Raw genomic sequence first — 72,089 nt, 5'->3', positions numbered from 1 at the left:
CCTCCAGTCTGCTGATTTTCTCTCTCGTCTATATGTATACTGCACATCTGACCAAAGACCCCTCTATATTTTTTCTTCTCATTCTAGCAATTTTTTTTTTGTCCTCATATAAGTCGCACCGATATATCAGCAACACATCTAACCCATAAGAAAAATGTTGTTGCTGATAATCCATAATTTTGGCATTTCTTATCGCACAATGTGTCAATATCGGGGCAATCTTTTTAAAGAATATATCTAAAAACCTGTAACGTTACACAAAATTACTGTCAACTCCGAGTTGTTTCCCCATGATTCACAGACAATAAATAAAAAGTTTACTTACATACCTGGAAACTAAAAGAGATCTTACTAGTGTGTTGAAAGAAATCTTCATTGAATTTTCTGCAGAGAATATGCCTCAAAAAAACATACTTCCCATGTCGCAAGTGCTTAATATGATACATTAAAATTTTTTTTTTGGCAAAATTACCTGCAGGTTGCGCAATAGCTGTTTGCTGAGGTGTAAACTGGGCATACTGGATGGTGGCTGGTAAGGAGACTGGCTCCTGAGGTTCTGGTGCTGCATCCAGAGCCCGGGTCTGTGTAAGCTTGTTCTCCCATAGCTGCAAAAATTAGAATTGCATAAAACTGTTTATATAATTCAAAATTTAATCTTTGATCAACAGATTATACAGTTTGCATATTCAAATTCTAAATCAACGACGAGCAAAATACAGACAAATAAAAATAATTCTACTCATATAATCTTTTCTTTCTTTGTTATATTTAACAAAAAAAAGAGCAAAATTAGTTGTTTGTAAAACATGTTCCAAGAAGCAAAATATTTCAAGATTCAAATTTTCATCCTTTAAAGTTAAACTTAGAATTGGCGGTGTCTTCCCTTACCTGTTTTAGCTCTTGGAGAACTTGTTCATCCACTCCCTCATCAAGGAATGCCTCACGAACATTGGATATCACATCATCTACTACAGATCTGTAAACACTTCCCTGAAAAAAATATCAATTACAAACTGATTAGTTCTGTGATACTGATAAATTTACTTTAAATGATGTAATAAAGAAACTCATATATGTGTATCAGTTTTGACATCTACAATGGGCAGCTCTTAGGACACACAAAAAAATTCATCATGCGATCAAAAACTTTCAACATCAAACCATACATGCACATAATTCCAATATATTTTGAACTTTTCAGTGCCATACAGGGTTTTTCTTAAGAGCCGGGAGCCGGCCAATTTGACCGGCTACTTCGATCATTTGGCTGCCTACACCAATCCAGTTCCGTAATAATGTTCCGTACACGACTACACGTTAACAGCAGGCCAGCCTCCTACTTTCACTACACAACCTACTACTAACAAAATTATGGAAAACCCTGCCATAAAAGTTCAATTCCTTTCAGATATAAGACTAAACTATCAACAATAAACATCCAATATATAAACCGTTTTCTATACACGTTTCTTGTTATCACAAGTGTCTGTAAATTGTTCTAAATTTGGTGTTGTAAGTTAACTCTTGGGCAAAACACAGTAAGCAGAATAATATGACAATTACTCAAACACAAGAAAAACACAGGAAAGATCAATCCCCATCTAACATCAATTTGTTGAGTAATGCTGGTGACGTGTAATTATGTCAGATCAATGACGCAGATCAACCATTATTTCATCTCTTGCTTTGTCATTTTCTATGTGAACATCCAAACCCATAAAATTTGAAGGGAAGAGAGAGGAGAGGGGAAGATGTGTAATGAAAGTATAATTATTATTTCTTAATCTCAATGTGGATCATAGACTGCAGGGGGGGGCTAAGTTCCTGCTTCAAACTTCTGATTGGACACTTTCTCCTGAAACTTTCTTCAGTTCACTTAGATGTGTATGTGTCTGTTACCCCTCTATGTTGTACTATCCTTATGTCATACAAAAGACCAGCAACAACCGTTCTCAAGTACAAATGTTGAGTATTAACACAAGTTAACATGTATGGCAAACACCAGGACTTCTAAAGTAATTATAATCTAATTCTGGTGAACAGTTAATGTTTCACTTTCTGTTTCATGGCATGAAACTTTCTTCAGTCCACTTAGATGCGTATGTGTCTATGAAAAAATGTCGAATTTATGAAATTAAAGGATCAATTTTATTGGACAATGAAAAAATATTTGCTGCTGGTGGTTCTCAAAGTGAAACCACACGTGAAGTTGGTGACTGCAGCCAGTTACATGAATAAAAATCATGTTGGTCTTTCATTCGAGAAAATGGTCACAAGTTGATCATTCTAAAAATACACATTCAATGGAAAGCATACTTGACACTTGTTTTTTAAGTTCAAATATTAGGGACTGCATTTAGGTTGTGGATGTTGTTTATTTTTCCTAATGAAGTCCCCAAATCTCTAAAAGCAGGATTTTTTCACATGAGAACTTAACATCCAGTAACTGACATCCCTTATCTTGCCATCAATTTTCAAATCATTACGGCACAGAAAATTCCCTAAGTCCACCAGGTGACATTTTTCCCTCTAAGAGACAGAACTGGTTTATATTACTGGTACATATTATGGCACTGGTCTATGCAATCTATCTGTGCTTTGGTCATCAATATTTTTCATACTTTTGATGTGGAGTTAGGTCTCCAACTAAACGCATCATATTGATAATGTTTTCTTTCAAACTTGTTTTTTTACGCCAACTGCGTGGCAGCTGCAGTATTGGGCAAGGCAGTAGCTACCAAATATATTAATACATAACCTGATATCAGTGAATGGGATGGGAGATACTGAACAGAATAGATAGGGATGTATTTATTTCTCGATAAATATAGTATTGTTGATTTTTAAAATGTCATGTACCCAAACTTAAATAGTGCCCGGTATGACATCCCGGATATCAAATTAAAAAACCAAACTGAAAAAAAAAATTATTTTAACATGACACTAAGTCAGCCTTCACATCATCTTGAAATATTTGAGGATTAAATCTGTATTTCTACATTACAGAATTAAACAGTGATAAATCTAGATGCGAGTTTGGAGTCCATAGAATTTTGTCGGGACTCCTAATTTCTGAAAAGACTTAAATTTTACTTTGAGGTACTCATTGATTTAAGCAATAAAATTGGAAAATTCAGTAGACTCGTGAAAGTAAATTGTGGATTGATTTCATCTGTGTATTTGTATTAAGCTGAACTGACTAATATTGCTTTCTTCAGACTGTAGAAATTGGCCAATCCCCATGCTACAACCAGGTGGCCATTACAAAAGTGATTACTACAAGGTATTTTCGATACTACAGTGCTGTACAGTTAGTGTTATTGTTACACAGACATGTTGACACAATAAGTGATGGACGTTTTAAGATTAGCTCAGATAACACAGATGCGAAAACACACAAAAGGATATTTCTAAACAAGGTCAGAAAGCGGTGTGAGGTATAATATACGTCGCGACAGTACCAGGCTTACTATTGTACGTAGAAATGCCTAGACTGCATATACCACACAGATCAGTCTTCTCACCATCACTCGCAGTAGCCGGGAGAAAATTAAAATCGTCTGATTTTGATTCATTACAGACTTGTGTGAAATATTACTAGTACAGCTGTTTTATAAACTCACCACTGGGTTAGGAGTCGCCATCTAAACAAAAGAGTGATGGCAGAATTTCCAAATAACGATATTCTCTTCTACCGTCGGGGGCCGAGAAAGCCACACTTCGCCGCCACTGCCGAGCTTTTATACGTTTCGGCGAAAGGAGCTGCCCTAGAGGGGGTGTCGAGCATTGACGTCACACACAAGGCAATGCGGATCTGCTATGTTAATAAGTAGGTCAGCAGATAGCGTTAAAAAGGAGGGAATTTTTAAAATTGATTGATTTACGCTAAAAACTAAGGACTCGTGTTAGGAAAAACTACGAGACTACTTAACTGTTACACCAGAACCCGACCAACAGGTAACGTATACAGTAGGCCGTTGTCTTGACAGGCGAAAGCACGCAGACATCCTAGGTGTAGACTTGTCGAGTCCTTAATGAACAGAGGGATGCGGAACAATATATAGGAGAGTGGTGTTACACTGTTTACGAACTGACAATGTAGATGAGGACTAACAATCACGTAAAACAAGTTAAAAACACGAATCTCCTACAGACCAAAAAGATAGGCCTAACATAGATTTAGGCTATTTAATTAGATCACAATTACCTACCGATAATTGATCGTACTTACTAATTGTGATGTTTACAAAATTTTTCATAGACATCATAGATGTTTGCCATCTCAGATTTTCAAACCAAACAACAGAAACAAAATACATAGGTAATAGATTACGGCGACGGATCTTCGTCAATTATACGTTTGATTTAAACAGAATTGTTTTTATCGCACAAAGTAAATAGATTGGAAATGATCTAAAGCCCTCACCCGTCACACAATGAGTTAGTCAATCGAAGGAATTGGAAACTGATCTAAAGCCCTCACCCGTCACACAATGAGTTAGTCAATCGAAGGAATTGGAAACTGATCTAAAGCCCTCACCCGTCACACAATGAGTAAGTCAATCGAAAGAATTGGATATTGTGAGAAGATTGAAGACTGGGCAAAACAGTGAAAGTTTGAAGAAGTCCAAACAGCAACCATTTTACATTCTCAATCCCTCACACGTGATATGCGACATTAAATTAATAAAACGCATAACAAAGACTCCGAACTTTTTAAATTCTCACATATTTAAGCGTCCATCTTTAATTGAGTTCCACAGTACACCATACAAAATATACGAAAAATCATTTCTATAAGACCTGTTTCAAATATAACAAATACATGACCACGGCTAATGATGGATAAATAACCCCAATTAAAATAATTCATTTGACAGATAGAAATAAAATTCCCTTTAAAAAGAATTCAATATGTTTAAGATTTCATGTTTCACCACTCCAAATACTATTCGGCATTCTATTCCGGATAAAAAGTTGACGTGTTGACAATAAAGTAGATGATATAGAATTTAAATAGAATGTCATTCACGAAGATTATGGGGTAATTATTGACTTCATCCTCGATACTCTAGGGATGACGATAATTGTAACGCCTGGAGTATCGAGGATGTCCTGACTACGACAGTGGGTAGGATATATTCATATGGCATCCATTTACAGATTTCTCTAAATATAAGGACGTAGATCTATGCCTAAATACTTATATGGAACAATTACATACGGTTCACTTTTAATATTGCACAAAATTATTAAATGATTATTACCACCTTCATCACTTTTAAGTTGGCTAGATATAAATTAAAATTAATTGGTCAGTGTGTTGCAAACTGCCGCTTCTCAAATTAGTCATTTCTTTCTTCAAAACATGGTGTTCTTTTTATTTTTTTACTTTTTGTTTTTTTATTGGTAGGTACTAACTGGGCGGGAGTACCTACCTTTCAAATTATCTTCTACCGTTAGTTAGGATCAATAATTTTATATACATAACTATCAGTATTACATCCTGCTACTTAAATATTTTAACAAAATTGACAAACCGTCTTTTCCTATAATTCACACTCTAAAAGACTATTTTGAAAATTAATTAACTTCTTATAAACGTAAATAGAAATTTTAACAATATATTGAAGTTTGATCGTAGCTCGACGAGTCACTTTTTATGCATTCGGAACGTAAGGGAAATAACTCCTGATGTCCGCCTTGGGACAAATTAAAATATCTGATTACAGTAACGACCCAATATAGTACTGGCATTCGATTTATTTTGATGAGATGGGAATTTTTCAAACGTTCCAAAAAGAAAATCTCAACAAGCTGAATACATATAGGCGGACCCAGAGGTGCGCGCGCCCCCTCTAAAACTGACCATAATTTGCAAGTGTGAAAGTGGTTTCCCAGCTATAAAACCTGACTCAGGTTTGCTGATCCTTTTTGTGCACAAGGCCCTTACAATTTCGTAGTAAATGAAGCATGACAATCGAAGACAAACTGGGTTATATAAATTCAATATATTTCAATAAACCAGAACAACTCTCACACCCCAAATGATTACTTTACGTGGTAAATTAATACTTCATTAATCTACACTCCGAACGAAGTACAAAATATCTACTCAACTGGTAAAGACGGACGGACAGGCACATTTGATGTTTAGCACTGTCTTATATATCGACAGAAGAACATACCGCGGAATAGAGATTTAATATATGTATCGTCCGTCTCACATACAACTCATCAAAAGTACCATGTAACGAAATCGATAGACACAAACATTGCCCACTTGACTAAGTAACAAACAGAAAGAGATTTAGTCAAATGGCAAATGTTCTGACAAAATAGTTAACATATACTATACGGAGTGTCAGTGATCACGAAGTTTCTACAGAAAGCTTTTTTCTTTGACATATTGATACAGTAGCAGACAAAACACAGACCATACATACAGGCATACATATATACAGACAGACAGACAGTCTTGTAAGAGCAGACAGACAGACAGTCTTGTAAGAACAGACAGACAGACAGACAGGCCATTAACTGCCATTATTAAAATATTAGGAAGAGGCTTTCGCTAATTGGAAATGTATTGACCATCAAAATTGCTGATTGGCCCACTCTGAGTGTCAACAACCACTAACTTATCGTAGCAAGCGTCTTCCTTTAATATTTAGAGACAGAAAAGCGATTTACAAACACTGTCATGGAAGAAAGCTATAATACACATACATACGTGCATCTTTTAGTCTGACCACTATGCCTTCGTTATGATTGCGACACCCACAACCCGGTAATGACACCTACATAGATATTTACCACGCCCAAGTTTTATCTGAAACATTTACGTTCTACGGTGATGATGATGATGATGGTGATGGGTTTTCGTCTCCTTGACTCCAATCGACGTGTGTCGATTGTCTGGCGACGTGAAGGGGGTGCTCCCCTCATGGGTTGGAGATGACTCCCTGGTCTGAAATTGATCTTGTGTTGAGGTGTCTGGACTTCCGGCGGTGGGGTTTGGGTTTGTCTTCTGTCATTTACGTTCTGCTTCAGTTAATATATGTATAACATTCAGTTCATAATGAGGTTATGGGTACAACTTCTCCAACGTCAGATGTCGTATCTATGACAACACCAAGGTCAATCACGTGAGGAACCGTTGGACATGTTGAAAGTCCATTGCTTAGTGTTGCTCACTTTTTTAAATGATGTTGTTTAACTGGTTCAACATTTCTGCTCGAAGAATGACCAGCTTGTTGAAATAAATTGATGTTGATGTCCACTATTACGGTCTTTCGGCCTTTCAGCGGACGAGTTGTGAGAAAGACTGGCTCGCAATACTTGAATTCTCTAACGTAACGTCAGATTGAGATTGTATAACGGAAGTCGTCTGCAAATGGACCAAGGTCAGTTCTGTGCTTAATATATTACAATGGACTGGGCCTTGGACTCTACAAACCAACGTTTGAGGGTGGGGGATATCGATAAAAAAGAGAGAAAGAAAAAAGATGAATAAACAAAAAAAAAAGAAAATGAGGAGAAGGGAAAACATGAAATAAATTTCTAAAAAAATTGAGACGCCTGCAGACTTTCCAGTGAGCAAAAGAACTTAAGTATTCCGATATCAAAGTATTAATGATTGCATTAAGGAAATTAACTATTTCATTGTGTTTACCGTTTTCTAAAAAATGAAGAGAACGTAATTCCTGTGTTGGCACTTAGAGGTGTGAAACACAAGAGCTAACAACAGTCATTCGGGAATTCATATTATTGGAAGAGGAGCGTTTCTGTAGATGAAAAAACAAAAGAACATATTACTACAATAATATTAAGGTGTAGACTTGACTTTAAAGCTTTGTCATTCATAACGACAATCAATGCCATAACATGACAATTCTTTGATTGAGTTAATTAGATTTGAAGTAAGTGCCTGCGTACATATACAACTTTTATACCACCGATAATGGGACCATGGATGAAACAGAGTCGAGGAAAACTATTTTGGACCAACGGAAAGTCTTGTATACATGCCTAAATTACGGGCCTTGTTTCTGATCAACGTCACTGAATTCTTGTTTCGGAACAGCGTTTTGGTGAAACAGATGTATGAGTCTTTTAAAGTGACTTTTATTTATCAACTTCATAGGTTTGTGTGGTTTGTTATACATTTGATTTGTATATGTTTGAAAGTTTTCCGCTCTATTACACGTAAATCCGTGTTATTAACCGTATGTGCAGCATAAAGGGAGATAACTTTATAAAAAAAATGACCATTTCTCCCTGTCCAATGACTCAATTATTTCGTTCATTCACAATTCAAATCGGTGTTGTTACGCTTGTCAGTTTATTTGTATTGCTGCCTGTAAAAAAATGAACTTGGCGTTATGCATTACTAGTTAAGGTTTATTTAGGACCATTCACCAAAGTATCGACCGTAATGGTCATTGGTCAAGCGAGGTTTTATTTTTTTAAAAATGACAATGATTTCTAACACTGATTAACGCAGTAGACAAGGAGTTAATGAACGTTTGTGGTGACTATACGAAGGACACTGAAATTAATATAAAGATACTCTGTAGAATCTAATGTAAATGAAATGTGTTTTCTTGAAATTAGACGTGGAAAAAACTTCAAGAAAGTGATAAAAAGTCTTGACATTTCATCACTTACTTAGGGTCTAGTTTATACGTTATACCGGGTTCGGTAGACGACTAGACCACAGGTACTAACCGTGTCTGCCAATATACTCGTAAGTTACTCTATTGGCCTAAGAAAACGGCAAAATTTCGGGAAACTTGTGTTGGTCAATAACCCGTCAAAGATATCTCGCTAAGAATAGTTTGAATGCACAGATAAATATATGTATTTTTCTTTAATTTGGTACATGTATATTCACTATATTGTTATATACAAACTATATTAGATGGTTAATTTGCTAAACATATATTAGAATACTTTAATTGTTATATTGTACCTTAAGAGCTATTTCCCTTATTATGTTAATTCCGGATATTTCATTCCGTATTCTTTTTAATTTAACTATCATTTACTTTTTCCGGATATTTGTTTTTTTTTATATTATGTAATCTTTGTCATAAAAAAGTTTGAAAATACAGAAGTTTGAGAGCCAAAATTGAGATGAGTCCTGTCTTGAATGTTTTCCTGAAAAGCACAATATATAATACCCTAAAACTATCGTCTCATTTCATCAACCATCGTTAAATTATTAAATTCCACTTTGTCAGACGCTCACTAGGCAGCAAAATCAGCCGATGAACCCTTACCTTAATAAACACCATTACATGACATGTACGCAATTTAACTCACAGTAAATGAGTTACTGATAAAGAGTGTTCATTTACTTGATGTTTATCTTTATTTCTTACGTTATCCTGTCAAACACCCAAGCTTAAATCTAAAACTTCCGGTACACAATCTTCATGAAACCGACATTTTGACTCAGAGAAACAGGAAAAGTCTTTTGTAAGCATGACACTGAGTGCGCTAAATTTTGAAAACTCGGCTTTGATTGGTCTGTTAAATTAACAACACCAATTTGCATTTTCTCAGGCAAGACGGTGTACCGTGAGTTTTAAATTTGGTCTGTGATGTGATCATTTGTGAGCGTTAAATAGTAAGAATATGAAAGCTACATGGAAATCGTATGACATAAATAAGATTTTGAGGCCTATCCAGAAATGATTGATGTGCTGCCTTTCACATATATATACATGTCCAGATACTGTGGATGTGTGTTTTGTATTCTTTTGAAATTTCTTATTTTATTTATTTGTAATTCTCATATCTTAATAATTTGAAGGTTATGAGTGGGGGAGAGTATCGGTTTAATATTTGTTACGGAACTATACAAACGAGTAATTAGTAACATACAAATCATTAAAAATAGTCAGATAGGAGATAAGAGAGCCTCGAATATCCCGACCAGAGGTTATGATATAATTTACTGAGGCGTTGCGTGATGATATTTCCTGACTAAATACACATAAACAAGTGATTTGTAGGGGGATTGCATGTGAAATATATTGTGTGACCTACTTGTCCATGGCGGTTGTCGTGAAGAAGAAGAAGACGCTCAGCATTCCGGAACATTTGATCGTATCAAAAATGTTGTAAGCAGGGTGTGGAGTGATGTGATATACTGGGATCAGCAGGTTATCTGTTTCTGTATATGATTAGTCAGTCGGTCAAAGCCGTCTACAGTTTTCTGTCGATTTTAATGAAAATCCATTCATGCTGATGCACCTAAGTTATGCATATTTTAATTTTTTTTTATTCTGACCCTTTCGTATAGACATGTACATTATGTCAATTGGTAGTAATGATATGTGTGAAGTGTTACACTAAATATCTTTATTTTAGCGAAAGGTAAGTAATTGTCTTATTCGCGAATATATACATAATTTCGCAAATATCACGCTACAAAAGTAATTTATTTCAGGACATTAGCAAAAGTATATTTGCGAGGGTTTTTAATTCGCGAATGATGCAGTTCGCGAATAAACGCGAGATATAATCCTCCACGAAAAATAAGTGATTTACAGTATCGAAATCCGCCTTTACATATCTGGAATCTTCAAACTCGTTTTCAAGGACCTGAAATAGCCTAGTCGCTATTATGATTCAGCTATCTCATAGTTATAACATTGGTATCTCTTAAATGACATTTGTGTCTCGTAAATACGAGAGGGCTAAGTCGTTATTACGACTTCTTGCGTCATAAGTCGTAATTAGTATTTGTCAGGTACCTATTTCGTAATTACGGAACAATTAATTCGTTATTACGAGATAACCAAGTCATAATTACAGTGAACGACATTAGATTTATCACTTTATGTGACACTTATCATCTTTCATATTTCGAAGCATTTTTACAAATATTTTGACATAATCCAGATCAAGCTGAATTTTTCGTTTAGAAAATATCTTCACTTTTAAATCGGTCCAGACACGAGCTCATTAATGAATTCATAACATATAATGAAATATGAAAAAAATCTGCATCAAAAGATGAAATCGTTCACATTTCCGCAAACATTTCTGATAATGTTTTGAACGTCTCATCTTTTTCTATAGAAAATGAAAACAAACACCTCTTTGCAATGAAGATGATTTATTGGAAAAACTGATAAAGAACTGAAAAAAGGCGAAAACTTTGCAATGGGACTGAGAATACTTAAAGCTATGGAAACATTATTTATATTCGGAAAAAATTGTTTGATAAAAAAAAGAAGTTTCTTTGTAGTAACTGAAAAATGATTGAATAATCAAACAATAATGAATATTTGAAATAGCTTGGATTAATTGATAAACAAATATAACGAAAATGGTAACTACAGAGATATCAACAGTTATAATGCGTGTACGTAAAATTTTGAAAATGTAAAATATGGTACTTCAAATGGGTTGGTGAAAAGAAAACTAACTACAGAAAGTGTTTCATTGTGAAGCATATGAAGAGAAAAATGCATACATTTGTTATGTGACAAATATGGACATTTTGTGACATACTAAAATTGGTGTCGTTAGTTTAGTATATGGGCTGTAATAGCTAATGAATAACTCATTGAACAACATACGGGAGGCCCGTTGCTTGCCATCGAGAGTAATCAGTGTCAAACGTCTTACCCAAAGACACAACCACGTCAGCACAGATCGGTCTGTTTCTCAGTTTCCCGAGAAACACAACCACGAATTGGGAATGTCGAACCTTAGGTCTCACAGGCCAACACCTTAGGTATCACAGGCCAACACATTAGGTCTCACACGCCAACACATTAGGTCTCACACGCCAACACCTTAGGTCTCACAGGCAAACACCTTAGGTCTCACAGGCCAACACATTAGGTCTCACAGGCCAACACCTTAGGTCTCACAGGCCAACACCTTAGGTCTCACAGGCCAACACCGTAGGTCTCACAGGCCAACACGTTAGGTCTCACAGGCCGACACCTTAGGTATTACAGGCAAACACCTTAGGTCTCACAGGCCAACACCTTAGGTTTCACACGCCAACACCTTAGATCTCACACGCCAACACCTTAGGTATCACAGGCCAACACCGTAGGTCTCACAGGCAAACACATTAGGTATCACAGACATACACCTTAGTGTACTTTGTGTTTCATGGATTAAAATTCGTCAGTGTATGTCGCCTATATTTATCATCATGGTACACATCTATGCGTTTGAATATGGAATATTCCTGGACATGAAGATGTATTAGAGAACGAAGATAAACGGGAACACCAACCAGGCATTGTACAGACTACACATAATATGAAATATTATAATATGAAATATGAAATATGAAATTGTAACGATATGTATGTTGATGTAATTTGAGAAAGCACTATTGATATTTTATGGCAAGCATACAAAGGGGAAAAAGAAGTACGGATTACGATTGACCAATGGTGAAGCTGAATTTGATTTTTCAAAGTTTTAAAGTTATTACTTAAAGCAAAAACTAGTTCGTGAAATCATAGAATCACTCAAAATTGAAAAAAAAGAAATCGAAAATATTGCCAAAATATCGACTTTATATAGACTTATTCTTTAAGTGTGAAAACAATTAATCTAATAGGGTGCTCTCCCCGGAAGAATATGATTAATAAGATACTGTATTTCTATATTGCACATTAATTGTAAACTGATGTTGAATAGAGTCGACAAACTCAAGATAAAGGAAGAATAGACCATCGAATTCAGCTGTTTGATTTCCGAATTTAAGATCGCAAAGCGGATGACCTGGAATTACACGACTCTTGAATGAGTGTAGTGTATCACTTAGATTATGTAAAAAGAAACTAGCTTTGAGCGGATATATTTCATTATATGCCCCGTAGATGATATCATACCTTATACCACCCTTCACACCTATATGTTTAAAAGACACCATAAAAAATGAAGGGAAAACGAAAGTAAGAAAATAAAAAGAAATTTTAACTCAACAATATTAGTAGAAAATACACAGTAATTTTGATGGAACAAGGTACAGACATTTGTCAGGAAGAATTTTATAGTTTCTTTGCATTACTACTAGTTCCTTTAAACTGTAATCTTAAACCATTCATTACTTTTTTTATTTTAAATCACTATTGCTTGGGTATATTTTTTAAAAAAATGATTCCGGTAGTAAAAGAGTGAATTAAAAAAAATGAATGATTTCTCATTGCAAACTACAGACTTGATCTATATGCATCTTAACTCAAGTATTACCAATTTCTTTGAATTTTCGGATATGCTGATGAATATTTCAGTTTGTTTCCTTGTCAAAGACGGATTTTGAGCGAAAATTGACCTTCAATAAAAATAGCATTTTTCATCGGCTGACCGTTGTGTAAAAACCTACAGGTACTTTTCTTCTATCAGAAATTATCAATGTCTAGAACTACTTTCTGTCTCTTTGATTGATAATTGGGATGCTACATAGCATATATGGAAAACACGTCCGGGTTGGTTACAGATTACAGTAGAGAAAAAACCACGAGAAAGGTCGTTGCGACCATAGGTGTGAACAGTTGATAAGTCGATGCGGTGTTTTTGGCGGTCATGATCTTCTGATAATCTACATCCCATCTGTCCTTATTGACGGGTCTGTAAACATCCTCTTCATCTTGATCTTGACCTTGAAATTCTTGATCATGATCAGAAACGCCATCTTTAATTACATCGTATGCACCTTTGATTACACCGCCAAATGGCAAGACAGATGACGCGATCCCGATACCAGCGTCCAACAAGGACCGTTTGCTTAAAGAAGACAGTTCTCTCTCAACACTTCGCAAGGTACCATTCGGAACACTATTAGAGTCTGCCCTCATGAATGCCAAGAAGAGATTCCGAAATGCGGCCGCAACTGAAGCGTCGCAGGTGGCAATCACGTTGTCAATAACACAAAGGGTTTTGCTCTCGACAAATCTGCATATAAAATTGAAAACAAAATTACAATACAGACTGTTGTTATGCATTGTAACTATCGGTCAATTGTTTATTTCGTAATAAATAAGCAGCAATAAACGGGACATTCGGAATCTGTTTGAAAAAAAAAGACAAAGTAATGAAATTTGTAATATTTAAAAAAATTCACGGCTTTATACATGTAATAATTGTGTTCGGCTAAATTTTCCTATAGGCGAAAACCTTGAATTTACAAAATAATAATAAAAAATAACTGAATTGGGGAAAAACAACAAAAACAACAACAAAAAAAAAAAAACAAATAAATAAATAAAAAAAACTTTTGTTCATGCAAGTTGTATCATTCTGCTTCAGTCTGTAATTTTTGGCTTCTGTCAACAACCTATCGTTAATCTATTTTTCTTTACTACATTTTCTTTTCATATACAGAGACAAACCAGAGAGAAACAAAATGCGTATACAATATACTTTCTTATCGAAATAATCACAAGACCGTGTCACATTTCTCATTTCCCTTAATCACTCGACTGTGACGTATTTCTCATTTCCCTTAATCACTCGACTGTGACGCATTTCTCCTTTCCCTTAATCACTCGATTGTGATACATTTGTCATTTCCCTTAATCACTCGACTGTGACACATTTCTCATTTCCCTTAATCATTCGACTGCAACACATTTGTCATTTCCTTTAACAATTCGACTATAACACATTTGTCATTTCCCTTAATCACAAGACCGTGTCACATTTCACATTTCCCTTAATCATTCGACTGTGTCACATTTCTCATTTCCTTTAACAATTCGACTGTAACACATTTCACATTTCCCTTAATCAGTCGACTGTGACACATTTCTCATTTCCCTTAATCACTCGACTGTGACACATTTCTCATTTCCTTTAACAATTCGACTGTAACACATTTCACATTTCCCTTAATCAGTCGACTGTGACACATTTCTCATTTCTCTTAATCACTCGACTGTAACACATTTGTTATTTCCCTTAATCACAAGACCGTGTCACATTTCACATTTCCCTTAATCACTCGTCTGTGTCACATTTCTCATTTCCTTTAACAATTCGACTGTAACACATTTCACATTTCCCTTAATCAGTCGACTGTGACACATTTCTCATTTTCCTTAATCACTCGACTGTAACACATTTGTCATTTTCTTTCACAATTCGACTATAACACATTTGTCATTTCCCTTAATCACTCGACTGTGACACATGTGTAATTTCCCTTGATTACTCGACCGTGACACATTTGTCATTTCCCTTAATCACTCGACTATGACACATTTTAGGTGTTCGGATTTCTTAACTACGCTAATCTGACTGCATTTTATTTTAGTAATGTTTTTTAATAATAAGTATGATAAATCCTTGCATTCTGGGGAAGGTGTACAAGTAACATAAATGTATTTTGCTGACGTCATCATCGTTTTCACTCACCCAAGTGTGCCCAGACTTAAATTCCATTTCTGCGGTGATCCGAAGCAGTGACCAATTTCCTTACGTTTGGTCATCATACAAGGAAACATGTCTTTGACGTCTGAAAGATATGAGACTTTTGTGTTATCTCCGGTTCTATCATCACAGAGCTGGGTATATATAGTTACACTGCCTGAACATTGATATTCGTTAAGATACTCACAATGCACATTCATTTTAAAGAAAAGCAAATAAGTTGGGTTTTTTTTAAAGAAATTCTCGTACAAACTCATTAGTGATCTCGTTAAAACTGGAAAGTAACCTTGCATTCCCTTTTAACGCGGTAATTGCCTCGTTGAAATGCATCAGTTATCATGTTAAAACGAGAAGGTAGCCTGGTATGTCGTTTTAACGAGGAAATTGCCTTGTTAAAACTTGTTAGTAATCAATTGAGCATTGAATAAAGAGCATCTTATTTCGGATCAGTATTTCTGAAAAATAACCAACAAAAATCAAATCTACAAATGTATTCATCTAAGTCTGTTATCACACTGACTTCCTTGAGTGGCATGATATCATTCACACAAACGAGGAGAGTCAGCTAGTTTAAAGTGATAAAAAATGGATGTCCTTTGGTCCTACACCCTCTGTCCTATATACACCAGTAGAAATCGCCTGAAAATAAATCGATGAATTAAGCTGTTTTTATATGACTTTCAATATATTTAGCATCTCTCAGATCTAACTAACGACTTGTTGACTGAATTGACCAATCAAGGGCTGTACTTATCAAATGTTTCAACCAAGATGGCGGCTCTAGCCCGTCTTACTTTCAACGCGACTAGCGGAGAAAATTTGTAACTATGTCTGTTAACGCAGTATACAGGTAAATCCCGCACAAGAAAAATATTTGTATAAAATTAGGTATTAAGGCAAAATACTTCAGTATAACATATTGATAAACGCGGACGTTTGAAAGTGGTTCGCCAAAAGGCGGTAAATAGACAGCTGTATGTATTCATACACGGTGGACTAAGTCACGTTCTACTTTTAAAGGGTGTGCAATTTAAGCTTGACCGGAAGTAGATAATATAAGATAAATTTCAAAGTAATTTTTGGATGTAATATTCTTTGTTACCAATAGTTTTACTTTTCCCCCAAAAAGAGAGCGTTTTCTGTAGATAAAAAAAAATCGGCAGATATTTTCAACGTTTTCAGTAACAAGGGAATTTCTCTTGATATAACTCTGGAAGTTCAGGGTAAAATTCTACTAGCATGAATTTTCACTTTTTCTGAATTTTAGGACCCAGAAATAAATATTTCGACATGTGTTTTGGGTTAAAAAAAGCACAGCGACCCCTTCTCTTTGGTAAATGAAAACAATTTTAGACATTTTTCGATCAAACAATGAAGTCTTGAAAAAAGTAAAACTTTAAAACATTGTCAAATATAGGATTTAAACAATTTTTTGTTTTTGTATTTTAGTTGCTTTTAAATATTACTTTCGTTCATCTAACCTGTCACAAAATCATCACAAGTTCAAAAGTTAAATTTTTAAAATGTTGAAAATGCAACTCTGTATATTGTCAACACATTTTTACGAAAGAAAACTCGCGTTAAAACTAGGTAACTCACGCGTTTTAACGACAAACATAGATATATTTTTATCTTTTTTTTTTTTTCTTCAAAATGACCTTCGTAGGGTTTCGCTGATAGATAGCAAAAAGTACCGCGGTATGTGTTGAGAGTTGATTTTGACCAGGGTTTTTTTATGTTATATTCAAAATGAAATCTACACACAAAAATCTGATTTAAAGTATTGTCTAAATTGTGTCCTACCTGATATCTTATTGCAGACAGGTGTCAAGGCTGTTTCCAGATGGCCCAAATCAAACATTTGCCTAATGAAGACATCCAAGGGATTCATGGAACTCATTAAGCCGGAATCAACACATTTCTGCAACGCTGGCTGACTTCTTTAAAAGAAAATTATCAAGATGTTGTTTATTACATAAAGATGTCCCAAAATTTTTGAAAGAAGGTAATTAAAATTTTCTGCAAAACATTAAAAACTCCTCCTCACTGAAGTACACCCTCAACACATAAACGTAGACATGTTTCACCCATAACATCTTCATTCACTCCTAACATAATATTCTCCCCCAAACAATACAAATTATTAACTTTCATAAAATGTATCAAACATATTGAAAATTATTGTATTTATAATATGACCCTAAAAAAGTATTTGCTTTAACTTAAAAAATGTATCCCCCAATACATTGAAAATCATTTCCTGAAACTTGACCCATGTTTACCCCAATACATTGAAAACTATTTACTCTAACTTAAAATATGTATTCCCCAATACATTGAAAATTATTTACTTTAACTAAAAACATCTATCCGCTAATACATTGAAAACTATTTACTTTAACTTAAAATATGTATTCCCCAATATATTGAAAACTATTTACTTTAACTTAAAATATGTGTTCCCCAATACTATTAACTTTAAATACTCTTTCCTAAAACAATGGAAAAGATCGATTTGAGATAACGTAAACCTGAATATTGAAAACCATAAACTATTGATACTATTTTTTCAAAATATGTGAAAATATTGACTTTATAAAGTACAGAGTAACCCCGAAAATAATGATTTAAAAAAATCAGATTTTGACGACTTCCGATTTAGCATACAGCTTATGGTATAACTAAGTATTGAAAACTACGTATACATGAAACACACAACTAAGAGCTAAAAAGATTGAAAACTATTCACTTTAGATACAATTTAAAATCACAAAAGTATTCACTGTAACATACAAAGCATGAAAACCTTTTCACATTAGCGTATCATAAAAGACTCTCATAGGGTCGTCTTATGGTAATATAATGATATTAAGATGTGTTTATAAAACACTATGCCCTCGGTTGGAAATAAATTAGAACCATACGGTCAAAAATATTGGTACCACTGAAAAGGTCTTGTCACAAGGAATAAACAGGTCAATTATGAACGCTCTACCTCTTACGGTACAATAGTAGTGGGAAAGGTTGAAATTGACAACAGATAAACACAATATGTCCCCGATCTTTCGATCCGGAGGCATCAAAAACATACAAAAGTGGTTACTAAAATCCTCGTCTTATACATTAACAACAATAACTTAATAATTAATAATTACATATCATCAGTTGGTGATTTGAATTTTAGTTCAAAGAAACTAGCCGCGACGAAGAAAGTTAGAGATGCATAACCCGTCGTTTTAGGTCAAATAAAATTATTTAGATTTATCAAATCAAACATATGTGATTTATTCCGTCTACACATGTCTATATGTTTACAGGTTTACACTACATACTCGCAAATCGTGTCAATGACGTCATCAAACCGATTCTGATCTTTGGTCCGGGGAGTAGGACGTTTGGCTGCTGAAACATTCTACAAATAAAATGGCACAATATTCACAATATGAATAACAGAACGTTACACAAATACAGATATTATCAGAGTATCTATGGTATCAGTAATAGAACGTTACACAAATACAGATATTATCGGAGTATCTATGGTATCAGTAATAGAACGTTACACAAATACAGATATTATCAGAGTATCTATGGTATCAGTAATAGAACATTACACATATATACATTTAATAATACTATCAATTATAGAACAATATATAAAACCCAACACAAACAGATCACTTAAGATCTTTAATTACTACTTTCATCCTTGTCTACTAACCTTGTTGGCAGACTTGAGGGCATTGCATGCACAATTCAGAAAGGCGGAGTCAAATTGTCCACTGAAACAAGAAAATGTCGTATTGTTAATATCAAAACAGCTGATGTATTATGTAGAGTGATGGAGATAGGACAGAGTTAAACAGGGAAGTGATATAGTGTAACAGAGAAGTGATATAGTGTTACAGAGAAGTGAGATAGCGTAACATAGAAGTGATACAGTGTAACAGAGGAGAAGTGATACAGTGTAACAGAGAAGTGATACAGTGTAACAGAGAAGTGATATAGTGTAACAGAGAAGTAAAACAGTGTAACAGAGAAGTGATATAGTGTAACAGAGAAGTGATATATGTAACAGAGAAGTGATATAGTGTTACAGAGAAGAAGTGATATAGTGTAACAGAGAACAGTGATATATGTAACAGAGAAGTGATATAGTGTATACAGAGAAGTGATATAACAGTGATATACAGAGAAGTGATATAGTGTTACAGAGAAGTGATACAGTGCAACAGAGAAGTGATATAGTGTAACAGAGAAGTGATATAGTGTAACAGAGAAGTGATATATGTAACATAGAAGTGATACAGTGTAACAGAGGAGAAGTGATACAGTGTAACAGAGAAGTGATACAGTGTAACAGAGAAGTGATACAGTGTAACAGAGAAGTGATACAGTGTAACAGAGAAGTGATATAGTGTAACAGAGAAGTGATATATGTAACAGAGAAGTGATATAGTGTAACAGAGGAGTGATATAGTGTAACAGAGAAGTGATACAGTGTAACAGAGAAGTGATATAGTGTAACAGAGAAGTGATATACAGAGAAGATATAGTGTGAGAAGTGATATATGTAACAGAGAAGTGATATACAGAGAAGTGATACAGTGTAACAGAGAAGTGATATAGTGTAACAGAGAAGTGATATATGTAACAGAGAAGAAGTGATATAGTGTAACAGAGAACAGAGAAGTGATATAGTGTAACAGAGAAGTGATATAGTGTAACAGAGAAGTGATATAGTGTAACAGAGAAGAAGTGATATGGTGTAACAGAGAAGTGATATAGTGTAACAGAGAAGTGATATAGTGTAACAGAGAAGTGATATAGTGTAACAGAGAGGTGATATAGTGTAACAGAGAGGTATATGTAACAGAGAAGTGATATAGTGTTACAGAGAAGAAGTGATATAGTGTAACAGAGTGTAACAGAGAAGTGATATAGTGTAACAGAGAGGTGATATAGTGTAACAGAGAGGTGATATAGTGTAACAGAGAAGTGATATAGTGTAACAGAGAGGTGATATAGTGTAACAGAGAGGTGATATAGTGTAACAGAGAGGTGATATAGTGTAACAGAGAAGTGATATAGTGTTACAGAGAAGAAGTGATATAGTGTAACAGAGTGTAACAGAGAAGTGATATAGTGTAACAGAGAAGTGATATAGTGTAACAGAGAAGTGATATAGTGTAACAGAGAAGTGATATAGTGTAACAGAGAAGTGATACAGTGTAACAGAGAAGTGATATAGTGTAACAGAGAAGTGATATATGTAACAGAGAAGAAGTGATATAGTGTAACAGAGTGTAACAGAGAAGTGATATAGTGTAACAGAGAAGTGATATAGTGTAACAGAGAAGTGATATAGTGTAACAGAGAAGAAGTGATATAGTGTAACAGAGAAGTGATATAGTGTAACAGAGAGGTGATATAGTGTAACAGAGAGGTGATATAGTGTAACAGAGAAGTGATATAGTGTTACAGAGAAGAAGTGATATAGTGTAACAGAGTGTAACAGAGAAGTGATATAGTGTAACAGAGAGGTGATATAGTGTAACAGAGAGGTGATATAGTGTAACAGAGAGGTGATATAGTGTAACAGAGAAGTGATATAGTGTTACAGAGAAGAAGTGATATAGTGTAACAGAGTGTAACAGAGAAGTGATATAGTGTAACAGAGAAGTGATATAGTGTAACAGAGAAGTGATATAGTGTAACAGAGAAGTGATATAGTGTAACAGAGAAGTGATATATGTAACAGAGAAGTGATATAGTGTTACAGAGAAGAAGTGATATAGTGTAACAGAGTGTAACAGAGAAGTGATATAGTGTAACAGAGAAGAAGTGATATGGTGTAACAGAGAAGTGATATAGTGTAACAGAGAAGTGATACAGTGTAACAGAGAAGTGGTATAGTGTAACAGAGAAGTGATATAGTGTAACAGAGAAGTGATACAGTGTAACAGAGAAGTGATACAGTGTAACAGAGAAGTGATATAGTGTAACAGAGAAGTGATATAGTGTAACAGAGAGGTGATATAGTGTAACAGAGAAGTGATATAGTGTAACAGAGAAGTGATACAGTGTTACAGAGAAGTGATATAGTGTAACAGAGAAGTGATATAGTGTAACAGAGAAGTGATATAGTGTAACAGAGAAGTGGTATAGTGTAACAGAGAAGCGATACAGTGTAACAGAGAAGTGGTATAGTGTAACAGGGAAGTGATATAGTGTAACAGAGAAGTGCTTTAGGAGAAGTTTTATGTAATAAATGTTTTGTACAACATGATGTAGATGTTGGTTTCTGTCCACTTGAATGTTGTTGTTCAAATAAAATATTGTAAATATAAGCCTTGTGTTTAGTTTGTGAAATTGCAATGAAACACGCGGCAAATTTTCTACTTTATTTACCTCGTACTGGACTCGTTACCATATCAACTACACAAACTTAAAAACAGAAATTCTGAAATGTGACATAATTATGATATACATACGTGTATTTTTGAACAATAGAGATGATCTCATACTTACCAATCGACTTCCTTTGTTAGAGACCCTGGGATCAATGTACTGATACACAGTAGGAAGGAAAGTGTTGCTCTCATCCTCAACCCTGAAAATCAAGAAACAAAACTACTTAGGATGACCCTCCCTATCGGATATGTGATCATTATTACCCATTCGTGCCTCTATTTTGGTCTTGTGTCTTGTTTAAGAATTTTTCTCCGATATATTTAACGATAGTAGCATGATTTGTATGGTATCTTCCATTCAGGGCTGATCAAGATCTATAAAATGTTATGTGGTGTGTATAAAAACTTACTCAATTTGGACATTATTGTAGTAAGAATATGACTTATGAGTTGTTATGCGAGCTGTATGAAGGTTGTTTGAAGAGCGAGATCATCCCTCATGTTGGGTCTAACCTCTGGTGGTTTTTCTAAGGAATTTAGACAATACCAGCTTTAGAAACGCTTCTCGATTTCAATACTAAGACTAGACAAAGGCTTTATAGAGTAACTAGCAGGGCTAGCAGTAAAACATGCTGTGTTTAATTCATTTTTTAAAAAAATATATGCGAGACAAACATTATACAATTACTGGCCTGTTTTCAAGTGATCCATCTCTCGTTCACAATGCTTTTGAACCTCTTGACTACTTTACTTTTCCTTTTCATCACTATCCTTGCCCTTCGCAACTTTCCCTCTAATGTAAATGTTTTTCTTTACAAACATATTAATATATCAATGTATTTTAATTATAATTATACTTCTTACTCAAATCCCCTATCTAAAAACCCTCTTAAACTCTCTAAATGATATTACCATCAATGTGCAGCATAGATATACAGTCAAACCTCTTTATCTCGAACTCGGTGGGACCATGAGAAACAGAGTATTCGATCTAAGTGAGATCGAATGTTTTGTATAAAGTTAGACAGGGACCGTAGAAATGCTTCCAATTAAGCGTGGTCTTCGAATTATGTAGGGTTCGAGATAACGAAGTTCGACTTAATCTGTTATCATATGTACATGTTTATTCTACTTTCTGTTTTACCAACCCTTTACTCGAAACGAAATACAGATGGTACGGGTTTTATTTTGGATTTTAAACTATTATGAATTGAACGAGTTTGAGTTTGAATCTAGTATATTTTAAATTCCTTCTGTGTGCCGAGTTATTGAAGACCCCTTAAAAATATTGGTACTTGTCCAGTTGGATCAAAGTGAAATGGATATATGTAGGACAGGAACTTATAACAGATATATTTTTATTAACGGCGTAGGAAGGGAACAAGCTGATAGGTGAATGTCTAGATAAATCTTATATGAATATAACAATAATGATCAACAAGTAACAATGACGTTCCAAATAAATAAACAAACAAATAAATATTGTGTGTTTATCTTGATTTGCTATTTAAGAATTGAAATGTATTTCTTAAGGTTTTATATCAAAGGAAAAAATCGAGGCGGTCATGGGGACAAATATTGAACTTAAGCTTTTTTGATAAGACTACAAATCAAACTTTTTTTAACCATATAAAGTCAATGAATTTAGTTTGATTTTTGATGCCTCTGAAAACAGTCAAATCCGTTTGAGTCACGATTGCTCGCGAATTCCGCGGTTAACAAGAGTTTCACTACCTAAAATCGTGATGATCAGTTCTCAGATCGGACTGACCAGAAAGGCGAGGTCGTTATAATATGTGAAAGCAGCATTATTTGTTTATATTTAAGACTGTGAACTTTTGACAACAAACAAACAAACCCACTTGGACATCGAAACTGTGTAGTTATGTCGCGGTGAAAACTTATTGCACATGCTATGTTGAATAAATAAATAAATGAATAAATAAATAAATAGATAAAGCTGCTGACAGGAAGAATAGATATACATTCGTCTTGGATGATATTAAAATTTCGAATCTTTCAAGTCAATAAACTTAACTATGATGATATTTCTACGATATAATTGGAATGTCTACAGATCTAAAAATTTCGATAGATAAGTTATACACATAATTAATTAATAAATTTCAAATAAACATATTTATAATCTTTCACATACTTTACAGATAGTGTTAATAAAATCGCTTACCTCAGTCTATTGTCTTTGCGTATTGTTTTTATATGCGTGTAATGTGCGCAGGCTTGGTGTGAAAATGAGCGATCCCCAGTCCAAGCACAAAGGGGGTTGTTTTTAACACTTCAACACTCCTGTCTTGTAAAAAATACAGTGACACGCTAAAGTTTAAACCAGATTAAACTTCATTCCTTTTATCTCAAGTGTCCCGACTGCTATACCGGGATGTGCGCGCGACAAATCTGTACACAAAGCCGGAAAGAAATTTATCGTAAGACCCAGTAAACTATAAGACCCGATTTCGCGAAATAAAACTTAAATAAAGATTAATTTTTAAAATACTTAAACAAGTAAGTATGAAAACATCAAACGCTGATCTTGTGAAAACTGACCTCAAGTGACCTCAGCCAGCAACATTCGTTTGGAGGTGTACGTTACAATTACGTACATATACCTTTTTAAGGGTAATTAATGATAAAGAAAGTGTTGTCTTGTTGATGTGAAGGATGTTTAGTCCGTACAATATATTGTCACTAGAGGTGGTCTCGTTATTTAGACATAATTAGATAAAAAAAAACAATGGAAGTATTTATATGTCATTAAGTAATTTGTTTCATTTTTTTAAAATTAAAGACCGTCATTAAGAACGTTAAATTTGAAAGGATAAAACTTAATCATAGCCACATCCAAGAGATGCCACCTTCCCAATAAAATAAGCAAATCAAGAAGAATTGATATGAAAATAACTTGAGAGCATACACAGATAAATAAAACTTAAAAGAAAAAGAAAAAAGTAATCGGCTTCACAACAATTACTTATATGTAATTTCCATAGATATTTATACATATCACATGTCGAATATTACAGCTCTCAACCTAGATTGCGCGCATGCGTGAGACTTGAGAGAAAACCCATGTTAGATTTCAAAAGGAATGACAGTCACTTCTTAGAGAAAATTTTCGTGTTGTAACATACACTTGGAAAATATTACATTTCATATTTTCAGAGAGTGATTTTACCACGGTTTTAGTCGCCTTGATGCAATTCAAAACAATCTTATCAGAGAGGAAATAAAAAAAATGGTACCAAAATTAAGGCCTATTACATATACCTTGTGAAATTATCACGACACTATGCCAAAATGGGTAAACTGCCCATACTACTTTATAAAAGAAAACGAAAGATTAACGCAGTCACTGAAATTCCTCATTGACTCATATCGCCAATTCTGAGAAACCGCTGTGTAGTCGTTTATTAATCTGGATTTTAAATACTTTCACAAATTTAATCCCGGATTAATCTTGGGATGGGTGATTCAAGTTTCAGTTTACACTACAAAATGTATCCTGAGCTTTCTAAGGCAGAAGAACACTTACTATATTTAATCCTGTCTTTCCTGTCGGAGTGAAGAGGCGAGACAATGGTACATGATGACGTAGTCTTATTTTTTTTATGTACATAATTTGTATATATATATATATCCAGTAAGTAAATATGTGTGTGACGTCACGGTAAAGCTCTGTTTTACCTCTATTATTCAGACGACAAGTAAAGCATAGTTATGTACAAGATATCAGAAATTATATTATATTCAACTGGTCCTTTTCTGCATCACAAATGTAGGCAAAGGGTTGTAAAAATCCCCGCACCAAACAACAAAATCTCTGTACATTACCAATATTGTTGTGGGTTTGAGTCATTGATGTCTTACTGGAAAGAAATATACAATGTACATTTATGTATAAAGGATAATTCCTAATGTTTCTTTTTCTGGAAACTTGTCTCTGTTAGATAATTTTGTATTTTCCCTTGTGTTATTGTGTTCTAATTTTTTTTCGTGGAGAGTGGAGTTAATTTAGAATTTGTTCTGGTTCAAATATTAACAAGTCATTTGATGATTTTGAAAAAAAAACAGTTTTCTGAACAATGATTATGTTGACATGTTGGTACTTTCTTGATGTTTTTTTTTTTTTGTAGAAGTTGAGGGTGCTCGTGGCAAAATTTTCTCTCTAGTCTAGTGGTAGAGTGTCTATTGTTTGATAGGTTTTCTGCCAGCAAACCAATGCACTACTAGCCATATCTCCAGAAAGAAAGAAAACCGACGTCTACAGCCTCCATGTTCCTGGACTCAAGCCTTGGCATCCAGATATCCACTGATCTCTCCTGCTTCCTGCCGAGAATGTATCGACAACACATCCGTCCAAACTACCAGATCCCTTGGATGCCTGTGAAGGAACTTACAAGGTTGTAAGTTGGAGATGTGACAGAAATAAAAACGTAGGTCTACACCACCTTGGTAACATCTGTTCGTAATGGGATCTCCATATTCAGCGTCATTTTGACCAATCCGAGAGGGTTCTGAGACAAGCTGCAAGATTTGCAACTGGTAATCACTACAGAATAGAACATTGCTGTGTTCAAAACATATTCCAACGATAGGAGAAGAACCATAACATCAGAGACACGCCAGGAGCAGATCTAGAGTCATCATGTTCTACCAGGTCATAATCAGTTTACTTGTCTCGGAGTTTAAACACTCTAATTGAGTCCACTCCCTACCAGAAGAAGAACTGTAGAAGTTTTGGCTAGTGGACTAGACATTAAGATATCCAGATAGAGACGGAACCCCATTGAAAGCAGTGTACCCCCCGATGCTATTGCCGATCAAAGTGAACTCCTCGATGCCATTTGCCAGTCCAAGTGTACTCCCCGATGCCATTGGCCGATCAAAGTGTATTCGTCGGTGCCATTGGCCAATCCAAGTGTGCTCCCCGATGCCATTGGCCAGTCCAAGTGTACTCTCCGATGCCATTGGCCGATCAAAGTGTACTCGTCGGTGCCATTGGCCAGTCCAAGTGTGCTCCCCGATGCCATTGGCCGATCAAAGTGTACTCGTCGGTGCCATTGGCCAATCAAAGTGTATCCCTCGATGTCTTTGGCCAATCAAAGGTTAACGATTGTAGTGTTGTCTGTATCAAATCTGACTTGTGTGCTGATTTGTGAAGGAGGGACATATCACTCACCCGGGCACCACTAGTAGGAGTTCCCTTTTAGTCAAGCGACAGAGTCATGCAAGTGACTTTGGGCTGGTAGTTCGATACCCAGCAGGGGCAGGTGCATTTCATTACTGCTTCATATTACATCATATAACTCCAGATCAGAACTTCAGTTTGTATACTTGTTTAAAACTGCCGTTCATGGATGATCACATGACCCAGCCGTCAAAGGGTGATCACATGACCCAGCCCTCCAAGGGTGATCACATGACCCAGCGCCCAAGGGTCATCACATAACCTAACAGTCCAAGGGTCATCACATGACCCAGTCGTCCAAGGTCATCACATGACCCAGGTCGTCCAAGGGCCATTACATGACCGAGTCATTCAAGGGTCATCACATATGTAATTTGTCTAATTTTGTTGGGTTATTAGTCATTTTCAATTTTCTTGTCCACTTCTGTAATATATTACACAGATGACTTACTGACAGCTAGCTAGGAAGCAGAAATACTAAGAGAAAAACTTTAGACTACAGCTTACTTGATTCCTGTGTACCTTCATTTGCTGTTACAGCAAGTAAACTCAGAAAAAAAAACAATAAAAAAAAAAAAACATATAAAGAGAACAAACAACAAATGAAGTCCAATCTAATTTTATACAAATATTTTTTTAAAAAATTGTATGAAACAACACTACAACCAAATCCCCTCATAACCTGTGTAACACATTCTTACACACCAACACATGTACACCAAAACCTTCTCATATACATATTGTACACACACACGCACACACACGTACACACTATGCCATATTCTCTGAAATTAAACTTGATAGTTGAGGAATCATATCACACTGGTGCCGTAGCTGATCTATGGGATACACAACACTATAGAATAAGTGTGGAATTCACAACACTTTAGATACACAGTATGTGATATATAATGATACGAAAGCTCTGTCTGGTCCATCGCTGGAAAAGATGAAAATTTATCAATTTTTTAGAAACTAGTTGGAAAATACCGAAAAAGATGGGCTTTTAGCAACAACCTGAATAACTGTCAAAAATAAGATTTGTAATCAATGCTGTGGAATATACCCTTATCTGTATACTGTTACATACCACAGACCAGCTCGAGCCTATGGATATTTTCACCTGTATAAAATGACATGAGACTACCTAAAATGAATAAAATATCACATATTTATATGAATGCACACTTTATAGTATGTACACTTCAAATTCATTGGAAAATATTATAATCTTCAAAAAAATTATCTAGTGCATGAATCTCCCGAAACAACACAGCTGGTATGATGAAATTATTTTAAGAAATTCAATGAATCATCAAGCTGGTACACCTCCCAATCTAGATTTTGACATATTTTTTTATCACTTCAGTTACTTCCTTGACATAAAATTTTAAGCCCTTGGCAGTACTGACCAGTCCTAGAAGGACATAACAGCTGTATGATGCAGTTAAATTCATTGTTTGGCTTTTATTTGTATTAAAAGTGCTATTCACTTATGTGGTTTTTTTTTTACAATCTTTGGTTTATAGAAATAGGTATAAGAAATTCTGCAAACAAATTCAGTACTGGCCAATAATATATTCAACTTCCATTACAAATTTTCAATAGATTTTCAGATTTCACTTACAAATATCTGCAATAATTTATTTTTGGAATTTAGATTATGGCAATACCGTAAACATACCATTTTTAGTGGTAATCTGGGTTTTTTTTTCTCGTTCAAAAATCGTGCTAAAATATGATAGCATTTATTGCAGTTTCTGTATGATACAATAATTATTTTAAATTTATCATCGTACTTTCTTGTTAAAAGTTAATACATTAAAATTTGATTTCACCAAAATAAGAACAATTACAGTATCTTATTTTTTGTAGTGTAAAAGAACAAAATTGACATTATGGAATTGCTCCAAATTTTTACCCCACATCATACACAAGTAGGTATAAGAACACATTCCTTAACTATGTATGTGTATTTTGTTTTCTGGAACAAAGTCCCTTTATAACCGGAAGTCTTTATTAGGTCCTGTTTTTTCATACATATGATGAGCTAAACCTGGTAGATAGAATAGAAGTTCTTATAACACAACCAGTAAAGATTTGTATGCAGGCATTTTGATAACTACAAGATGGAAAGGAGTCGACTTACTGTTTCAGCAGTACAATAATTCCATGTACACTAAGGTCAAAATTAGTGTGACGAGATGGTAAACAGATTATAGACCAAAAACTGCACAAAATGGTAACAATGCACTGCAGTCAATTTGACTACGCTTTGTTCAACACTTGGTCAAAGATGTGTGAGAATCTGTGGCCCCCCTCATCCCTGTTCAGTACTGGCCCACTGTGGTGTATTCAGATGGCTTCCTTAACCAGTGAAAAGGTTGTTTTCCCTTTTACTATTTTGGAATTTCTCCAGTCAGTGATATGATTTTGCTGTGTGGAATAATCTGTAGGTCACACTCCAATCTTCTACTGGTTGTGTTATAAGATTTCTATTCTATTGACATTAAAAACCTGAAGAAAAATGTTCTGAAATAGAACTAAACTTGTACAGTCCTACATGTTGCATAGTACTATGTTGAATTTAAGATATCACCAGAAAAGACGATGAATACCATTTCTGTTATATCATGTTCTGAGTACCTGTAGTTATAAAGATTAATAACATTCCCTAAGATAAAAATAAATATAATTTAGGATGATATATCACCATAACCATTTCAGTAACAAAAAGGCACTATCGCTCTCAGAAACTCCTTGATGATTCAACATTGGAATGGCCCTACATCTTCCAGTAATTCTATAATTGTCAGACAACTCCAAAATGAATCACATTGGCAGAGTTGTCATCCTCTTCAGTCTGAAAACAATAACAAAATACTATAATATAATATAGGAATTACATGTAATTTTGTCTCATCTAGCCTGTTTTGTTAATGTGGTCATGCTTCATCAAAACTTTTACAAAAATCACTAAAATCCTCCCCCTCTCAAAAAATGTCATAATAATATCATTTAAAAACACAATTTGTAAAGACCATATATACTTCGTCATGTTTGAATACTGATGAATTGTAAAACATGAAATGAAAGTTTTGAAAATTCACAAAAGTGACTAAACTTTAAGTTTTCCCCAAAATACCACTCTTCCCAAAATGGAAAAGTTTTCCCAATATTTTTCAGTACTTGTTTCAGTATGACTATAAACTAAATCTGAAAGGACATATCAGTCATTTCTCAAAATCTTAAGACAATGAAGACGCCAGAAAAAATACAAATAATGGAAAAAATTTAATTTGAATAATCTACTTGACGGGTTAAAATGTCCATACTATAATGCACCCATATTCCCTTCATGAGAAACTGAACTTTATGTTGAAAGTACAGCTTCTCCATAGCATCTGTAAGTTTCAGAGTTGCTGGGCCATAAAAATCTGGAAGATATTTTTTTGAAAAGATGGTTGTGTTGAAGTATCCTTCAGATGATCTATCTGTATGTAAATGTACCAAGTTTGGTTGAAGTAGGACTAATACTGTTTGCATGATGGATCTGAACACAAAACTTTAAAGTGGAAATATAACAGTCTCCTTTTTGCTACATTTTGTTTATGGCAAAACAAAACCTGCAGTACATGTACTGTCACTGTACTTACTTAGCACAGTGTCTATTACAAACCTGTATTACATGTACTGTCACTGTACTAACTTAGCACAGTGTCTGTTACAGAAAATAATCAGACTTATCTAACCAAATAAAACCAGTCCTCAGCGCTAACATATACTATATCACTCTGTACACTATAATATGTGAAAATATATAGCAGTTGCCATAACTTTTCCCATACAATGGTGAAATTCCAGGATAACATAGAAGGGAGATAATCCAGTTTGAAAATACTTACTTCTGGATTTGGGGAATCCTCCTGTGGATGGTGATGCAGCCCTATAATAAAGAAAATTTACAGGTTTATGGAAATTCTCTAAATTCAATAAAGACATATATATAATTATACATATACCCAGGTTATCATTACATTTCTATTTGTTACTGTGTAGTCGTTTAATTTCCTGAGTTTGGCAAATTTAGAGTTATTAAATTTTACCCATGTCTCAAATGTTTCCAATACAGAGATGAAAAGACCCATTTCCTCACCATTCTGTTTCAGTAGGAAAACATTTGCTGGGTAATTAAATTTTTTGACAGTTTTTAAGTATTACAGTATTACAATCCATCAAAGGTCAGAACAAAATTTGCATTACCTTGACTATTGTTTTAATAGGAATACAAATACAGATGTAGTGCATTAGAAGCAACACATTTAGGTCAAATGTGATCAAATATGTCTATTTAGGTCTCGACACTTAATTGAAATGTAGGATCTTTTATGAGCTTTCATGAATATGAGTTTATCTAACCAATCCTTGGCAAGGTGAATTGAAAAATTTGTAACAAGTTTTATAAATTAAATATGAAATGGAAACAAATGCAAGATTCTGTTTCTCACACAACTTTGATACTTTTCCAAATATTTGTGAAAACTTTATTTAATTAGACTGATAAAAAATCTCAATTTGTGATATTTTTACTCTTAAAATCTTTCCCTTAAGCGACATTACAATGCACATGGTGCAATGAAGCTGCAACGTCACACTTGAAATAATGAGAAAATCAGTCAACCATATATACAACTTGTATTATTCAGCACAGATATCAACAAACAAATTTTATTATCAATTCTTAAAGTGTAAAAGACAAAGCAATATTACCAACTTAGAAAATATCTTAAGCCTGAAAACAATCAAGAGAAGAGCTCTTCACCTGCTGTATGTATCCAGGACGGGTCGTCTATACGTAAAGCATCTGTGTAGTCCTGTATGAGGTCCGACTCGACTCCGACATCGTCTGGATATGGCAGGTACCTGTATCAGTCATAGAGGTCAACTTCATTCAACATTCAAATGTAGAAAGGAACAAAAGGATAGGTGTCTTTTTTATTTTATTCTAAACTCACCTGCTTTTCTCTCCTTCGATTGTTATAGGGGTCCAGTTGAAATTTGTAAAATTGATTTGAATCAAATTATATGTTGATTAATAGATTAAGATTTTGTTACAGTCTTCATTCATCCTTCAAAGTTGGTCAAGGTTAATCATTTTGATCACAAATATTATTATTCTTAATATCTGTAATCTACATTTATAAATCTAAGCTTCTTCAGAGAGCAAACAGATCTGTTCCTAACCAAATTCAAGGCAGTTTTAAGATCCTGAAGGTCATAGGGTACATGACAGATTCAAGGTATTTCTAGGACTTTTATTAAAGGACTTTTCAAGACTGCACAATGATTGTGATTCTTGGTGATTTAGCAAATGTTAGTTTTGATTTCATGCACAAAAGCAAGTCACTAGGATACATACCTGTTGGTAGCTGTGTCAGAGTGCTGACTAGGATACATACCTGTTGGTACCTGTGACAGAGTTCTGACTAGGATATATACACACCTGTTGGTACCTGTGTCAGAGTTCTGACTAGGATATATAAACACCAGTTTGTACCTGTGTCAGAGTTCTGACTAGGATATATACACACCTGTTGGAACCTGTGTCAGAGTTCTGACTAGGATATACACACACCAGTTTGTACCTGTGACAGAGTTCTGACTGGGATATATACATACCTGTTTGTACCTGTGACAGAGTTCTGACTAGGATATATACACACACCTGTTGGTACCTGTGTCAGAGTTCTGACTGGGATATATACATACCTATTGGTACCTGTGTCAGAGTTCTGGTGCCTATATCCTTGTGTATAAGCATAGTCTGGTTGCCATGACGTTGGACTTTGGTTGTAATTCTTAAAAAAAGAAACAAACCATAACCCTTCAGAATTACTGTCTTCTTACATATATAAATATACTTATTGCATAAATTTACATAATTATTATATCAATCATTACTGACATACATATGTACAATGTCTCATTTGTTTATTTGTTGGGTTTATCACCCTATGAACTGCCAGTGTCATTTCAGGCAGGGTTTTCCTTTAGGATCACTATGGATTGGAATCGTAAAACCTTGCACCTTGGCAAACACTCTGTACCATCTGAGCTATCCTGGCCCCTTAACTTCTATATGTTTCAAGAGAAAGGTACTATACATAACACTACCTCATAATTATAATGATAATGTACAGGTGTGATTGTTTGCGTATACCTATCCTGTTGTGAAAAATTTTACCAAAACCCTGTTACTATGTATGTCATTCCTCATAAACAGGTGTTTTCATAAAGGACATTCTATTTAGTGTGTCATAGGAGATATATCACATTCCTAAATATAAACAGGCACATTTATTCATTTTTTGTATTTTTGTTTTAAAGCACAATACAATATAACCTCGTGCTCAGAACTTGAAACGGTCCAGGGATGCGACAGCGCAGTCTGTACAACCTTGGCCTATAGTAAACCTTTCTACGCTACCCGTTTGTGTTTCTCAAGAAGTTGAGAAATGGACTGGTCTGTGTTGTCATGGTTATGTCCTAGGGCAAGATACTTTAACCCTAATTGACCTGTATGACATGTGATGGGCCTCCAGTATGTTGTTCACTGAGGAAGCTACAGCACTACAAAGGAGACCCTGCCTCAAATTGACCCCGACTATTCACAGCTTGATAAAAACTAACATATGAACAAAATTAAAATAGTCATTTCTGAAATCTTTTATAACACAATGTACCATTATTTTGCTTTAAACATAACATTTTTGTCCAAAAATATCATGTTCAGTGATAGGCCCATGAATCTTCAGTCTGCCTATAAAAATGTTGGCTGGGTTATTATTTTTGGCAGAGCAACATTATTGTGATGAATATCTGAAACCTAGTACCCAAAAGAACATATTTCAATAATCTTTCCTTTTTTTTTCTATCCAGTGCTGATCAGAAACTAACAACGCCCCATACTCTTACTGATAATAATCTCATTTAATTTATGATAGGGAGAAAGAAAAGTTATTAAATTGTTTACAACGTTCATAAATATTGTTTCTTCCTTTTAAAATTACAGCAAGTCTTAATATAAATCGTTTTCAAACATAACATCTGACAGCTAAATAATGACAGGGAATTAAGATCGCTTTACTGTATGTTGTTATCAACTACATTGAAATCTGACAACCAGGGTCTGTACAGGTATTCTATTTACACAAACACCTGTACATTACACAAGTACGTTAATTCAGGCAATAAAACATTGACACAATATTTCAACCAGGAAGTAAAATTTCTTTCAATAACAAGAAGGCTGGCAACATATTCAAATTTGTCAATTAAACTTAAGTGGGTCTTTACTTGGTCTGGTAAATGTGGATTTTGAAAAGAAAGGAAAAAGAAATTGCGTGCTGCTGAAAATTCTGAAGTCATCTCGAATATGATATTAGATGTGTAGATTACATTTGTACATAATATAATACGATCAGGACCTCAGCTATTTCAGTTTATAGAGAGCTCACATTTGCCTGACTTGATCTGGCTATCTAAGTATATAACTGACTTTTATTTTGATATTTGGATTAACATTGAGATGTCACAGATTTCCAACCGGACTGTTTTACGTGCACAGACTGCGATTCGTGCCCCAGGTAGCTCTCAGTGTAATCTACATCGTGAACATGATGTGGCTTTTGTGTGCAAGGACTGTGAAGGAGACTTACTGTGTTCGCAGTGTGTCAAACAGCACCAACGTCATGCAATTGTGAATCTAACAGATGAGAGAGACCAAAGAAAGCGGATAGATTACTTAAAAACCTTCATCAATCAGATAGAAAAAGACTCACTTAGAAAGTTACAAAAGGAAATTGAGATAACAAAGGAAGAAAAAGTGGAGAATTCAAAACATTTCAAAAACCTTGTTTTGAAAGTGGACAAACGTAGTGAAGAAATAAAAGCCTGGGTGGATGAACTGAAGGTTGGATATATCAAAGCGCTGAAGGAAATGGAGGAGTATAACAGAAGAAAACTGGACAAATATCTGTCCGACCTCAACAAGAACCTAGAGCTGGTCGCAGACTGTGTGAAGAACAGCAAGGATGCCCTTCAGGTTGGAGGTCCTGTACAAATATATGACACATGTACTGAGATCAAATCTTCTGATCTGACACTTCCACGGGTACCAGGGTTAAAATCCGCAGACTTTGCAGAGAATAAGTCTAACGAGCTGCTGGGTCAGCTGAGAGAGATGTTGGGATCATTCACTGGTGAAATCAACATCACAGATGGAGTGAAATCAGATCTGCCCTCACCTTTAACCTCAGGAGACAGCTTTACAATGCCCACACCACCCGCCTCCACACCCAAAACACTAGACACGGGAGCAAGCAAATATCCACAACCGACATCTGAAACTTCATCTACCACGCCATTTAAACAGAACTTTGGATATCAACAGAACAAGCGGCAACAACAGTTAACGGAGAAAAACGTACAACAAAATTTACGGAGCAAATTTCAGTAGCTCGCATCCTCTTCCCAAGGGGGAAAACAACCATGGAAGGTAGGAAGATGTGTCCAGTTATAAGAAATGGAAAGTTTACTATAATGAAACACACTCAATGTGTAACAATTTTGTCACGTTAGACTCCCCAATGCTGAGTGAATTTCTCCTTAATTACATTGTTTCTCTGACCTTGTTACTGTGTGTTAACGAGCATTCTTATTTTGCTGGGGGTGTGTTACAAAACAGAATATGATCTGTTTATATCAGCCAAACAGTTTAATGTTCAGTATTGAAAAATGTGACAAAAGTGCAATTTCACAGTTTAAGCAGAATTTTTAAGTAAAAGGATCACCGGAACTCACGAAATGGATAACGATTCACTCTCTTAATTTTTTTTTTCGTTTTCTGTGTAGATGTAGCTCTTGACTGATTTTATTTTATCATTGAAAATAGCAAAATATGGAGAGAAAAAAAAATCCTCAAAAATAGCAATAATTACAGTATCCTGCTCCATGAGGAGAAGACAACTCTGTATCATCGTGAAATATGTCAAGGATTATCATCATACTGCAGATCCCACTACTTCAATACAGATTTAATATTTATTTATTATGATAAGTGAAACAGTGATATATTGTACCTGTGATAAATATGTATTTTCATTGTAATGCGTTATTCTGTAACAAGCCCAGGGGGTATATAAAAAAATCTGAGTCTAAATAACGGGTGGTCTTATTACAGTTCCATGAGTTATCGGTTGATATTACGACTACAATACAGAGAGATGTAGGAATGTTACAAAATATGTAGACAATTGGTCTCCATGACAACCATAACACACATTATGTAAATAACTCTGATAAGCTCCTGTTGGAAAATATCTCCATGCCATACTACCAGTATACAATTTTTCAATAGCCAAAACGGTTTCCCTGATACATGTTGGTACTGATCCAATGAAATTGTTTCCGGAAATCATAGGATGAGGCTTCGGGAAACCTCATGTTTGTTCCAACACCTTGGGGAAACAGTTTGACTGCTGAGTGATACTAAAGGCATGAAACAACCTGTTCCAATCAATTTTATTACTGTATCAATCAAATATCAATATAGGTTTTTTAAAAAAGTACATTATTTTTTTTTATATTTTTTCTTTACAGAAGAAGCCATTCTAGACAATATCTGTTCACATAAAACATCGCAATAAAAAAACTTATTCTTCATCATAATCATTTGATTCAGATGACCTGTTAACAGTTTGTGTAACAATTTTAAAGTAATGAAATAGTTATGAAAATGCTTAATTTACACAGATATATAGAGAATCAGGTCACAAAGTATGATGAAGGTTCAGGAATCCCCCTAACTCCAGTATACCTAGGTACAGGAAGTGATACTGTGACCAGGCTTTGTGTATTTATATGCCTGACAGAGTTATATGTCCTTGTACAGATATATATGACTGATAAATCAAAAGATTTATCACCGTAGATATAAAGACAACATGTCTTAAAGAATGACATGAAAAGGTGTGTTTTTTAATGTCCCTTCAATTTTTGACACCCTGTCCTGTCCTATCCCCCCAGTCCTGTCCTGTCCCCCCGTCCTGTCCTGTCCCCCACCACCCATTCTGTCCTGTCCCCTGTCCTGTCCCCCAATCCTGTCCTGTCCCCTCTTCCTGTCCCATCATGTCCTGACAGAATCAGAATCAATGTCATATATAAAGAACTTCTGATAATGTTAAATGCAAACACTTTACTTTATTTTCCACCATTCGACAACAATTATACCATCTTCTGGCTTTGTATATTGTTTTCAGATAAATCAGGACCTATTCACTTTACCTTTTCATGTTTTTTGTTTTAAACAATGAAACTTGACAAGAAATAGAACATGATCCAAGGACTATATGTAACTTTTATTGTACGAGTCTAAACAATGTCTCATATTGTCACACATATTGTCTCATATATTGTTTTATACTGTCTTTGACAATATAAGTATTGGAGGTTGCCTTTTGTTTGACTTACAATGTATATGTCACATTCACAATATATCCTACATTAAAATTTGACTGGTGAAGTCATAATACGACGTTACATCATGTATTGCAGATGGTGTCACAAAATTGATATCTCTATTCAATTTGTCCTACAAATTTTTATTTTAAAAACCTGTCAAAATTCTGAGTTATATGATAAGAAAAGTTTCTTAATTTTGTTTTTTTCATTTCATGTGAGATTTTGTGAAAATCATCTCAAAGTTTTAATTTCTGTTTGCAAAGACTTAAAAAAATTCTTAAAACTTGTTTCACAAAAATCTCTTATGAAATGAAAAGTTGCTTAAAACACATTATCTGTATGAATTTAAATCATCCATAGCTTCTGTTTGTAACAAAATATAAAATGTGGAGGTAATTTTCTTGTTATCATGTATAACTGAATAAATACATCAATATTTAGAAATGAAGTTGTTTGCACTTTTTTAAAAAAAGTAATGTACCATATTTGTCTATTCTTCAAAATCATGATAAATCATATCCTGTCCACAATTTTAATTGTTGCTGAAACCATTTTGTTCAATAAATACTGGAGATTTACGGGTGTTTTCTTACTAAGGAACTTAATAGTGAAAAACCTCTAAGTTTTGATGACTTAAATTGAATAATTTTTCAGCACATTTCAGTGACATCGCAAAATAAACTATACAGAGAATTGTACATAGTATACCATGAGTATTTATCTCATAATGAATAATTATGTCCATTTGTACCAAACACACTACCCCAACAGGTTAATTTGTACACACATGGAGATAACTTAATGAATATTAATTCTCATTTATTACATTAATTTAACGTAATTAAAACCCCAACAGGTTAATTTGTACACACATGAAGATAACTTAATGAATATTAATTCTCATTTATTACATTAATTTAACGTAATTAAAACCCCAACAGGTTAATTTGTACACACATGGAGATAACTTGATGAATATTAATTCTCATTTATTACATTAATTTAACGTAATTAAAACCCCAACAGGTTAATTTGTACACACATGGAGATAACTTAATGAATATTAATTCTCATTTATTACATTAATTTAACGTAATTAAAACCCCAACAGGTTAATTTGTACACACATGGAGATAACTTAATGAATATAACATATTATTGCTCTCAGTCTTAAAATTTATCCAAATTTATCTATTTTGAATTATAGATGATCTGAACTTTGACCTTAGGTCTGACACAATAATCTATATGGATAATTTGATGATGCAGGATATGTATAGGCCTTACAAACATGTGGTAGACAGGTACTCATAAAGAATGCAGTATCCTCTTGTACAGGACAAGTACGCTACAAATATTTATTTTTTCTCACATATAAGCTGTATGCCTGACTCACAAGGAAAAAATGTTGTGGCTTATAAGCTAGAAATGTATTGATATCACTTTTCCTGGGATGAGATATCTGTCTGAGTTTCTACCAATGAGATTGTTGCTTTTTATTCACTGCATTGAAAGTTATGTTATAGCTCTACTATGTCAAACAATATTCTGTTTTCAACATCTTTTTGGACACAAATTCATTTTGTGTTTGGATCAACTATCTGTTTTATATTTTTTGTTTTTTTTTCTTTCAAATTACCATTTGAAAATGAAATGAAATTAAAATTTAATGATTTCCCATTGAACATAATTTCATATTCACTCATATAACAGATGATATAGAATTCAGATAAACTCTGGAAATATAAAGAATCTTATATTAGTTCTCATTTCAAAATGGCATATTAGTGGCAAATATCCTCAGTCTTGTATCAAACAGGACCAGATGTACACTACTTTACATAACATAAATGTTTAAAGTATATTTCCATGGTTACCTGTCCATTCTGCCCACTGTCTTGGTGATTATTGGGTATCTGACCATTGAATCCATTAAATATCAGATCATCATCCAGTCCATCGAACGACTCTGTCAAAAATATAAACCAGTCCATCAAACAACTGTCAAAAATATAAACCAGTCCATCAAATGACTGTCAAAAATATAAACCAGTCCATCAAACCACTCTGTCAAAAATATAAACCAGTCCATCAAACGACTGTCAAAAATATAAACCAGTCCATCAAACGACTGTCAAAAATATAAATCAGTCTATCAAACGACTGTCAAAAATATAAACCAGTCCATCAAACGACTGTCAAAAATATAAACCAGTCCATCAAACGACAGTCAAAAATATAAACCAGTCCATCAAACTACTGTCAAAAATATAAACCAGTCCATCAAACGACTGTCAAAAATATAAACCAGTCCATCAAACGACTGTCAAAATTATAAACCAGTCCATCAAACGACTGTCAAAAATATAAACCAGTCTATCAAACGACTGTCAAAAATATAAACTAGTCCATCAAACGACTGTCAAAATTATAAACCAGTCCATCAAACGACTCTGTCAAAAATATACACCAGTCCATCAAACTACTGTCAAAAATATAAACCAGTTCATCAAACGACTGTCAAAATTAAAACCAGTCCATCAAACGACCCTGTCAAAATTATAAACCAGTCCAACAAACCACCCTGTCAAAAATATAAACCAGTCCATCAAACGACTCTGTCAAAAATATACACCAGTCCATCAAACTACTGTCAAAAATATAAACCAGTTCATCAAACGACAGTCAAAAATATAAACCAGTCCATCAAACGACTGTCAAAAATATAAATCAGTCTATCAAACGACCCTGTCAAAATTATAAACCAGTCCAACAAACCACCCTGTCAAAAATATAAACCAGTCCATCAAACGACCCTGTCAAAAATATACACCAGTCCATCAAATGATCCTGTCAAAAATATAAACCAACCCATCAAATGATCCTGTCAAAAATATAAACCAGTCCATCAAACGACTGTCAAAAATATAAACCAGTCCATCAAACGACCCTGTCAAAATTATAAACCAGTCCAACAAACGACTGTCAAAAATATAAATCAGTCTATCAAACGACCCTGTCAAAATTATAAACCAGTCCATCAAACGACCCTGTCAAAATTATAAACCAGTCCAACAAACGACCCTGTCAAAAATATAAACCAGTCCATCAAACGACCCTGTCAAAAATATAAACCAGTCCATCAAACTACTGTCAAAAATATAAACCAGTCCATCAAACGATGACTGTTCTCAAAACAATTTGTCCAACAGATGTCAGATAAGAAAAAAGAAACCATCTAGTAAACATCAGAAGACATTTCTATCAGTTATTGTTAAAAAACAGAAATTTTTCATGAGGTTTTTATTTTCGCTGATTCAGCGGATATTCTTTTACAATCAACAAATTCATACATCCATGAATTATTAAAATTAGTATCATCAGATTTATTGAGCTAAATTTATCAATGAAATTAAGTGTCCATGACAACAAAATTATATGATCTGACAGTAATATCACTTGAAGATTTTATTTAACATGTTTCAACACATCAAATGGTGCAGATATTGATAAGATCATGTTATAAGTAATCAAGTAGTTAAAAAAACAGTAAGAATTTTGTATGATTGTCTGGTAGATGTAGGAAAAATAAGAAAAAGGTGATATTTACCTAAAGCCTCTGTTTCAATTTGGTCAGCCTTACGTTTGGCAACCTCTGCTAAAGCTACCTCCCCCTTGTCTTGTGCCATGTAGTGGATATCCTGTACGAAATTGAAACAACGGTCATATAAATTCATGGTAAAACATAGTACCTGGCAACAACAATAGCATTGAAAAAACAAACCAGCCCTTACAAACATTGAAATGAAAGTCAACTGATCTCGAAACCATGGAAACACAAAGAATGTAAAACAACACTTTGAACAGTAGAGCAATACCCCCACCAGTTAAATAACAGACAAACGGGATATTTAGCATAGCAAATGATGGTTTTTATAAAAAACAAGAGTGACGTGGACACAATATACGCCGCCACACAATATAAAGATAAAAAGTCGCACCTTCATGAACATCTACCCATTGTAGTAGTGACATTGAGCAAGTTTCATGAAAATCTGATGATCAGTTTAGGAGGATTTGCGTTCACAAGAAATGGACGTACCGATGGACAGACGGAGAAGATGACGCCAATATACTACCGCCTCCAGCGGTGTTTAAAAATCACAAAAGGTTCTACAGTCAAACCTGGTTATATTGAAATCTTTGAGGAATGAAAAAATACTTCAATTTAACCAGGTTTAAAATTAACCAGTATAAGCTTTTTCTAGCACCCAGTCCTATCACATGTTAATGATAAAACAAAGCATATATATTTCTACAATTTAACAATATTTCATTACAAACAGCTTAGAAGTCTATCTACAGCTTGAATAAGTTAATATTTTTCATCATTTGTCAGTTGTTTACATTTCTTGCTGAACAAAACCATTGTAAATCAATTAAGCTTAGACTGGTCTGATTCTCAGTCCTCAATTTCCTGTTCAACACAAGCTGCCATGGGTAGGGAGCATCATACCTAACACCTCAGATCTTCATCAGAGGTTGTCACTGTCAATGCCCAATTGACTGAGCTATGGCAGCCAGCCTCTCTGTTGGCATTTCTGCTGAACTGAAATAGATATGGGCGGGCTAATCATCAGAAAAGGGTCTAACACCAGATGAAGTAGAGATATCTTTACAAGAGTTTTTTTACTTACCATGAAGAGGTCCCTGGCTCCAATATCCACAGCCAACAGGAATGCCTTGTCAAAGCGGGAGTACCTACACAATAGCAGAGAAAAGAGAAATTAGCTGTCGATGTAATAGCACTGTTGAGGACATAGGTGATCTATGTATAAGATACAACAATATAACCTATTCTTGCGATGAAGATGTCACATTCTGCATTCTGAAACTGCCTATGCATGTAGTGTGGAAATTATTGCTTTCTCAATGTTTACATTCCCATATTTACAATACATTGGAACTCTTTGACGCCCCATTTTTTTAAAAGCAGAAAATGTATTAATAAGTAGCAAGATTATGGATTTAGTCATCAGATCTACAGCCTTGAAAAGTGTAAACCTTGACAGAGAAACAAAGAAAAGACCACAATGCAAAACCTCAACAGAGAAACAAAGAAAAGACCACAATGCAAAACCTCGACAGAGAAACAAAGAAAAGACCACAATGCAAAGTATAACAGACATACATATCTAGCTTATATACATTACCGAAGTAAGTGGTGGAAGAATCGCCTTGCCAGTCGGCTGATTGGGTCCCTGAAATCCATGATCACAGACTCTGACAGCGCTCGTTTAGGGTTGTAGAAGGTCCCTAGACTCACTTCTAACTGGCCTGGAAGCAAGAAGGAAACATATTTATATCACACAAAACCAGGCTCCAAAGGAATACATATTATCATCGATACTGTATAAATATTTAATTTATCAAATGCTCTTAAATTCAGAAACATACTAATATATATTTGTTAATTTACACAATACATGTACGTGTGTATACCAACAAAGTGGATTTGTACAGAACCAAAGTGAGTATTAGTGTGTACCTTCTCGTTCTACATTAAGGGGTTTGCGTAGCAGGTGGTTGACAATTGCGGAGAGACAGGAGTAACAAACAGATCCATGAGTATCCCAGTTCATGTTCTCCAGCAGTAGAATAGCCTGAAAGGAGTATACCAAGAAAATCATGAGGATCAAAGTGCTGTAAAATTCAGTCACCCTCTCAAACGTCTACACCAAATTATCTGACATCAATTTATACAGATAGATAGACCAAAAATCGTCACTAAGTAAAGTTTAAAGTTGATAAATACTATTCAATGTATGTTACTTATGTACAGAGAGAGCCGGCAAGTGATCCATTCGTTTTTTTTAACCGACACAATTGAAAACGAAAGGTATCTCTTTTACTTCCATTACCTAAAGATCATTTTATAACATTTTACTTTGCCTTACAACAATGTGGAAACAGCCATCAGCTTACATCATTTACTCTTGTCTGAACAGAAGCACTTAAGGTGTCTTCCTTTTGAAAAAACCTGAGTACGCAGGGAAAACCCACATGGTCCTGAAAGTGACCTAATATCACTTCATGTCTGATCAGGAAATGAAACCCCTGTTATCAAGGCAGAAGGTGAGTGTATTACCACTAACCCATCTAACCACCATTTTCAAAAGTAAACAGAAATTTCTGAAGCAACAATCAATTGAGAGAGTTTACCCAATGCATTAATAGTTGATTATAACTGTATATTATAAACAGATTACAATCAGATTGCCTGAGAATAAGCAATCCTTTAATTATATGTTAAATTAGAAGTTCTTATAACACAACAAGTAGAAGATTAGAGTGTGACGTTTTGATGACTACACAGTCACTTTCATCAGACAGCGTGGAGTGTACTAGCATTGATGTACGTGGTGTACCAGATGTTCAGGAATCTTTCTGTAGTCATTTCGCCTATGTATTGCTTACTACAGTACATTTTTACCATCTTGTGTACATTTTTTCTGGTCTATAATCTGTTTAACATCTTGTCACATTATTTTCAACCTAAGGGTACACAGGACTATGGTACAGCCGTACCAGTCGGCGATTCCTTACCATATCGTACACTACTACCTACGTCAGTGCGCTCCACACTGGTCATTTGTCTGATGAAGTTGACCATGTAGTCATCGAAACACCACACTCTAACCTTCTACTGGTTGTGTTATGAGAACTTCTGTTCTATTGACATTACCAACAGGAAGATAACAATAAAAAAGAAAAAAAGGTTAAAAATATTATAACAATTGATCTGTATGGATGTTAGTTATCTGATTGATTGACATTACCAACTGGAAAAAAATATTCTGAAAAATCTCAAAGCAAGATTTCTTTTTTAACTATTACTACTTCTATAAATAGACATAAGTCTCTGCTGATACCTGTGCTACTGATAAATAGCTCTAGCACAAGGTAAAACTACAGCACTACTACTAACTACATACCTCAGGGATCTGATTGTGTTTAATATACTCCTTCATCAGCTCAAGACAGGAGAAACGCTCCCTACTGACCACACCGAGGTGCAGCAGGAACAGACAGGGTGGGCCCCTGTAGACAATGCATAGAAAATGTTACATAGTATAATCATTAAAGTGATGAAAGGAATCTTCAACCTGTTCATTTTAAAGAAGATGTAATTTAAACGAATTTTTTTCCCTAAATGTATATTGAAATATCCTCGACATACTAACAATGAAACTTCAGATGTCTACACAGTATTCTTGATCATTGTTAAATCATTTATCAATACAGATATGAAGAGCAATGTCATTTATTGGTGTATGTTTTACATTCATCCTAATAAGCACCCGGTAACCTTTTCCTATTCTACTTCAATATCTAGCTCTGTCAATTCACAAAAATTCACTAACTTAATGAAAAAAAAATCTATCATAGATATTTTTGGAATCTACATTAGAAATTTTCAATCTAAATTAGATTTTTTAGAGAGTTTATGAATGATTGATTTTCATATTCCGAGAAATGAAATCTGACATCAGATGTTAAAAAAATCATACAGGAAAACATTCTTTTCATGTTCATTTTTTAAGAAGCAAAAACATGAAAAGACTATAAGATTGATTCTCATTTTAAATATTTACTGTTCTTATTTGGTAATAAACCCATATCTAATACAGTCTCAACAGAAATACCAAAACCTCCACCTCCTGACTTTGAGTCAGTTATATGTATTAAAGAATCTAATACAATTTATGTTTTAGGAAATACAGACCAGTGTCACTATACCAACACATTTTCAACATTTTCAAAAAATTCAATGAACACAATAATTTTCCAAGTAAGTCATTGTTTGAAACTTATATTCAGGTTTCAAAGAAAATTTGAATATAGAATTTAGAATACTCAATAACATTGTTTTAAAAACAAAACTGCCAAAATTGTTTATTTTCATGGAGCCAAAAACCTAAAAACAACAAGAAAATACAATCCTGACAACATAATCATGATCCAAACTCAAATTCAGTGATAATACGAACAAAAGAAAGATTCACAGAGAGGCTCCAGGAAATATTCAACGAGAATAAGACCAGATGTTCCAGAAGGGTAATCGTCTTCTGACTCATTGACAACATCCATATTGTAAATCTTGGTCAATCCAAGTGTGGATTATACATTTTTAATTTTATGGATTAATATTAATAGAAAAATCTCAAGTATTTGAATTCCATTTTTTTCTGTTTATCATTTCATGGACAAATAAACTCATTTCAAATAATGCCAATTCAGCGGGGGAAAAAAATCTCACAAATATCAATAATTTTAAAGTAGCTGGAATGATACAATGTTAGTCAGATATTCCTTAATCAAATCAGACATCTACTGGTGTATAAAGCCCATTATAATCATGTTTTTATAAATTCTGACCTGTCACAATGAATAAACATAGCGTCTGTGTAATCACCACTCCACTCCACAGACTGAGGGTCGAAGGAACACCAGCACAGCTCTTTAACCGTCACAGGCACCCTAAGGTAGATAAAGAGAGATAACAACAAGTCTTAAAGTACTGCAAAAGTTATTATAGGTCAATCAAAAAGTTTTGACAAAAGTTGGCATTAAAACATTTTCAGCTGAACCACTGTTTTTTCCCTATATTTCTTGATCATTTACAGTAGATGACGATGTATGAAGCTTCACCTAATAACAGTAACACTCTCAAATCAGGCTAGCCATTCATCAAACTAATTTTATTTTTCAGGTGACTACAAGCCTCTGTACCTGAAGAGCTTGCCAAGGGGAAGAACTCTCTGTGGGCTTGGTTCCTCTGACACTAGTTGTATTCTCAATGAGGTCAAGGCCAAGTCAAACACCTGAATAATTAACAGCATATGTCTGATAATACAGAAAGACTACATTCAAAAAATATGAAAAAGATGGTTAGAGCATGAATGTTCCCATTTCCATGCAAATTTGATAATGTTTTTATGAAAATATTAACAATGAACTTGACCTTTATATTTGAGCTCTGAAACATAAACTTGTCTCAAATATTCTCATGTGTTTGATTGTATTTCTCCAGCAATTAAATCATTATATTGATATCACTGCATTGTTTATATTCTATAAACAGTAATGGTGATCTTGAACTTGCTTTTCTATCAAATAATGATTTTTTCTATTTTGTTCAGTACATTTAAATCCCTCTAGTTACAATTACAGTAAAATGGTAAATTTCTTGGCAGGGAAAGTTAAAACATGATGACTATAGGACAAAAAAATAAAATGTAAAAATTAGTGTCCACCACTAAATGTAAAAGAGTTTTAATGAATTAGACGAGGTATTTAACAGACCTGTATGTCACCTCGTACACTGATCAGGAAGAAAACAGTGCCCGTGGGATGCCAGGCAACATCAGCAGCGATCTGTAGTCACAAAAAGGACAAAATTCTCAGATAGCATGCATCAATAAATGTGCTAAAAATGTCTTCTAAAAGAGCTTTGTATGTATACTGATGAAAAAGTAAATTTCAACATTTCAAAATAAATAAAAAAAAATTGCTTAACGCTGTTTCATAATTAGGGGGTTAGGGTAGGGGGTTTATTAACAAATAGAAAAGTTACTGATAAATACAGAATATGTAAAATCAATGTAATATTTCAAAATATTTCTGTTAATGTATTGCTAGGAGAATGTAAGTGTTACGTACCAAAGCAGCCCGCACCGCTGAGGTAGTCTTCCTGTGGTCATCGATGAGGACCTAGACGGGAAACAATTACAGTATATGTTACATTCCTGTACTAGATATATTATCATAATAAGTACAAGAAGTATGATAAAAATATCAAGAACAATATGATTATTGAATCATGAATTAAGTTAAATCCTGGTTCATTAATGTAGATTTGTTAAAGTAACATTTTTTGTTAATTTGAAAAAAATTGAAGTTTAAGCTTTTGACCTATTCACACATAGCAAACAAAGTACAAATCCTGCTGACCTAAATAAAACAGCTGGGTTCCAAATTCACCTCAATATTCAATGTATAGTGTATAAATAGTAATTACAAACTATTCTATGATTTCGTTATTTATTACAAGACAGGAAATCAAATTTCATAATCTTACCACTGATCCGTCACCACAGCCAAGAATAAGTTTATCCTCACTTGGGTTACGACCTTGACAGGTCAAGTGACCTACAAAGGTTAAACACATTCTAAAACTTGAGGTGGAATAGCACATGATAACCCTGCTTAAAAAACTAAAAACTTTCAAAGTTGTGGTATAAGTTATCTTTATATCAAGTACAACATCATTTCCCAAGCCACAATATGAACTTCTCTCCTGTGACCTAATATTACCTTTCTATATGACCCCTGGAACCTACTTCTCTCCGGTGACCTAATATTACCTTTCTATATGACCCCTGACAGTTACTTCTCTCTTGTGACCTAATATTACCTTTCTATATGACCCCTGACTACTACTTCTCTCCTTTGACCTAGTATTACCTTTCTATATGACCCCTGGCTACTACTTCTCTCCTGTGACCTAGTATTACCTTTCTATATGACCCCTGACAGTTATTTCTCTCCTGTGACCTAATATTACCTTTCTATATGACCCCTGACAGTTACTTCTCTCCTGTGACCTAATATTACCTTTCGATATGACCCCTGACAATTACTTCTCTCCTGTGACCTAGTATTACCTTTCTATATGACCCCTGACAGTTACTTCTCTCCTGTGACCTAATATTACCTTTCGATATGACCCCTGACAATTACTTCTCTCCTGTGACCTAGTATTACCTTTCTATATGACCCCTGACAGTTACTTCTCTCCTGTGACCTAATATTACATTTGTATATGATCACTGGCTACTGCTTCTCTCCTGTGACCTAATATTACCTTTCTATATGATCCCTGACTACTACTTCTCTCCTGTGACCTAATATTACCTTTCTATATGACCCCTGGATGCTACATCTCTCCCATGACCTAATATTACTAACCTTTCAGCTGTATAGCAGTGACATTCGTCCTCTGAATCTGAAACATCAAAGAATAAGTAATGGATTACAGTATTTTTATAAGCAATAAAGAACGTTGTTATAAATGAAAATCAATCAGTCAATTGATAATCCCATTTCAATTTGACGTTATTATTTGAATGTGATTAATATCTTTATCACTCATAGATACCCATCTGCACCTCCTCACAATGTAATCCTGTCACTTCATGGGTACACCTCCCCACCCCCTCACAATATAATCCTGTCACCTCATGGGTATACCTCTCCGCCCCCTCACAATATAATACTGTCACCTCATGGGTACACCTCCCCACCCCCTCACAATATAATCCTGTCACCTCATGGGTATACCTCTCCGCCCCCTCACAATATAATACTGTCACCTCATGGGTACACCTCCCCACCCCCTCACAATATAATCCTGTCACCTCATGAGTATACCTCTCCGCCCCCTCACAATATAATCCTGTCACTTCATGGGTACACCTCCCCACCCCCTCACAATATAATCCTGTCACCTCATGGGTATACCTCTCCGCCCCCTCACAATATAATCCTGTCACCTCAGTGGTACACCTCCCCGCCCCCTCACAATATAATCCTGTCACTTCATGGGTACACCTCCCCACCCCCTCACAATATAATCCTGTCACCTCATGGGTATACCTCCCCGCCCCCTCACAATATAATGCTGTTTGTCACATTATGGGTATACCTCCCCATCCTCTCACAATATAATTCTGTCACCTCATGGGTATACCTTCCCATCCCCTCACAATATAATATTGTCACCTCACGGGTACACCTCCCCACCCCCTCACAATATAATCCTGTCACCTCATGGGTACACCTCCCCACCCCCTCACAATATAGTACTGTCACATCATGGGTACACCTCCCCACCCGCTCACAATATACTCTTGTCACATCATGAGTACACCTCCTCACCTCCTTACAATATAATCCTGTCACTTCGTGGGTAAACATCCCCACCCCCTCACAATGTAATCCTGTCACATCATGGGTACAACTCCCCGCTCCCTCACAATATAATTCTGTCACCTCATGGGTACACCTCCCCATCCCCTCACAATATAATATTGTCATCTCATGGGTACACCTCCTCGTCCCCCTTACAATAATATAATCTCATAGGTACCATGTTGTCACACAGATACACAGCCTTATCCCCTTACAAATATTTATAAACAGCCCATTCATAGATACATAGTCGCCTCCCTTAGATACATACTTCTTACACTTCTCACAGAGTACACAACAGCCCTACCTTGCCCTGTATAATCTCGTAAGTACAACTCTGAGCTGACGTTTCAGACCCAGCCCCCATTGCTTGCTCCACCGTGAAAAATCTGTGTGGTTGCAGGTCACTACAATAAGATTAAAACCATAGTTATCACATATTGCCTACAGAATAGTTAGCGGTATTGCATAGTCTATTTAGCTGTCCAGACTGTGCTGATTTGGGATTGTCCTTAAGTAAGACACCTCACTCTAAATGCTTTGGATGGCATGCAATGGACCTTCCATATGTTGTTCAGTGAGGTAGCTACCAGCAAGTACAAGGAGTCCCCACTTGAAAATGACCAATCCAGCAAGCAAAGAAATTTTGCTGTCAAACCGTTAAAGAAAATTTCCAATTTCTAGATCAGATTAAATCTGAAAATTTTTGTTGACACACAACTATCCACAAAAACAGGTGCTTACATGTACAAATAGCATTGAAATCATACAACTTTGTGGCAGAGATTGCAGAGAATATTTGTCTTCAAGATGTGTTAACTAAGTATTTCTGTTTGAAAAATAAATATCTATAAATAGAAACTGTGAAGTTGACCTTAACCTTGAACTCTTGAAAACATAAATTAAGATAAAAATATACTTACATCTAAAAGTACACATCAATTTTTATCACAAATCCTAAAAACCAATGGGACAAGAGGCAACATGATAAGGCAGACATAGTGTGGGTCATATGGAAACACACATTAAAACCATTAACCAAATCCCCATGAGTTGATCAGAAGTCACACAAATTTTAAGGAAGTTACCTGAAACCAGCATGTATAGGGTCACACTCCGACCTTGTGAAGGTCAAAAGGCCAATGTTTGGGCTGAAACATAGCAACAATAGATAAACTAAATAACACAAAAAAGTGATAAAGAATTTATCGTAACCTTGACAGTTTGATAATCTTGAAATAGGTCATTGCTTTGTATCACATATTCAGCAAATTATCCAGCAAATTCACCTACAAATATTATTGCATGTGTCACTTGTGGAATATACCCTGATGCATTTTTCATTGGCTATGCCAGTCAGAAATCAATTGTGATGTCTTAGGAAATAACTTTACATCATGAATTAAAAACAGCACACAGAAATGCCTTTGAAGACTAACTGACCATTATCAGGTTGTACCATCACATACCCATGTATAGAAAGAAGCACCAGGTTAGCTCTATCCTTATCAGTGGTCATCGGGCTCCATGGCCATGCCTCATCACTGGACGCTGTCCACCACACCAACACCTGGATAGGGACAAAATTCAACAATCACACTAAGCAGCACTATTACCGTAAATTTGCGGGTATAGTGCGCACTCGGGTATAGTGCACAGGTGTCGGACTTAACAAGCGTGAAAGGCTTGGCTAATTGGATAATTAACGGTTCTGAACAGGTAACAAACACGTTGAGTATGAGGAGATTGATGACACCCAGCTTCGGCTGAACGCGTACTATTGCTCAGAAAACGATGTTGTTTTAACTGTCTGAAAAGTTTCAATCATTCCTTGTCCCCATACCTGTACCTACCGCGGCATCCGAAGGTACTTAGCTATAGACTGTTTACACCGATTTCAACATGGGGATTATTGATTTTTTCTCTTTACCCCTGACTCTGTGTTATATATTTATGTGACTGCTACTGTCCCAATGATTATTGATTTTTTTCGTTACCCCTGACTCTGTGTTATATATTTATGTGACTGCTACTGTCCCAATAATTATTGATTTTTCTCTTTACCCATGACTCTGTGTGATATATTTATGTGACTGCTACTGTCCCTATAATTATTGATTTTTCTCTTTACCCATGACTCTGTGTGATATATTTATGTGACTGCTACTGTCCCAATAATTATCGATTTTTCTCTTTACCCCTGACTCTGTGTGACTGCTGCTGTCCCAATAATTATTGATTTTTTCTCTTTTCCCCTGACTTTGTGTGATATATTTATGTGACTGCTACTGTCCCAATAATTATTGATTTTTTCTCTTTACCCCTGACTCTGTGTGACTGCTGCTGTCCCAATAACTATTGATTTTTTCTCTTTTCCCCTGACTCTGTGTGATATATTTATGTGACTGCTGTTGTCCCAATAATTATTGATTTTTCTTGATACCCCTAACACAGTACGGAATATCCTGGTGCAATCCTTATAAGAAAACAGAAACAGCTTGATACTCTAAAAAGTATACATTATTGATGAAATGGTACATCAACAGGTGAACTAGCACAGAAATCAATACAACGGAAGTTAAAGGAAGGTAAACATGGTGAGGTATCAGTAACAGACCAGGGCCACCTGTTTGTGTCTATCACAGTTCCTGTGTAATTTGTCCAGCGGAAGATATATACCTTGTGAAGGCTTAAAGCTAACATTTCAGTATGGTAGGTTCTAAAAATTTATTTAAATAATCTAAAACTAAATTGTGTATTCTTTTTAGGGAGTAGTAATTTTATCCAATTTTCAACCTCTGAAATATCATTCTTCTCATGACAGTCAGTGAAAATTTATTCTGAAGTAATGTACTTTCTGAATTTTTCAAAGAAAATTATTTTCTAGGTCTTTTGTGGATTCTTATACCCTAGGTAAAATGGTAACTAATGCACTGACAGATTTCTATTCGTTTGTTTTCTATTCTGTCACTCTCACTATAATTTTACATACTACATCTATGCTCTCTTTATGTGATGCGTAACATACAGTAAATTTGCTAGTTTTTGTGGTGGATTTAATTTCATTGATCATGTCAGCACTCTTAATCCACGAAATTCAAACATCCACAAACTGTTGATATAAACATCCGTACAAATATATATTTATTGATCTATATTCATCAACAAAACCAAGCGTCCATGAAATAGTAAATTTTTGAAAAATCCTGAAAATAGAGTCCCACAAAAATGAGAGCGAGTTTTAATCACACTGTAAAATTTTGTAAATCTGATATAAAATGTTACAGAAATGATGTGCCCTATTATTTTCAGTTTACCTGCACCTTTTGTGTTTATCAAATCATTTTTTTCTATCTAAAAATCACAAGTGTTACTCATGTGAAAGTTTTTGGTTTATTTCAGGACACTATTCATGTCTCATTCTAAAACTTCACTGTATTAAACTGTAATTGTATTACATGCTTGATGTTTCAGGCTGGTGAAGGTTTACACAAACAACACCAGTGGTAATATCAGCATCGTCTCTAAACTGGACGGGAGAAAACGACACCGAAAACACCATGTACCATATCAGTGACACAGCCCCGCCCACAACCAGCGACCCACATAAGACGCGGATCATTCTATTTGACGAGGACGAGATAGAAATGCTAACGAAGGCTGAACGTCTCACTGTCCTCACCATACAACAACAACTTGACCTACTGGCTGTAGATGAAAAGATAGAAAAAGAGAAAAACGCAAATGTCTTTCCAGACTTAAATGTATCTCCTCCTGATCTACCATTTGAGGAATTATTGGACATGGAGGCAGCCATGTTTGATGACAGAAGTTTGTATTTGAAGCCTAAGGTGTCTGTGCTAGTACCCACATGTGAAAACGAGCTACATAAAGAACTTGTTAGAAAGCTTGACACCTGTCAGGAAAGCTATCTCAATGCTGTGTATCAAAACATCCACCAGTTTGGTTCCAGAATGACTTACCAACCTCATCGTGAGTTATCTACCCTTGAAAGGTTACTAGAAAACATGGATCTATCAGATAAGTTGAAAGTATACATGAACAATCTAGGAAAGGTGACATATGATATTCTAGTCCAAACAGAAATCTTGGGTAATCCCATTGATCTAGAGGTCAGCCAGACTGTGGGGGTCAAATTTGACGGGGATGATAGATCCCTCACAACACGAGTTGATCTTGTAACAGGTCAAGCTGATGACTCGGTGGATGGTTCCGATGTAACGGTCAGTCCTACCATGATGTCGGAGGACTGTAGCTACAGCAAGAACAGTAACTCTGACATAAACGAGAAATCAGAAGAGGAAACCTCGGACTCAACATGTAACTATAGTGATGGTACATTTAACAGTGAAAGTCTCCCCAAATCTGATGAGTTTGAAGACTCAATTATCACAATTCCGTTCAAGAGTCGTCACAAGCGAGCAGCTGTTTGCTTCCTGTTAACCTTACGACAGTCTGTCCCTATCAGAAAATTGTTCCATCAACATCTAGCCTCGATGGGACACCACGACTTGACTATGTATTTGTGTGTGTGTCATTTAGGGCCCCTGGTGGACAACCAAGTGGTTCTATATGAGTATCGTAGCAGAGTCGCAGGCCAGCCCATACAGGGAGCAAATATCAATGAAATCATGAAGTCTTGGAAACGACTACAAGGACGTCTTGTTTTTCCTGTCACACCAGTAGAGGACCTTGTCAAACATTCTATTTATAGATATGAGGGACTCTCAAAAAAGAAAAAAGAAAAGAAACCGAGAAAAGTTATCAAATTGTATATTGATTAATCAGATGAAAAGATAAACAACAATTGAGTTCGTCTTATTTAGTCTGTGTAATCTGGCTATGTAAGTATAAAAACCTGTGTTATCAGTCAACCTGATTCACCCATATCATCCACAATTTAAAGATTCTTTTTAAATCGTGTTTAAAGTTGACAACACGGTCAACATTCATGCTGTATCGCTAATAACAACTTCCCTACAGCAGTTCGTAATCAAATGTCTGTTCTTACCACAATAATTGACCCTACAAAATTTGCCATGTCTGACCTCTGGACTTACCGTGTCTTGTCGGGTGTTGACTGACAGCTTCCGATCCAGACGTCGTCCAATGGGACCCGGAATTTCTACCTGAGATACCTGTCAAAATAACCAAAGGTTATAAGCGTTTCTTTTTGTGTTCTTAAACAGAGTGAATTACATACATCATCTATCTGACATTGAACTAATAACAAGAGATGTAATAATTATCAAACAGAGACATATGTAAAATTGTAAATATATGTATATAGAAACTTTAAGGTATGGCTGTACTTTACACATGTAGATGTACTTAAATTTCTGTATAGATCATACAATCACCCCCGGATGTTGGGGGGTCGGGGGTTAACACTACCTGTAACGTAAAGTCAGTGGGGCTCGGTAAAATAACTGCAGGGTGAAATGGTCATGGTTGGTATTTTGTGATAACTATGGATGGGCTTATTGCAAAGCATGGGCTTATTGTGGGATAAATATGGTATGAAGAGAAGAGTAAACAGCTTATGCAGTCAATATGATACCAGACTTCTCTCCTTTATACACAGTTTATCAAACATTATTTCTGGAGATCAATAATCAACAACCAGTGCATTTATTGATTTATTATCATCTGATTTATGATATTATTGATTTTTTGTCATTATAATGTAAGCAGCTTATAATAATAAAAAAAAATCTTGTATCACTTAAGTTTTGTTAATGTTGAGCTTACAATTTGCTTCACAGACACAGGGACTGTATTGTTACCAGAGTTACTTCCCTTGTCACTGACTGGCTCAAGATTTCTCATTTTAGTTTATTTTCTAACCAATTTCCAAAATTAAACCCCTGACTACTTGAGGTTGGGGGAATTATCAACAAGTTTTAAAGTTGGGTATTGTAGTAGAAAAATGTTTGCAGTTACTTACGTTTGTAGTTAGAGCTAAAAAAGGTCTGTATCAGATTCAACCTATAATCTAACTTACCTTTGGTTCCCAAGCAGAGAGTTTTTCTAGGCGCTTGATTGCCTCCCCTAGTGGAGGTCTCTTGACAAAGTAGGCATAATCCAGCTTATTACGGTCGGGGTACACTGTGATCAGGAATTGTTCACACAGGTACGCTAAGTCATAAACAATACAGTCTATGATATATAAATGTTGATGATAACATCGAGATTCACTATAAATAAAATACCTACTCATCTGAAAGTTGTTTGTGTGCAATTCAAGATATTATATACTGACATCAAAGCGTTTAAATTAAAACTTAAAACTTAAACATTATTGATTTTAGAGAGAGATATCAATCACAACAGCCTCGGAGTGTATGACTTTCGATTTTATTCAGTGCTTGTCAACCTGTTTCGCCCTTTCAGGCTTCTTCTTCATATTTATCTGATTTGTTCTACTGCTCAATCGCCCTGCATACCCTTAGGGTATCCAGCTGAGTAGTGAAGGAAACAACAACCCACCCATATAGGATGAACGGCCTTGGCCTATACCGTGACTCTCTATTATTGGTTTTATTTATGCATAAGTGTAAAAGTTCTGTTCTAATAAGTCACTTACCATCTGAAGCTGCATCTGTGTTGACCTTGGTCATCATTGATTTGTCGAGGAAGACCTTGTCAAGGTCACCACTGTGTCCACTCAGAACATAAGTCACACTGACCAAGTTACTCAGCACAACCTTCAACACAAATAAAAAGGGTTTACTAAGAAACAAGGCAGTAGCAAAAAGGTCACTCACAAACATATCAGCAGTTCAAAGGTCATCCACACACATAGCAGCAACTCAAAGGTTACTAAAAAATACAGCAGTAGTTTAAGGTTACTAACAAACATAGCAGTAGTTCAAAGGTTACTCATAAACACAGCAGTAGTTCAAAGGTTACTCAGAAATATAGTAATACTGCAAAGGTCACTCACAAACAAAATAGTCACTCACAAACATTGCAATAGTTCAAAGGTTACCAAGAAAGTTAGTAGTACTTTAAAGGTCACTCAGCGATAGCAATAAGACAGAAGTTCAAAGGTCACTAAGAAAAAAATCTGTCATTCAACAGTCACTTAAAAATGAGGCATCCATTGAAAGGTACTTCCAAAAGAGGGTTATTTAAGTGATAAACATCAACGATACATGTATATACAAACACTGATATTAAACAAGGAATGAAATTTTACCTGAAGGATTCGCCGACTTCTCCATCGGACATGTACTAGTCTGTGATGTGACAACAAATCCTAAAAACAAATTATATACAGAAATCATCAATCACCATCTTCTAATCCTTTTGATAGTTCTAAATTCAACAGCAAATGAAAAAATCAATTTCTATACTAATGACTTATTAGAATACATTTTAATATATTGGATATACATTCCTGTTTATTAAGTATTTGATTGCCCTTCACCCCTAGAATACTTCAGACCAAATCTGGACAATATCCAGTCTTTGCTACATGAGGAGTAGGATTTTAAAGAACTTGCGAAATTCCCTTTTTGAGCTCTGCCCCTCAGGCCCCTGGAAGCTGAGAACCAATATTACACAATCTTAATTGCCCTTCCCCTAATGATGCTTCTAATCAAACTTGGTCAAAATCTGCTTAGGTGTTCACGAGTAGTATCGATTTTAAGTGGACAGACAGCGCATCATGACATAAACTCACCGGTCCTAGTGACTAGGTGAGCTAAAAACTTTAATTGATGGTATCCATACTCTATGTACTGGAGATTTGTAATCATTAACATTATGTACCTCTAATTCCTTCAGTGTGTCTCGTAGCTTCTCAGGTCTTTTATTCTTAGGAGTCCATGCTATGTCCTGGCCTGAATAAGTATACAAACAAGATCAGATTACTTCATGATAGTGAAGGTGATGTGACAGTTCAATATTGCAGTCAAGACATAAGAATATGACCAATCATTTTTCATCAAAAGTTTTACTTACAGTTACATACTACTTTACATATTTCAACCTGCCATTTTTCTTCTGAACTTCTTTAAGGGTGATTAATTAGTTAAAACTATCAAATTATAGTATACAAAACATACTTTATGACAAAATGTATGTCCTTATTCAAAGGTAACTGAGATCAAAATAACACAGATGGTGATATTGGGTAGCACACACAATAACACAGATGGTGATATTGGGTAACACACACAATAACACAGATGGTGATATTGGGTAACACACACAATAACACAGATGGTGATATTGGGTAGCACACACAATAACACAGATGGTGATATTGGGTAACACACACAATAACACAGATGGTGATATTGGGTAGCACACACAATAACACAGATGGTGATATTGGGTAACACACAATAACACAGATGGTGATATTGGGGTAACACACACAACAACACAGATGATGATATTGGGTAATACACACAATAACACAAATGGTGATATTGGGTAACACACACAATAACACAGATGGTGATATTGGGGTAACACACACAATAACACAGATGGTGATATTGGGTAGCACACACAATAACACAGATGGTGATATTGGGTAACACACACAATAACACAGATGGTGATATTGGGTAACACACACAATAACACAGATGATGATATTGGGTTGCACACACAATAACACAGATGGTGATATTGGGTAGCACACACAATAACACAGATGGTGATATTGGGTAGCACACACAATAACACAGATGGTGATATTGGGTAACACACAACAACACAAATGGTGATATTGGGGTAACACACACAATGACACAAATGGTGATATTGGGTAACACACACAATAACACAGATGATGATATTGGGTAGCACACACAATAACACAAATGGTGATATTGGGTAATACACACAATAACACAAATGGTGATATTTGGGTAACACACACACTAACACAGATGGTGATTTTGGGTAATACACACAATAACACAAATGGTGATATTGGGGTAACACACACACTAACACAGATGGTGATATTGGGAAACACACACAATAAAACAGATGGTGATATTGGGTAATACACACAATAACACAGATGGTGCATTTCATAAAGATGTTCTCAGATTCATTGAGGCTAATAACACTTAAAGAGATGAATATATAAATGTAGATAATATCACCAATATGTACCTTAAACCTAAACTCTTCATTTTTTCATTGACATGATCTTGCGGGCAAAGTAGAGTGAATTACAGACAAAACCTAAGTAGCTTATTTCCCATAAAATGAGTAAAGTAAATACATAGTTTGTTTTTCTTTTCTTTGTTTTTCTCTTTTGTCTATGATAATTTTAAAATGAAAATTTATCTAAAAAATAAAGGGAGATAATTCATAGAACTCCAACATCTCATACACACTTTGTATATCAATATATATATATCTACCTTCAGCATAGTGTTGTCTCTCCTCAAGGTACAGCTGACTATGTGAGGCTGTTACAGAAAAAATTACATTTAACTTGAATTGAACAAAATATAAGGTACTTATCAAAAGCATTAAAAACATATCTAAACCAGGGAAAGTAACATATTTGTTTTAGTTAATGATAAGAGTAGGAGACATTTTGTGCATATTTTAAGACATATATCAAAATCATAAGACTAGTTTAGAATTCAGTAATTTTTAATACCTTGAGGTTCAGGTTTACATCACGCATAAATATGCAAAAAAAAAATCTGAATGCATTTTTTTTACTCATGAATTAAAAAAAAAACATTATGTCTTCTTATGAAAGATACTGAACTTGGTGTTTTGTAAATGTGATAATGGTGTTCTGTTTCTTGAAAAAAAAATTATGACAGCAAAACATGTATAAGTAAGTAAACTTTCAAGTTGGTTTGAATGGATGTAAAACAATTTCAAGCAAACTTTATAATTACCAATGATTAAATTTCAATTAAATTTTTAAAAAATTTACCCGGTAATTAAATTTTAAGAGTGTTAGAAGTTAATCTTTTAAAAAAAGAATTTAATCATTTGTTTATTTATTCAAATTATCATTTTTCTTCAATTTATTTTTTAATTGTAGCAATTTTTCCCCATGAAAATGGTACAGATTTACCTTCCATGTATATATTTCAAATCTCATCATTTTGTCATAATTTTATCAAGAAAATTTTACAGAAAAAACTTTCTTTGTTTTTTTTTCATCTTCAGACATAATCAAAATTACTTGTCTATGAAATAATGGAAATAATATTTTATGATTATGAAGAAATTTGATATATAATCTGTCTGGATTAGTTGGATATATACATACAACATTGTCCTAATCAAATCTCATTTGTGAATTACTGGTGCCTTGACCTGTCTGAATGTATTCATCAACATTATACAGTTACTTACAAGCTTGTTGTTTGTCATGGTAGGTGTGAATACCAACAACATCATCTGTAATAATAAAGCAACATGAAAACACAACACAACATGAATATATATATATCTATTTTTACTATTAACAAAGAGTGGTTTCCTTACAAATACTAACATTTCCATTTTATCATAGGCAATATCTTTAATTACATGAAAAACCATAATACTTAAACTTGTTATATCAAGTCATAAATAACATATTGATTGAACACCCCAGCTTTGTAATTACCTGGCAAGGCTGTCTGGTTCCTGAGTGACCAGGTGAAAACCTCGCCCATGCAGGTGGCCATGGTGTGTCACACCTTGGTCTGGTCCATTATAAATCTGGGGATATAGGTGATGTCAAACATGCCTGATGTTACATGACTGTAATGGTGTATCAGCATTGATTCTAACGGTAAGGATGTGGATCACTCATCGTCTTCTCACAAATTGTAAAACAAACATCTAAAAGGAAACAAACAAAATAAAAATCTCAAATACCATTATTCAATTATTTTTTAAGGCAAGCCCACAACATAATACCAGTATTGGGTTTCTGAAATTTGAGAGTCTCACCAAATAAGCATGCGATCTGGACTAAAAATTATTGTTCAACTACATGCAACATGTGCAATCATATATGTTATATCTGTTCCTCTACCAATAAAAATGTCTCTTAAATTTTGTTCTCCATATTATATAATAGAGATATTTAAGCTAGGAATATACAATGTAATTGGTCTGGATTTCCTCTGTACACTATACACTTTGATAGAAAAGGAGAATGTTGTTGTCAGTTTCACAACTGAATCTCAAAATATTGGCATTGAGGTAATGAAAATGGACTATTAGATACACTGTACAAATGTTATTATTCCCAACGTTGATTATTTATTTCAGTGTCTACTTGGGATCAGATCTGGTACCTCCTCCTTACACATCTTATGCTCAACCAATTTCAGAGCTAAAGAGAAGTTATCACTATCTTAGTGGTATACTGCAGTTATAATATTAGTCCAAATTATTCTGACATTCTATCAATGTTTTTTTGATATCAGACTAGAGTCAATGAAGAGTTCAATAGAAACTCAGAATAATTCAGATTATTATAGTAATTACTAGGGTTACACAAAAGTTATCAATTAAATCTAAACCTTTTTTGATCAGGTAAGAATTTTACAGAAAAAATATCCGAAGTAAATAAATTGGTTAAAATATTCTAGAATTCTTAACCATCGCTAAATCTCGTGGTATTTTATGATCATATTTATAGCACAAGAAAGGGACACATCCTTGTTAATTGGTTTATCGCATTTGGAGGAACTTATGAATTAAATTATCGGAATTCGGTCTGCAAGTTTCTTATAAACCCAGGCGACTCTGTGCACACAATTTTTGAAGTGTGGATTATATTACAAAGTATATACAAAATGTACTATAATACATATAAAAGGTCATGAGCACGGGACCAAATTATAACCTATTGATACTGTAAATCACTGACTTAGATATATATCCATGTAGATATTTGAACTACACAACCATGGTTATATCATCTTGGGTAAATCTGTGATATAAAAACTATCGTTATTCACAGGAATCTTCGTCGAGGAATAGTCATGTCATTTTCATTTAAATTCTGAAAATAAACCGGGGAAATTATACACACAAACAAACAGTTTAACAGAAGGAAATTTCATTGTTAAATGAATTATCACATCTTCATTTTTTTGTTTTGAAAAAGGTTGAATACCTGGTCTATGAATAAATACAACATTCTCACCTGTCTAAAATTTTGTTTACCTCTTACCGGAAACTGAATGTACGAACTAATTTTCATAGTAATAAACGGTTATCGAGATAAAAAAATCCGGAAAACAATAAACGCCGGAAGGTCACTTGGTGCATAACACTAGCTTTGCCAGACAGGTAATCTTTCAAACACGTATTTACACTAACCTAATATTCTGCAAATAATTCCAACATAGGATACAAAGCTGAATGATGAGTATACACCAAAAGATAACAATCAGAGGTTTTATCAAACCATCCTCTAGCATAATGGAATGTTTAATTAATAAAACAACACATTTAGAAAAAACAGTTGTCTAATGCTTATTAAGCAGATTATCCGATTATAAAAAAGATAATCTTATATCATAATTACAAAACATAAACGGATTGATGAACCGTTTTCGGTACATCTTTTACCATGCTATCAATGTGGTCGAAGATGAAAGAGGAATGACGTTAACGTGGCCAGTTAGACAAACAGGTGACTAGCGCACGCGGGAAAACACCGATGACAGAATCCCACGGAAAGATGATGATGTGGCCGGTACTAGGGGAATGCTAATTCATCTACCATATGTGCCGGATTAAGAATGAGTCTGTTTACTTCAGGTCAATGAGTGCATATTTCTGCACCAAGAGAGTAATTCATACACTAATCATATGTATGTGTTTAGTACGAAGTTCAGGAAGGAGCAAATGAGTTTACAGACATCAGAAACAAAGAATACCACTTTCTTAATGTATCAAGCAATGAAGGGACAAAGAAATGAGACTTTTTTTTAATTATCTAAATTCCCCCGGTTATTTTTTTGTATTTCCGTTTTGTTTGTGTATTTTTAAAAAAAAATTATCGATGTATGTCTCTATTTCCAGTTATAATTGATCTCAGTTTTAAAAAGCATAAAAAAACATAACTTCGTATTGTATACTAAAATGGCTGTTGTGTAACTTAATTGCATTTTTATATATCTGTAATTGATCGCGTTTGCTCTTAGGCAGTGCCTATTTCTATGCATTTGTATTAAAGCCTCGATGTAATTATCTTTTTAATAAATGGTAAACCCTCGATACAGTGTCTTTCGTTCATAAAAACATGAACAAAATGTATTTTGTTTCTAAGTGAAATCTCGATAAAGTGATTTCAGTCGTTAATATCATGTAAAAGATTGGTATGAATATATCACACAGGTTCTTTATTTTGTAAAAACCTCTACACATTACCCTGAACTTTCAATCTATTAAGAACTTTATATATGATAATATACGTTTATACGCTGTAAGATCTTCAATGTAACACTTGTCGATCGTCTTACGCCTAGATGTCCCAAGGCCTCTTACTCCCCTCCCCCGATATACTGCCAATACCCAAAACTCCTTTCATAAATGGCAAAATAACGAGATTGAACCGAATAGAAATGAAAGTACTCGATGCATCTCATTCAGTTACTTTGAAACATTGGAAATGTTATTTCCTCAGTATACACAGGCACGTACACAGCTGTACACACGGTAAAATTTGTATCATTTCATATCTAAACTTTATTCGAACCAAGGTTTATAAGATTTGCGTTTGTCAAAACTCCTCCAACGTTTAATGTTAAGAATAGTCAACTTCATTCACAGGTACACACAGACCACAATTTACTGTCTCGTGTATCAGATAGATATAATTAAATAAGAAGCAATCGGTGGCTTCATTTAAATACACATTTATCTTAAATTCTAAATAGGTAAGCGCGATTTTATACGAAATATTTGCTTATATGATATATCGGGTTTTTTTCCAGAATAAGCTTAAGAGTAAAGAACTTTTTACAACTTCCCGGATTATTGTACCGAATACATTGTTAAAGTTATTATTAAAGTACAATCTACACTTACTTATTCCCGAAGTTCAACGGCGATTAAAAACTGCGACACAGATTATAGTGTTAAGGCGATATCCTACCATAACGACTATTTAAAGTACACAGTCGTATTTTTAATCAAGGTTATTAAAACGTTTATTCAATGTGACCAGGATGTAATGTTGAAATGACCCATCGTTTATCCTGAGACTGTGAGTACAAGTTTTTAATGTCGTATTCTTAAGATGATTGTTTTTTTTAATTGATTGATAATTAATCGATCAATCGATACTCAGAAACTTAACGTTAATAACACACATTCACCGGTTAAATATGTATTCCCTTCTACCTATACTGTGTTTATATCAAGTAAGAGACTATTGTATGCCGAATATTGAAAATCAAATTTTGTGACATTTTCAATGATTTTTTCTGAAATTTTTTTTATCAAAACTGGCCTCGTGATTAATGCATATTCATATATTTGAGCAACAGATTGGTCTTTACATGGATTTTGTTGACTAAAGCGATTTGGAGGTCAATAATAACACAAACACAGACATGAGGATGGATCCCTGCTGTGTGTTATTCTAGATAAGACACAGACACACGCGATAGTATCGGGTATTGTTGGTGATTTTTTATTAACCCGTTTTGAGAATGCGTATTTTATCACCATAGGTTTACACTATCCAGTACTAAATGTGACAATCGGATGCCAGTGCACGATCAGAATCCCCATGGGTCCGCGAGACGACGACATTTAACAAATCAGAATTTGAAAAAAAAAAATCCGCCGATTTTTATATTGTGCCACCGAAACTCTTTTTACGAGATTGATTTCGTAATGAGAAACATGATTGGCAATATATATAATAGATTTTAAGACCGTCCTTGAACGATGTACTTTGTAAGATATACCTTCAGAAATGACATGTGATATAAATTCAGGTCTGAAGTGTCCCCGGTGTTCGTGTAATTACATTTAATTTACATTCAATCTGTATCACTACCTCACCTAAAAAAATCAACGTCTAGATCTCTGCCGGGGAGGAGGTGAGAGGTCAGTAAAATGATATAAGTAGATTGATATAAGCAACGAAACAAAATTTGTTCCTATACAACACATACAAATCCATACATGTGAGTAGTGCATTAATTACTTTCTTGGTGCAGAAATATGCACTCATTGACCTGAAGTAAACAGACTCGTTCTTAATTATTCGAACAGTTTCATTTAACCAGCGAGATCAGTACAAAAGAATATGAGATTGATCTTTTCATTCTTTTTGACCATTTTTTCCCTTATGTCTGTCTTGTCTTCGATTTTGGCCTCCCAGAGAGCAATACATTGGGATTAGTCCCTTCCTCGTGACATCCGATATTTTTAGAAATGGTATTTACACTCCCTCGACGTTGTAGTAGTATAACGACCCGTTCACAAGTATTTAGTCATTCTCGGCCCCATCTGTTGTCAAGCTTATCGATATACCATATGTACTGACAGTTTGAAACGAAGGGCAGCGACTTTGAGCGATCAAACTTAGCATATTATGTAACAGGATGCGGTATAGTTCAGTGTGATAGCACTATAATGTCGACTTAGTTCCGCACTGAGTAGGCATACAGTAACATATAGCAAACATCCGAAATTACACATACTCAACACATGCACTCGCACATTTTATACGTCATCGATACTTTCGCTATCTGCACCCCTGGAACATGTCTTGGCAAAAGTGCAGGTTCCATGTGCGACTCCTTGTGGACAAGACGAAAAGACTAGTTTGATCTTTTGATGTACATCAAATGAATTGGAGTATCGAGAACGACTTTATATGGAAACCTCCATTAATAGCGATCTAAAAACAAACCAAACTACATAATCAGTTTCAGCATGTTCTAATACTTTCAACTATAATGTTGATAAAAGCTTCTTCCATTTTCTCTCTTTCAGATTTCTAAATGATCCAAACATATTTCCGAAAAATATAATAAAAATAGTAAAAAGATGGACGACACAAACATCGGTATGAAATCGTACGAGTTCATTTTCCTGTTCAACAAGACATCCGGGAGTCCGAGGGTGCAGTACTTCATGGTGGATCCGTGGACAAAGACCCGGATCTTCCCCAAGTGTAATTCTATCGTATTTAACAAGCTCACACACCTCGTAGGCTTTCGGCCAGTGGTATTGGACGGATGTCTCTACATTATTGGCGGGAAAGACTGGGAGTCTGGTCAGTACCGCGCGCAAACGTGGAGGTACGATCCCGCCACCAGTCGATGGAGTGGCCGAGCGTCCATGCTCGAGGCTCGATGTCGTCATACAGCCGACGTTCTCAACGGCTGTATCTACGTCACAGGTAAGACAAGGAGACCAAATCTTATACTAGAATCAGGGACGTATAATACAGATAATACGTCCCTGCTAGAATGAATAAAAAACGTGAAACATCTTATATACTATCTTTCGAATCCTTTCGTCTTTCAATAAATTAATTTTTATCTTCTTCTAAATCGAAAGAACTATGTAATTTAGGAAAATTTATACATTATGCAACCAAATTAATTATTTAGTGGAAAGACCTGTTTAAGAGTTTGATCTACTATTGCATCAATGAATTCTATAAGTTTACGATGAATTATGAATATAACTTAACTGTCAATACATATAGATATTGAACGTGTATGTCCAGGCTAGGCAAGGAAAAAGACAGAATCTCTTGGATTTTAAAGAAATAAAACAATACTTGTGTATTTGTTGTGTAACAATAAAGCTGGTCCGTGTTTTGGTGTTCGTAGGAGGGGAGATTCACGGGGGAGGTGTGACAGACCTATGCGAGTCGTATGATCCTGTCCTGAATTCCTGGACCGCCATCAACTGTCTGCCCCGCCCCCGGGCTGACCACGCCGCTTGCGTAAACGACGGCAGTCTCTACGTGTCAGGGGGCATCAGCAACCTAAAACATCAATGTTCTAACGTTTTCTGGTAAGTTGTTTGGTCATACGAAGGGCAGACTTTCTCGAGAGAATGATATTTTGTGACATGTAAAATCAAAATTCACATTATTCTTAAATACGTAAATAAGTTATATATATGGACAATATATTGATATATGTAATGAATACAGGTATATGAAACATAATTCGATTTTCACTAGATCTTTAAGTGTCTGTGGTATTTCCAGGGTATATGACGCGGTCGCGAACGAGTGGGATGAGCCCATACAGGGTATAATTTTACCTCACGAACGGGAAAAACACAACATGGTCAGCGTCGGAAAATATATCTACGTTGTATCTGGTAAGTATAAAAAAATGAACTCAACGCCAAAATGTCATTGATTACACTTCCTCTTTTTATGAAAATCTATAGATTTGAAAAAAAAAGAATGAATAAACGGGAGTTGAGTTTTTCTTGTTTGAAGGTCGAGGATTTGACCAAGAGACGTGGTCCGAGAAGGATGAGTCCGCCATTTGTTGCTTCAACACCCGATCTAAGGGTGAGACAAGAAAGGACACCTGCTGGGATGTGTACCATCCCAACGTGTTCAACCCCCGGGCTAACGCCGGTGTCATCCTACTCGGTAAGTACGCGAATAGGTCTGTATACATACATTTCATAGAAACGAACGTCGTGACAGCAGAACTGAGCAATTTTCAATTATGATCGTATTGAGGTTTTTGTTTTTAATTTCAATGGAAATTAATTCCCAATGCTAACTCTTAATCAATACATTTAGCGCTGTTCCAAAGATAAGCGATTTTATTTGAAAAAAAAACACTGACGTAATATTAATCACTAATACATTATTTGTAGAATGTATTATTCTGTATATAGCTACACGCGCCAATAGTACAAAAATCCACACTTAGTGGCAAAAAAAGTCATAGAGAGAAGATTGTAACTGAGAAGGATGTCCACTCACAAATCGTCACCGAAATTTTCCATCGATTTCTTTCTTAACACAAAATTTCATTCCAGGACAACAGCTGTATTTTATTGGCGGGAAAAGCTTCCAGAAGGATTGTGACGTCAGAACGGTGGAATGTTATAACGTGAAGAGGCGTAAACTGCGTGAAGCGTTTACGTTACCAGAAGGGTACAGTTACGTTAATGTTGACTGTGTTAAACTTAGTGTACCGGTTAGTAACACGGATATTACTTTCAACGACCTTCTGCTCTACGATAAATGGATCATGTGGTGACGTCACTGGGCGAATGTAATGGATAAAACTGTACCTTTGGTGAGAGGATATTTTTCAGCTTCCTGTTGTAATGGGGATGCGAATGGCAGATTTGGAATGGAAGTTCTCGTGATTACTGTTAAAATGCACATTGAACGAATTGATTTATAACTAATACAGGAGGTATTTGATTTTCCTATAATTTTTTGTTCCAAATATTTACACTCTGACTGTTATTTCTCTTAATGAATAAACCAACTGGAAATGACATCCATTAGACCATGAAAACACTATGAAAACGCTATGAATACAGCCTTTCACGTGAAACGATCAGCCGATCTCACTCCAAACAGGGGCGTAGCTAGCCAAGCAGGAATGTGTAAGCCCAGGCGAGGGGTCTGGGGGCCGCATAGCCCCTCAGCGGGTCCAGGGCAGGGCCCTTGTGGGGGGCGGGCGGGGTCGGGATGGGGAGGGGGGCTTCGCCCCCCGACAAAAAATGAATTTCATGATTTCAAAGATGTTTTGAATCGTTTTCTGAGACAGTTTTTTTTTATATTTATTTAACAACAAACTTCAACCCCTGACTCAATTAAAGACTTTATTTTGTTTGAAGCTTGTCGATCGACGTCTGTAATCCAGAAGCCTTCTTCATTTTGAAAATTTGCACTTTAACAACATTATAATCTGAAACGTTGAAATGAGAGTAAGAAGCAGAATAGTGTGACGTGTATAAAGTTCCGGAAAGCAATGCACTAGGCCTAGTTATTCAACAATTTTCTATTTTATTTTTTTTCATTTATCAAAAATATTAGATATTTATTTTCAACCTTAGTTTTGTAACATTGTTCGACATACTCCATGCGTGGATTTTTATGTGTAAGCCCAGGCTTCTTCTTTCTTATGAAACTACGCCCCTGCGAAAGATAATCAGTTATATGAATACGCCAAAAACTTTTTTTATATAGTAAGAGTTAGCTCCCTTTGTCAAACATCGCCAAAAGTGACCAATCAACTTTGAAGTTGTCATACTTTTTCAATATCTCGCGTTGCAAAATGACAGATCGATATAATCACTTTTGTGATTTAATTCTCTCGGGGATAGTAAACAACTAACAAAAATATAACAACATGTCAACATAATCACAATCAAACCTATGGCAAAAATAAACAAAAGAAAGATTTCACCCAATAATTTTCACCAACCGCTGCATCTTTTCAATTCCTGTGTTATGAGTCTGTCCATAACGAAAATCGTATGGAAACAGGCCCTTGAATATCCAAATAACTGTTACATGTAAACATAGGTTGGAGCAGGTATGTTGCTATCCAGAAATGAAAATTTCATGATAGAGAAATTAAAATCAGAACGCTTACAATAGGGCTTGGTTGAAAGTGATCCATGTTGGTTTTGTTATAGAAAAACATCGAGATAAGCGGCTGACGTTAAAGATTAAAAAATGGCCGCAAAAACGTTTGCCATCAGAAGTCTTGAAAGTCGATACAACATAGAGCGAAAATATAGCAAAGATCTTATCAGTTTCTCACCAACGGAGAAATCAGTCGGATGCCCAGATCGGCAATAACTGACGAAAAATCAGTGTATATCTGGTGTAGGCGTGCCGTGGATATGTGGGCGTTTCTGAAACAGCCCTTCTGTATCTGTATCGTTGTGTTAGAGATTCCCAGCTGGAAAATGATATGATTTTGATCGGTCATATTTTGGAGGAAGTATGTTTGATTTTCAGACCAATTTGTTTTAAATAAAGATTAGATATTAAGTAATAGACATGCATAGCTATTTCGTACATAAATCTCGCATTGTCGTCTTACGATACCAAAAACACGTTATAAACATATTAAATATATGATCTGAATGATTTTTTTTTGCGCACGTGGAAGATAGATGTATAATGTTATTCATTGCAACTATGGAAATGAACAAAACAACACATTCATCTCAGTTTATATGTTACGATTACATTAAAAGTTGTGTACCCATCACAAGTTGTTTTGAAATTTTTAGTTAAAAAGTTGAAGATTTGTTTTACTAAAAATCTTTTTAAGATCTGACTGGTTGCACTGTATAACCTTATTTTTACTAAATTTTAGCACAATTACTTGTCTTGTCTGTTGATACAAACATGATATCAATTAATCATGTATTGGCGTGTTTGAGTAAGAAAGCTGAACGATTTGAGGTCAACATACGCCAATTGGATCTACAACTCTGCGACGAAAAATATACATGAACTTAAAACATTGTGCTTGCAGGTCAGTAAAATGGCAAACAAAAAAAAGAAGAGGCCTAGAGGGCCCATGTCTCCTATCTGACTTTGGCTGAAATTGCTTCGTGCAACCTGAAGGAAGCGGAATTCTTAGTGTTATATCGATTTCCTCCTTGGGCCCAGTCCTCTCCAACCATTCTCACAGAAAGAATAGGATTTCAAAACATTTGCTTTAATGCCCCTATTAAGTTCCCCAGCTCCCGCCCATCTGTGCCGAGACACATGCCTAAGAACGCACCAGGACAAATTTTAAGGCAAAATCCACATTTCTACGGGAGGAGTAGAATTTTTAAACTTCTCTCTTTGAGTCTCGCTCTCAAACCTCTCGGGACCGACGACATCCATCATCCTCGAATTCCCATACGCAAGTAGATTACGCTCTGTCATGGTTTGCACCCCTGGTTCCATGAGCGACATCTTGTGGATAAGACGAAAAGATTCCTTTGATCCTTTGATGTACCTCAAACGAAACTCGAGGTTCAGCTTTAAAGTTCGGTGTCCCTCTTTGGTAAATCCTTAAAGGAGTGTATGAGCCTGTAATTGGTCAGTTTTTCTCTCTAAACCCTCTCTAGACCAATCAAATTACTTTGCTGGCGCTTTCAATTTTTCCAAGATGATCTAGGGGTGCAAGACCAAAAGTGATCGTAACCCCTTCAGTATCGAAGATGCGGATTGCTGATTCCCTCTTCATTCACACGCATCGTGTCACAACGACACAGCAAACACGAAGAAATGATCTATATCATGCATGCGTATATTTTGAGACTGAAATTTCGAAAAAACGTTTTATTCGAGTTACCTCCCTTATATCAATTTGATTACTCTTCGAAAGTGAAAATATTTTGCAAATCTTTTCCGTGAGTGAAGTGTTCAATGTAAACAAATTTACAGATGTGGACCGGTATACATTACTAGAAAGACTAAATTTAAAATCTTCTTGATAAAATATTTTCATGTAATATTTCACATCTATATAACGAAATCGCCGCCGATTAGGCTAGCCGAATTCGCATTAGATTATTGTTAGCAAATTTCGCGATAGAATAGGTTAGCAGAATTCGCATTAGATTATGGTTAGCAGAATTCGCGATAGAATAGGTTAGCTGACTTCGGAATAGAATAGATAAGCTTTGTTAAAGATGTGTTCCGTTTAAAAGCCGATAACAAGGAAAAATCGTGATGTAAACAAATTGAACGGGGAGTTCCTTCCTGTGCAGTAGACTTCAGGTAATATATAAGATACCTGCCATCTTTTCTCGCAGACCATGGTAATCCGTTTTACCCTAAAATCTAATCCTAATGATTACCAGTTGGGGGTAAAATATACAAAACATCCTTCCTAACAGATGTTGTGACCACGCGCACAGCACGTGTAAATTACATACGTGTTCTATTTCGGACGGAAGTTGGACTGTAACGTTTCATCGAATAGGAATCCAGATTAAGCTCTGCCATATGGTAAAGAGAACTGGGTTTTCGACGCTACACCGCTTAATATCATATTCAGGGTATTATAATACTATTGGTAATCTACTCATGGGTTTCTGTTTCACAGAAATATACCAATTTCCAGCTGAATGACTGATGAAACATTCTCAACCTGTTAATCACGATGGAAGTATGCTAATTGTGAAAATTATCAATATTATTGACCGGAAGTGGTCGTCCCGGTATGACTGGTCATAACTTCATTACCCAGTTAAATGTATAATCACGACTGCACACAGTATAGTCGATAATTGTGAGCACTTGTTCAACATCCACGTGGCATAGAGCCGATCCCCGAACATAACGCTCCATAACGAGGCATGTCATTTCGATGATTAGGCAGAGTAATTAAAAGTAGATCGATAACGAGGCTTCAATCAATTAGTGGATATCTAGGCGAGGATGGACATTTTCCATCGATTCTTACACAAAGGAACTGGACAGCGGACACTATCTTGTCAATCTATACGCGATGGACTTTAACACACGTGTTGTGTTTCATGTCCAC

General features: G+C 35.0%; 3 protein-coding genes across 3 annotated transcripts in view; 1 reads left to right on the top strand and 2 right to left on the bottom strand.

Annotated features, from left to right (window-relative positions):
• LOC132547357 (transcription initiation factor IIA subunit 1-like) overlaps positions 1-3,721 on the bottom strand; it is a 13,718-nt gene extending 9,997 nt beyond the window's left edge. Inside the window, exons 1-3 of the mRNA XM_060211117.1 lie at positions 3,624-3,721; positions 889-990; positions 473-605 (exon numbers count right to left, since the gene is read on the bottom strand). Coding sequence (XP_060067100.1) covers positions 473-605; positions 889-990; positions 3,624-3,644 — 256 coding nt within the window. The 5' untranslated portion in view covers positions 3,645-3,721. The remainder of the gene's footprint in view (positions 1-472; positions 606-888; positions 991-3,623) is intronic.
• Positions 3,722-29,598: 25,877 nt separating this feature from the next.
• LOC132547369 (WD repeat-containing and planar cell polarity effector protein fritz homolog) lies at positions 29,599-61,785 on the bottom strand. The gene is made up of 28 exons (XM_060211129.1): positions 61,760-61,785; positions 60,224-60,441; positions 59,968-60,012; positions 59,007-59,054; positions 57,388-57,458; positions 56,813-56,872; positions 56,198-56,318; positions 55,616-55,749; positions 54,672-54,749; positions 51,060-51,160; positions 50,679-50,741; positions 49,898-49,997; positions 48,589-48,625; positions 47,699-47,769; positions 47,281-47,331; positions 46,924-46,995; positions 46,351-46,442; positions 45,997-46,098; positions 44,553-44,658; positions 43,106-43,220; positions 42,771-42,894; positions 42,255-42,318; positions 41,168-41,258; positions 39,435-39,526; positions 32,806-32,894; positions 31,859-31,959; positions 30,942-30,982; positions 29,599-29,899 (listed from the first exon to the last, which is right to left on the bottom strand). The coding sequence occupies exons 2-28, from the start codon at positions 60,282-60,284 to the stop codon at positions 29,849-29,851; spliced, it is 2,181 nt and encodes a 726-aa protein (XP_060067112.1). The 5' UTR covers positions 60,285-60,441; positions 61,760-61,785; the 3' UTR covers positions 29,599-29,848.
• Positions 61,786-65,628: 3,843 nt separating this feature from the next.
• On the top strand, positions 65,629-67,829 carry LOC132547358 (kelch-like protein 13). Its single transcript, XM_060211118.1, has 5 exons — positions 65,629-65,983; positions 66,423-66,609; positions 66,809-66,924; positions 67,049-67,207; positions 67,606-67,829. Exons 1-5 carry the CDS (start codon positions 65,629-65,631, stop codon positions 67,827-67,829), a joined length of 1,041 nt encoding a protein of 346 aa, XP_060067101.1.
• The last annotated feature ends 4,260 nt before the right edge of the window (positions 67,830-72,089 follow it).

The sequence above is a fragment of the Ylistrum balloti genome, unplaced genomic scaffold (assembly GCF_031769215.1).
Source record: "Ylistrum balloti isolate Yb309-2 unplaced genomic scaffold, AGI_CSIRO_Ybal_v1 Utg369950, whole genome shotgun sequence".
NCBI classification, from domain to species: Eukaryota; Metazoa; Mollusca; class Bivalvia; order Pectinida; family Pectinidae; genus Ylistrum; species Ylistrum balloti.
The sequence above is the reverse complement of the archived record's forward strand: the minus strand, read 5'-3'. Positions and strand labels throughout refer to the sequence as shown.

Excerpts from the sequence above, each read along its gene's own strand:
- LOC132547369 (XM_060211129.1), bottom strand. The coding sequence starts at position 60,284 with ATGGCCACCTGCATGGGCGAGGTTTTCACCTGGTCACTCAGGAACCAG. Across the intron at positions 50,742-51,059 it reads GTGCTTCTTTCTATACATGG|CCCAAACATTGGCCTTTTGA; the intron begins GTATGTGATGGT and ends GCTATGTTTCAG. Across the intron at positions 48,626-49,897 it reads ACGAGATTATACAGGGCAAG|ATTCAGAGGACGAATGTCAC; the intron begins GTAGGGCTGTTG and ends TTGATGTTTCAG.
- LOC132547358 (XM_060211118.1), top strand. The coding sequence starts at position 65,629 with ATGGACGACACAAACATCGGTATGAAATCGTACGAGTTCATTTTCCTG. Across the intron at positions 65,984-66,422 it reads CGGCTGTATCTACGTCACAG|GAGGGGAGATTCACGGGGGA; the intron begins GTAAGACAAGGA and ends TGGTGTTCGTAG. Across the intron at positions 66,925-67,048 it reads ATATATCTACGTTGTATCTG|GTCGAGGATTTGACCAAGAG; the intron begins GTAAGTATAAAA and ends TCTTGTTTGAAG.